Source organism: Polyodon spathula, chromosome 15, assembly GCF_017654505.1.
Source record: "Polyodon spathula isolate WHYD16114869_AA chromosome 15, ASM1765450v1, whole genome shotgun sequence".
Taxonomy (NCBI): domain Eukaryota; kingdom Metazoa; phylum Chordata; class Actinopteri; order Acipenseriformes; family Polyodontidae; genus Polyodon; species Polyodon spathula.
Window position 1 is genome coordinate 25,742,449 of NC_054548.1, and position 72,089 is coordinate 25,814,537.

The window sequence follows — 72,089 nt, forward strand, 5'->3', positions numbered from 1 at the left end:
TGATATTTATCCCCCCATATGGGCTGAAAAGCAATTATACCACTTATCCATATATCATATGTGACTCATTCTACTTACCTTTGATGTCTAAGTTTCCAAAAACTTTGAAACCTTATCTTGCTCCTAAAAAATTACAATTGTGTAAAATAAGTGTTATTCACTACACTACGACTCACAAGAGTAATAGAACAGAGTTTATAATATAGCTCATAAAACAATTTCCAAATTCAAGTATTGGGATCACTGCTAATGCACAACATGGCAATTAAAAAGTCAAACCACACAAGTCACATCTTGTAGAAAATGGCTTTAGAGGAGGCAACTTGTAACTGTAACGGATTACTTAAATGAATGCATAAAGTATACTTCAGTGATACTTATGGCAGAACTAAAACACATATTTCCATAGACGCAAAACAAACAATCTAAAATCAAATCAAAATGTGAACACATCGCTATTATTTCATTCTAGGAATGCTCCACTACCTTTGTTTATTCTGGTTACCACTTTAACATACAACACAGAACACATCGTTTTTTATTTTTGTTTTATTTGTTTCGTCTCAATAGGTTTTACACCATTTGCAGGAACCAAAACAACTGACTATATAAACATAAAATAGCACATACAGTAATATATGCACAAATAAAACATCATTTAAAAATGGTTACATATAAACTAATACATTTAAATGAGGGTTTGACTGCAGTTGCAATGTAGATGGCTCACTGTATTACAGATGGAATTTGTGGCACAGTAATAATTGTAATAAAATACCTGCATTAATGTTACAACCATTCAGTAGGCACAATGCCACACAATCTTTATTGTCAGGCATTTCTCACAAAAAAAATAAAAAAAATTGACCACCTACATAAGAGCAGTCAACCATTTTGGCCTCGCAATGAAAACGTGACAGTATTCGGGAAGAGAAGTACTGTATACTGAAACCTATGAAAGGTAGTTTTAAAGGTAAAGGTAGATGCCCTTTGCATCTAGAGCTTTTCTATATTAATCCATGTGAACAATATATTAAGGTAAGGCAAAGTTTTCTGGTAAACTGGTTCAGCCAAGTTTAGTCTACCCATGCCGTGCTTCTTGCTCTTTATTAATAGAAATGGTCCCACTCAGTGTGATCTGTTGAGATCAAAATTGACGCCTCACAAATCACTAGGTGTGTATGTGCTTATCACACATCAACAGAGCCCCTGTTGTGCCTTAATTCTTTAATAAAACGACAGAACATTGATGTTTTTGTGACTATAACTTACCAAGAATTCAAAAATGTATTTCTATTAAAAAAAACCAAACCAAAAAAAACAACCCAATTGTTATGTGTAAAAGTATTTTGCTGATGCAGAATTCACATTGAAGGATAACAATTGTAGCAGTAAAGTGTAAATATAAAAGAATTAGGCTGTCAACTTTGCCGTACCCTATGATATACATTTAGTTAAAAAGAACAATATTAGTTAAATACTTGTTGGGGGGGGGGGGGGGGGGGGGGGGGGAGTGCAATCCTAACTTCCATGCCAATCACTCTTTCAGTTGTTTTTAGGGTTCTTAGGAGCTCTTTGTTTAAAAGAGCAAGGTCTTCAATTGTAGATTAATAAGGGAAAACCACAGATTTTTTTTTTTTTTTTTTTTTTTTTTTTTTTTAATTAATGCCATAGGTAACCACTTCCACTTTCAAGTTTTGTTACAGGAACCAACTTGCACTGATATCAATAAACTTAAATGCTACTGAAAATATTAAATTGATTGAAGCAAAGTGGGAAATGTTTAAATATTATTTTGCATCTTACCCTCTCTCGTGGTACAGTGTTCTAGAAAAAAAAAATCTCTGCACTTTACAATTACATAATTTACAAAAATACAGAACTTCAGTCATTGCAACTTTTGGTTGCCACAGCAACAACTTAATATTCTTATGAAATACCATCATACTACAATGAAAAGTACGTATGTATTTTTTGGGTAAAATATTACTATACAATAAACATTTGTACATAATACAAACAATTCTAAGCCTTGTTCACACTGTTTCATTGCCCTGCATTGGCGATAAAGGCAGTGACTCATGTGAGAGAACAGGAAGCTAGCCACCAACAGCTGATTCATTCTAGAAACTAGTTCTAGACCATCTCCTTACTAATTGATCTAAGAGATCAGTCCTTCTGTAAAAAAAACCAACAGTAGAACTAAGCTTAGCTTAATAAATTACATTAATTTTAAAATATAATAGGTTACAATATTGTTCTATTACTAATATGTAACAAAAAGATTTAAAATTATGACATAAAATATTCTTTTAATTACTTTCAACATCAAAAATTACATTAAAACTGTAACTCTTGTGAAGAAAAAGCATACAAAATGAAAATTAAAATAATTGTAGAATAGTGCCTTAATCATGCTCAGCTATTGGAATTTTATGGTAGATTGTTTGTGTTAACCAATTCACCATGAAAAATATCATGATTTTGATCTATTTAAAAATTCATATTTTAACAAAAGGCTGCAAGATAATGACTGATCCTTAACTGAAAATAATGTTTTTAAAGTTAGAAATACACTTTTAAAAGGGAAATAATTGAATAGAAATATTATGGTAGTTAGTTATACTATGTGATCAAATGATGACCATTAAATATCACACAAACTAAGTAGTGATTATTACGATAATACTCCTCCTAATTGAAACCTCTTATTTAAATGATGATTTGTTTATAAAGGTTATGACAATGCACCCAAGACACTAAGCTAAGAGACTAATGTGTTTAAAACATTTAAAACATCATTCCTTTCCCTGTTTTTTCACTCGTTTTCAACCATTTCTCTAACGTAAACTACTTTAGTTCCTAAGGTAAAAGGAATTTTGCATTATCAGACATTACTGAACATTCTTGATAAATCTTGTTTTAGATACAATGTGCATTTGTGTTTGTAGAACACATACACTGCTTTCCAAGATCAATATGCAAGCGTATTCCAACAGCTAAAATGGATAACCCATCAGAAGTACAGTGCTTTTTAACTTAACCTGGGAGGATGTTGGATCTTTTAATAAGTCTACATTGCCTTTTTTTTTTTTTTTTAAACTTGTCTCATCTTCTCTAGTTGTTTGTAATGTGAATTTTATTAGGCACTTCTACAATTTATCAAAGAAAATATGATTTCTGAGGAAACAACAGAACAAGAAGATTAAAACCTTGCTCGTCCTACATGAAAGGATCAGCTAATGAACGTTTTTGTATTTTATTGGCATTCTATTATCTGTTATGAATGATACCCCCATTAGCTGGTTTACACCCTAGAATAACCTGTTTGAAAATGACCACACTTTAGACAATGATGAGACTTCTGCTTACGGTCATGTACTTGCCAGTCAATTCTGTCCACTCTTTATGTAGTCTGCCTACATTCAGCTTGTCGTACTGGGTCAGTCTACCAGCTTTTCGAATCCCCTGATACAATTACTGGAGGCAACAACAGAGTCCCTATTACACCAAACTCTCAGTGGAACTACAGCTTCCATAGGACTTTTCCTCTGAGGAACGCCTTCAGATTTGAAAAACTCATATGGGGGGGCAGGTGCAAACCCAGTGCAGGCTGGTGATTGGATTCTCAGTTACATTACGGTTCCTCAAACTGACATATGCAAATGTCTGCATAGCTGTTTTGTCTAGAAGTCACAACCAAGAGGTCTCATTATTGCAGTAACAATAAGTTCATTGCAGCTATGCTGCACACTATATTTAAATAGATTTTTAAACTTTTATACTAGATCAATAAATGGGGGCACTGTTAAGTTAATTTTCCATACCTTATAAAGTGTAAAACCCACCAGAAAAACAGTGCCTTATTGGTTTGACATTCAATTTTAAGTAACCCGCTTGCCTGGTCACTTGCCAAGTGCAATATAGGTGTGTCTACAAAATTAAAAGAAGCGGCTTTATATTAAACTGTACAGTATATGTTTTGATTGAAACAATCAAGCACTCAACATTAAGTACTATATTGAGACAGTGCAAATTAGGTGGTCTCCATCAAGTGTGAACCATTTACACTTTTAAACAAGTATGGAAAGAGATACTGTAATCCACATTACTGTTGAAAACAATCATTAAAATAAAATCTCCACCTTTACCTATATAGTGTTTATGTAAAAGTTTTTTGATTGTGTGTCATTTACATGTCAACATTGTTTTAGCAATACATATACATAATTCAAATATATATTCAACAGCACTCAATGTTATATGTAATTATTTGTCCATAATAAATTTAACTCTTAGCATGCAGGTTGTTGTACTTCTAATGAGGAGGAAATATAGTATTTACAGAAGGGCTGTTTTGGGCTTCTTAGTGCAGCGTCTTGACACTCCATTCCTTTTCTGTGGATTATTTCAGGATGATCTGTTTTAAAAAACAGACAAACATCAGGAAACACATATTGGCCAACATTACAGCCTTGTTAATGAAACTTTATCAATTCATCCTGTAAGCCATCACTTGAAAAATCTAGTTTATTTTCAGTAACTGGCTTCTCTTTCATGTTATGTGGAAACATGAGAAACGATCTGTGGTATAAAATTATCAGTACAGCATTACAATACCTCAGAAAGAAAATGATACAAAGTCAAGACATGTCATTTAAAATGGACACTGATGAAATGCTGCTTTGTCTAATAATTATGTCTATATGGCGTAGAAGTATGATGTGAAAGCAAACTCTGTTATAAACCATTGCAGGGTCTACTTTAAAAATCTGAACAGCAGTGAATATTAATACTGCTATCCTAAATTCATAAGGCTGATCCATCTCAGAATCATTTCCACTGTAGTGTGATTACAACAAGTGATGGTTACAGAAGGGGGGGGGGGGGGGGGGGGGGGGGGGGGGACGACGACAGAAGGATTAATATAATTTAAGGAAGGCAGTACTTAGATCATCTGCTGTTTGGATGATTAAAATAGTTCCTTACAACTGATAAGTCTTTTGGTTATTGTATAAAAAAAACCCCCCAAAAACACACACACACACATAAAGTGAATATTGCATTAAAATTTGAACCATCCCATTTCAATTTTTTGTTTAAGTTATAACAGCTACCAAAAAAGGCAACATAAAGCAAAAACAGGAGGAGCAGCTGTTGTCCAAATTGCCAGGGGAGCCAACATTTAGCAAGGCATTAGGTAAATCTAGCCAGCTTCACAACAGCATACCTTTATTAGGGTCAGAGGACAGTAGTTTGAGCAAAAACAGGGCCTGATTTAGTCATGACAAGTGGGTTTCACTTCCACTCACTCAGGTAATGGGTATGGAATTAGCAGGCATAAATAAAGAGCCAGTTAAGAGGAGAAAAAGAAGTAAGCAGCACATACTAATAAGGCTTGGAATGTGACGTATGTGGTATGCTTAGCCCTGCACTGATGAGTGAAAGACTGTACAGTTGTGTATGCTAATATTTAAACTACACAAAGGCTATACTGGAACTTGATCATTCACTGATGAAAGGAATATGATATGAACTTATGTATACTGGATATATAAGCTCAAGGAAATCATCAGACAGCAATGGGAGAATTACAAACTGGTAAACATTTGCACGGAAAATTAAGTATTGAGAACATTTTAAAGAATACATGGCCAGGCAGTAAGCAATTGCAGTGGTAAGTTATGTTTTCAATTTATAGCCCAATGTATAAATGTCAAGGTTTTAAAATATGATATTCACATTGGATCTCTATCAAGTTGAAAAAGCATAATATTTCGAGGGGCTTCTAGCGGCATATTTGCGTTATATACATAAACCACACAGTAATACACAAGAACCAATACCCTGGAGTAAACACGGCTAAAAGCGTCAGTATAATATTTATGGACAATCCAAGTAAATCTGGTAACTTCTATCTTTCAGAAACCCCAAAACAGACAAATTATTTCTGTTCTGTTACCATTAAAGAAAATCCTTCGCAATCTTCAATCTTGGCTGGAAGTAATCTTAGCTGAAATGGTTAGCAAGTATGTCAAATAACGATCCAAGCAGAAAAATACACCATATGCAGACATAACAGGGCATTAAAAACAGAAGAAATTAAATATTAGGAAAATGTAGATTATATAATGTATACCTTCAATACTGTGTTGTTTGTTTGTTACTTATTTATTTATATGGTGACATAATCATAAGTTTAAACAATGACCCCCCCAAAAAATGGCTTATTCTCAACATGCATTAAATTTTAAATCCTTGATACCACAACCATATCAAATTTGCATATAATTCATTGATGACAGATTCCCCAAAGATATTTTTAGCATGAGGGACACTAGCTTACTCCGCCTACTGAGGCTTTGCTGAAGTTTCTCTATTTAAATAATTTAAAATCAAAATACAATGTTAACCTTTTTAATGTGGTAATGCAAGACCAATTACAATGATCAGATCAGATCGGATGTTGCAACACATGTCTTGAAACAAAAAAATGTCTTGTAACAAATCCAATGCTAATTTATTGTTCCTTTCCTGGTTACTCTCGTGAAAAGGTTATCTTGCCAAAATTGTTAGATAGTGTCACATCTTTTAAGACCAAGCCTTGTTTCTGTGTGTACTTCTTGTACTTAAATACGCATTCCCGATTGTTGCACAGCTGTTTTACAGACAACACCAATAATAAAAAAAAGTAGAAAAACACCAAATTGCAAACATCCAAATATATAAACACAAATAGTCACACTTCTGTAAAATATAGTAATAGATTTTTAAAAAAGTCATATAATCTTATCTTAGTATAAACTTTTAAGGCAATCTTGTTTGGAAGAAATTAGTTGCACAGCTGCATGCTTCCCTAATACGGGGGGGTAATTTAACAGGAAGCTGCTTGTGTTATCTTGAGGATCTCAGGATTCCAGTTTTAGCTCTCTCCTAGAGAAAAATTCTTCCGATTAATAAAGACAAATACTCTCATCACGTAAAAAAGGTTTAATTCTACTGGGCTCCACTGCCAAAGTCTGAACTCACAAGTTACCAGTACTCAAGAATAGTCTGATATTCATTAAAGTGTTCTGGACTGTTGTTGGTTTATGAACTCACAAGTTACAGCTTTGTGAAAAGTGACCATTATTTCTAAATATGCTTTTTCAACTTTTCATTTTCTTTCTTTGTTTCTTCTGTTTTTCCCTTGGTTGAATTCCCAATCTTACAGGGCAAGGTTATATATTGACACCGGGCGGACCTTTTGTATGGAGATGAATATGAATAGTTCACATTAAATGAATAGAACAACATGCAAAATAAACAAGGAAGTAATGCAACACAACACAACTACCTCTTGCAAACGTGAGAGCTCTAAATAAGTGCTTTAGATTGAAAAAAACAAAACACAACTAAGCGACTGAGATGATTTATCTTTTATACGTTGATTTAAAAGTCCAATCCTGAGGTTTTTTTTTTTTTTTTGTTGCCAGTACTTATTTGGAGCTCAGGGATTCATGAAAGAAAGCTTTAAAAGGAGCAAACCTGATTGGCTGGTGCTGTTGCGGCGTAGGGGACACTTGTGGCAGGAGTTGTTGCTGCAGAGACAGTAGCAGGCGTAGCACTGTACATCATGGGTACTTTTCAGGAAGGGAACCATGGAAGCAATGAACAGGTAGGTGTAGCATTATGATAACCATGGCAACAGGGTATGGTGAATATTATACAGCAGCAGGCCATCGTTAGGTTAGACCAGCAGATGGCATGCAATCACAATGCAAAGCAAGGAAGCATGGGAGAAAAATAAAACAGGAAAAAAGCCAATTACAATCACAATTAAGGAAATTTATACAAATAATCGGTGATTCCCAGAGAGACGTGAAGAAAAAAAGTCAAAATAAATCTAATTTGTCCAATGTAGACATTTGTGTTCATGTTTTTGTCTATTGATGTTTAGGTAAAAAAAAAAAAAAAGTCTGTGTATAATTAAAAAAAAATGTGATCTGAATTAAATGTGATTCGTCACAAATCCAAAATCCTCTGGGAAACTGATCAAATTTCCTAGTAACACGGTGCACAACAAAAGGCTAATTATTCAATAGTAAACAATCGATTTTTAAATCTGACTTTTAAGAATAATTTTACAGTATGGTTTTAGCCTGTAGAACAAAAAAAGAAACAAACCACAAAAAAATAATATTAATAAAAAAAAAAAAACAGCAAATGCTACATAATACAAGTGACATAGAGACAGCTTAGAAGATAAACTTGATAACTTTAACATTGGATTTTACTCTTACAGATTGATTAAAATACAATTTGAATATGCAGACGAAATACTTGTCTTTTGTGACGACAACTGTAAGGGTTTTTTTTTCTACATTTCAGCTAGATCAGAAAAAGAAGGGAGGAACCTACCAATGCTGGTAGCAGGAGTCATGCACAACACTGACCCTGTATATCATGCAGTGAAAAGTGGATAGAGGTTAATACGAGGGAAAATGGTTAGCTGTTTATAGCATGCCTTACTTTAATTTAAATTGAGCTTTTGGGGTCATTTATAATCTTCATGTAGACACAATCTTACAATGTAGAATTCAGAATTTCTGTTAATCCAATTGAGCATGGATGGAAACACTTTATACTGGAGTCAAAACATGACAATTTATATCTATAGAATCAGTTTGAAGACTCTGAATGACCAAGAATCAACAAACAGGTATAAAACACAAGATTGTTTTTAATAAATACACCGTGACTACAAATGCCAGACCATGCAATTTTATCACATGCCTGCAGCTGAAGGTGTGTTGAAACATTCAAGTAAAAAATTGTTATAGCATTTAGATAAAAGCATATAACAGTGTTAATAAGTAGAAGGGGGACAGCTGATATATGTATGTTACTGCAAATCTGACTGCACAACAGATAATTGCTTTATTTAACAGGGTCATGCTTTGTGAAAATCATAATGTGTAAAATAAAACAGAGCATGGGCCATAAACGTGTAGCAACCCCATCTATCCAAAAGAAAACCAGTATCTGTATATGCTTTAATACAGGAGAGGACGTAGAGACAGTAACATGCCAGACAATGGTACATTTATGCAATAGGGAACATACTGCACGTGATGAACACTGCATGAAAAGTCAGTGTTCTGATAACACTAATGCAAGAGGGCGTTAGCTAAAGTTTACCAAGTCAAGCCCAGAATTCAGCCTGGTGCTGCTACAACAGTTTTTTTAAATTTTAACACAAAAGCTAATCCTACATACTGACAAAAAAAAAAAAAAAAAAAAAAAAAAGCCTTTACATGAATATTTTAAAATAAAACCTGGTAGTTATTTATGTCAACTGAACTGTCATTTTAAGAACTGTAAGTATCTTGACCATGTAATATAAAAGTTAATATAACATCTTTTTATATCAAACATTTACTTTCTGCACACATCTTGCAGCAGTACAAGTTTCCTCATATCACTAGTAGTACACAACATTTACTGCAAATTTAAATGTGTTAGCATTTCACCACAGTACATTGGGCTACATCAATGAAAAAACATAAACACATTAAATACACACGTCAAAGCTATTGAAATCTAGCAAATCAAGGTGTTCCCTTTTAAGGATTTTCCCATCATCCTTCCTGCTGCATAGAAACCCATGGTTACTTCCATGCGTGGCTGTCAAACCACATGGAATGCAAACAGCCTTCAAACAAGAAGAAACACAGATGAGACCCTTTTTTCTTTGGTATAATGCTTGAAACAGTTTATGCACTGAATTTTACTTATGCTAGAAAAACAAAGTACTCCAGTTCTTAAGTTTATGTGTGTGTGTGTGTGTGTATTTGTATATATATATATATATATATATATATATATATATATATATATATATATATATATATATATATATACAATGTTCAATTTTCTTTTTAAGCATTATGGAACATACCTGAGGGAATGAATGCTGTGGGCTGTTGGAACTGTGCACCGGCTAGAGCCTGTTGGTAGTGCAAAACACTGGGATTAAAGATTGTGCTGGCACCGTTGCTTTTTTCAAGTGCTTGTCTCTTTGGTAGGGGTTGCAGAACACCAGGTGGGAAAGCCTGCGAATTAGGAATGAAGACAACTAGTACAATGAACTCAAACTCATTTTTTAGAACTGGGTGATACATTATGATTTCTGAAAACAAAATTATAAAATGATTACAAATTATACAAAAAATATGTTTGTTTTAAAAATGCACAAAAAAGTAATCTCATGGAAAATCAAAATGTACATTTAAATTAAATATTTAACTAATCACATCCTTAATAGTCTATTCTTTACTCATTATATTATTGTTAAATATAAATTATTCTAACTTGACACAACAAAATAAAATCACAGTGCTGCAGTTTATAATATAATTTATAACTGATGGTAGATGATTCGATACACAGATACTGGATGAGTCTTACTGCTTTTTAAAAAAAACAAATACAATTCTGTGAGTTGCTACAGTACATTTAAAAAGCTACATGCAAAGCAAAAGGTGAAAGGTCAAAGTACCAGATCTACAGTTGCCTCGAGGGGTCGCTTCATTGCTTTGGCAGTCGACTGAGTCTTTAAATAGCAGGCAGCGAGCACATGATGGCAGTGGGCCAATGGGATTCAAGCGTTAACATACAGGTAAACAGCAAGCAGAGGTGCATCATGGGGACAGCATTGCATTGTGGATAGGTGAGAAGGAAAAAAAAACAAAATAATCTGAATGCAGTATACCACATACAAAACAATAGGCATGCACATAAACAAAACAAAAAAAACAGTTTCAAAGAAACATATTGCTAGGTTCTGAATTAGTACGGAAGCAAAAAGCATCTACTGTACCTTTGTTAAGAGCATAAGAGAGAGTAAAATAGAGGTTTGTAATACAAATACTATATATAGGGTTTGCAGATATTAGTTGTGTATGCCTTCATTCTGTATTTTAAAACCAAATATATTCCAAGAGCAAACATGAAATGTATTTTTCATAACCAAAAGATTTGCAGCAACTTTTGTCATATACAGTATGATATATTACTGCAGGGACATGAAGCGCTGCAGTGACTACAACCTCTATAAACTGTTTTTTTTTTTGCTCAATTTCTACCAGATCAACATTCATATACCATGACACTTTACTGCACTGTATACAGACATATGTCCATGTTAAGATAGCAATGGAGAATGCCTTCCTGTATACGACCTAAACATATAAAACTGGTTATATATATATATATATATATATATATATATATATATATATATATATATATATATATATATAATGGTTGCCAACCTACCTATAACATTTTTGATATACGCCCATAAAAATTCCACGAGATACATTTAATTGCTTTTTATTAAAAAGTAAATATATTAGGGGAGTGTTCCAAATTATCGAAGCATGTGACTTTAGGGTAGTCCCACCCAAAAGCTGTCTCCTCTCTTAGGTACACCTCACAAGACATTCAGTAACAGCAGTGAATTGGAGGGGGCCACTCGTATCTATATCCCCCACTGTGTGCTGAAGATGGGAGTTGAAAATTGTATGCACAGCGTTTCATTTGCTTGCATTGGACTGGTTCCAAAATAAGTCGTTTCATGTCAAATCAACCAGTGCTTTATCATCTCAGATTTCAACTATGCACAGTAGGTTTTGATTTAAAACCATGTATAAAATCTAAGCCAGTTTTAGTAGCCTAATGTATAATTTATATGACATTTTTAAATAAAGTTATAATTACTGGTTTTAGTACATTAAGGTTTAAGCCTAACATTGGTTCAGAATTTCAATCAAAACAACTACTGCTTATACAAAGATGACGTGATTATCATTATTCTTAATATACATGTACAGTTTAATATACTTAATGTACAGTTCTAACATGAGAAGTCCTGTGGGAAAATATTTAAACATTGATTGATTTGACTTGGAATTACAGATTGTTGACCAATCCCTTTTAAATAAACCCTAACATATAAAATAATAGGGCCTCATGAGCGGTATTAAAGTTGTCTCCCTCCAAAATCCTCATTTTCAGAACTCCACATAATGCAAAAGACTTCACTTTCATGCAAAACAAAAACAACAAAACATGGAAAACAAAAACAAAACCATATATATATATATATATATATATATATATATATATATATATATATATATAGATAGATAGATAGATAGATAGATGGACGGACGGTCATTTTTGCCATCTGAAGGTTATTTTTATGATTCATATTATATATTACACAAAGGCATACATCAACAACATTGTCTGCTTGAAAATTTGATTATTAAATCATAAAAAAAACTGTATGATATCAGAAATAACACCCCCCACACAAAACACAAAACATGCAATAATCATTTTACTTAGACAAGGGTATAAAGCAATGTATGGAAAATAATAGTGATGGAAAACAATAGTGTCATGAAGCAAAGGCTGCTACTCTATTTATCCACTATTTAAAAGCTACTTCTTTACTGAGTTACAGTTGTATTTCGGTGGGCAACACAAGTTTAAGATAGTGAACTGTAAAATGCCTTTGATAGACTGACCTGTATCTTATTTTTTAATAAAGGAAAAATTAAATCTGACAAATACGACAATAACAGAGACTTGGGACCTTGAGTACATCTTCAATCAATACAAAATAAGGAATATACAGTTCGAGCTCTGCTGAGGACTACCCTGCAGCCACATACTGGATGTTTTTTGTTTGTTCAGGCTACAGAAACCTTTAAGTCAAACTATACTACATTGGCAACACCAATTTCAGAAACAATAAAGTAGAATTGAAATGTTTTTGTGAAAGCAAATCAAATGCACAGTTCTAAGATGATGGACATTATTTACTGTTAAAATGGGGCTGTAAATTTATAAACCCTGCTTGGTGTAAAAAAGAAAAACAAATAGAATACACATGTGCTTAAAGTTTTTAAAAATAATGAGATGAAAATCAGTATTTAATGTGTGTGTTAAATGTGCAATGCTAATGGGCAGCAACCTTTTAAGAATTTAAACAAACTTGGGTATAACATCAAAGCATCTGTTTACAGTGTAAATCCTGCCTTCTAGGCAGTGTACGTTTTAATGTATTTTAAGTGCCTTACTTACTCCATTTAAACTGGACTGCAAGTTGTAGGACACTACTGAATTCAAGGCTTAATATAATTTAGATTTATTTAAAAACATTTGTTTCTTCAACCATAGCTATATTTGCTAGCACTATAAACTCTGGCTCTGTTCTTTTTCAAAACATTACCCTACTTTGTCAGTCACATCATTACCAAATATAGATGTAAGCCAATGCTTCCAAACAAGCTCTGAAAGAGGTGTTCACAGCAAGTAAACTCCAGGATGGCCAGGCTGCTTCCTCTTAAAGGTGTAACAACAAGGCCTTTAAAATCTCTTTTCGTATTACTTCTTATTAAAAGAACAACCTTCTCACAAGTGCATCACTGTTTTATTGCCCCTTATAACAGTTTACCACAGCGTTCCTGCACTGTGTTTTTGCAGTTTTACCCTGCTTCTCCCATGGTTATACTATGCATTTACCATAGTATACCCTGGTTTGCCATGTTTCACTATTCTTGGCAATGCTTAGCTATGCTTTACCATGCTTTATTACAAATTGCCTCATTTTTACTACTGTAAACCTATTATAATAGGACCTCTCACAGACTTGCTTTCCATATTCATTATCTGCATTAAACTTTTGGCAGGATAACACTGGTGTTTTGGCAGGATAAATGAGCTGTCAGCAAAACTAATACTGAGTTCTTAACTGAGTTCTTAACTTAGCTTACACCCGAAACCTTATTAACTGTCCATTATGTAATATATACGGTATATAAATACATAAATGTTATATATATAAAAAAAATCAAGTGGCATACACATTGCAGAAAGCTGTATTCTGACATTATCTTACTGATAGGAGGTAATGTCAGTGTGTTAAAGCAAAACATCCCTATTTTTATGAAAGAGGCATTTCATTGTATCTGTCGTGTCACCAACAGCTGTCTGCAGCACTGTTGCTGTGTCACTAAAATAAAAAGTGTGTAAAAGCCTAAGGGGGCTAGTCATCCTATAACACTCCTTTGGCTTTTATTACACTGTTGTAAATGGTGAAATACCACATCATACCAAGAACCATAAAGTATAAACCTGCTTAACAGACTATACCCTTACCCTATACCCAAAAAAGGAAGATATTTTATGCAATTCTAACATTTTGCGCCTCTCTAAAGCGTTCTATAATTATAACACATTGTAGTCATAAATAAAAAAATGCATGGATCTTACTGTATAGTAAGGTTATATTTGTTCTAACAAAATATATATCATCTCCTGTTGCTAAAATATTGATTTATTGTAGCTTACCATGCATGCTGCCTGTGCTGCCACTGCAGCCTGATTGGCCTGATGCTGTGCAGCTTTAATTTTGGCTTGTAGGTGAGCCGGGGGGTGGAAGTATTTGCACTTCTCTCTCGAACAGCGACTCTTGATGTAATCCATGCAAACTGTTACTGTGTTGTCACTCGTGTCGATCATTGCACTGTCGCTCGGATGAGCAAAGCGGCAGTCAGTCTCTCCTCTTGCACAGTTTCCACGCTGAAACTCCCGACAGACCTGGGGGTAACAAACACACTCTTATCATTAGCTTTTACGCTAACATATTCAACCAGTCAGTAGCTTTTTTTTTTCAATGTACATCTTAATGGTTACTTTTTGTTCAGGAATTTTGTGCCTTTGTATGACCCACTTACGTTTAGTAATATGGCCCCCTGCCTCAACATTAAATTGAGATCTTAAAAAATAGTACTGTTTACACAATCTCTTCTGGTAGAAGATTCTTAATTTATTTTAATGTTATTGATCAGATGTTTGAAATTGTTACCTCCAGTTTATCCGTTCTCAGAAGTTTCTGTGTTGAAGCAGACCCTGGGACTGCAACAGGAGGGCTTCCTGGCATAATGACAGGTGCACTAGGGAGCATTTCTGTGGGCATTAACCCCACGCCTGGTGCTACTTGAGTAAGATATGGAGAAAAACTTATACCAGGATTTGATCCTAAAGTTTGAGTTACAGGAAATGTAGGCTGTGGACATAAAGAAAAATGGAGATTCATTTTAGCTGAAACATTTTAGTTATAAAAACATATCACACTTGTAACATCAGATATTGATTATTAAAACATGTTAAATTTTAAAATACCTAAACAATTTGTCCCTGATATGTAAGCAACAAAAGTGTAAAACCTACCAAAAAATAAGTGTGCTCTCTATATTTGTCATCACCATTGTTTCTGTAACTGAAGCTACATGCATTAATAAACACTGCAGCTGCTAAACGTTTTTGATTTCCTGTTCAAAATCTATTTTTAGATCATTCATTTGTGTTTTTAAATTGCCTGAACAAAGACTTAAATAGAATGATATGATGTAGTGCAGCAGGAGAGGTAACATTCTATTCCTTTTTTTATTGAAAAACTATCCAGCATAGTTCTATATGGTCTAAGCCCCAGCAACATTAGGTGAAACAGAAATGATATCTGCTAATATGTCTGCATTCTGATGCAAGTTTGTCTGGAAATGTAATAGGTTAATAGAAGTTGCACTCTGCATTACCAATGGGAATCCAGATTTCATGAATGCCATAGGGAATTCTGGGCAGTTAAATATGTCTTCAGTCAAGACTAGTATTGTTAATTTATTATAATATTTTCATCCATGCTGCGAAACCACAAAAGACTGAGTATACTGTAAGCAAGGCCAACAGAAAAATAAATTATCCACAGGAGGCTGCTAGTCACACAGTCTTTGTGGTAATATCTTTATGGTCAGATTTGATTTACACAGTCTTGTTTACACTATATGCATTTCTATTTGTTTTGCTAGTGACACTTTGTTCCCTTCACCATATTCAACTTTTAAAAGAGTTAACTAGAAATGGGAGTTTTTTGTGAACAAAACAAAGCATCTGTGATAGCATAATCTAAGGGGTATGTCATACCAGATTAAATGGCTTGTGAACAAAGTAAAATGCAAATGTGAAAACAATGTGGCACTGAAAAGGTTAATGTTCCCTGGACACCACCTGTAACGGGGTTTTTTTGAGAATCACAGAATACCAACTATACATGGACAGAGTTTAAAGCAATGCGGCAGTGTAAGGCTTACTTTTTACTGGACAACACAAGTAATGAAAATTAAGTAAAAATAAAAAAAAAAAATACAGCTGTGTTCCAAACATTGATAGTAATTCAATGTGCTCTGTCTCTATGCAGCTGCACCTTAAAGCATCTTAACCTCAATATGGTAGCCATAGTCATGGTCACCAACACATTAAGCATGTAGGCTTTTGATTACCCTGAAAATATGAAGCCACTGCTTCAAATAGTCTGTGAGATTTAAAAAAAAAAAATAGCCAATACCTCCAGACAATCAGTCTTTATCAATCAAAAAACGATTGCCAATATGGCAACCATATTGAATACAGGTCAAAGTAAAGGGTGGTGTTTACATATTTAATGAGATGTTAGCAGTAGTATGTGTGGTGGCGATGCACACAAGCTTAACTAACTCATACTGTAGTTTACTTACTACTTGCTGCATGGGTGTGCCTGGTATCATGAACTGCATTTGCTGAGCCAACATTGCGGCTGCTGTTTTTTGTTGAATAAGGTTGTTGCGTCCATTTATTTCTAGCTGTGTTTTTAAATGTGCTGGTGGATGAAGATATTTGCAGTTTTCTCTTGTACACCGACCCTGCAAGGACACAAACATAAAACACGTAATTAGATGTGGTTCAAGGCTAGCATGGGACAAAGTAAATTTCTATACCAATGCCTTGCTTTTATAACTTAATTTAAAGTTAAACAATACAGTGTATCAGAAGGCTATAAAAGGTCTAATAGAAATTAGCTGAGGGTCTCTTTCTGCTTCTCAAACACAGAACATATGCAGAAATTGTCCTCAGACGACACAGTTAGAAGCCAGTTTCAGTAAGCTAATAATACAACTGGGATTAGAAGGTTATGAAACTTATATGTACTATGGTCCTGTTTCATACTGCAAAATATATAGCCATTTAATACATTTTGCATGAGTATTTTGTTGCTAAATCTGTCTATTAAATTATTTTCTTTTCTTACCTGTTTGTCAAAATTCTACATATAATGGAAATGCAACCTGATGGCCAGTTACCACTGACAAAAAAGTTAGTCAAGCTAGATTTTCTATTCCAAGAATTTCTCTTCTCAGTTTTAAATTAACAAGGATGCGAGTCACATTGTTCGGTAAAAATAAAAAACAAACAAACAAACAAAAAAAACTGCTTGTGTTTTGCTTTTTGTAAATTAAAATAAAATAAACAATAAAAAACAAACAAAACTAAATGGTCATTGGGATAATGTTACCATCTAAGCAGAGCTAGTCTTTTTACACAATCTGAGACAGTATGCTGTCATAGATTATTCATGCAGAAATGTGGACAGTGCTTGGGGTCAAGACCTGCTGGAAAAAGAGCCCTGAGCCAATTAGTTTCAACCTGGGAGCAGCTGCATGATAATCCAATATAGAATGATACGTCTCTTTCATTAGTGAATTCAGCCGTTCCAACACAGAATACACACACACTTTCAAACTGATGAAAAATAATAGGCTCCTTGATTTTTGTAAATCAGCAAGGACCAATTATCTTCAGACATAACAGCCACCTTTTTCTAGTCGCTACACCGTCTCTGTTTAAAAGGTGTAAATCTGATCCTGAAACAAAGCCTTTAAAAAGAATCCTCCTGCCTCATTAGAACAAAAAAATGATTTTCATTCACTTCTGTTTTCTTTGAAGACCCTTTACCCTGCCATCATACTGAGCAAAATTAGTTTAAAAGTACAGTCCTAATGCCTACTTAAAAACAGGTGAATTTGCTGTGGCAAGATAAATGGGAAAAAATATAATATTTGGTACCAGCTAATGTAAGCAGCCTACCACTGTTGTTGGTATAATCATGTTTAAGAGTTGATTTAATGAGTTTGACCTTTCCTTCACAGGTTTCTAAACAACATACCACATGTCAAACATGGCCACTCAATGGCTGCTCTTACCCACTTTTTAACAGACTACTGTACTTTATTTACTTAAATATTCCTATGAAAGAAACAGCACTGGCTTGAAGGGTTAATAATGTGATGCCCCCCCCCAAAGAAAAAACAAATTACATGGAAAACTGATATAGTTCAGAATGCCTTTAAAGGAAGTAAGCCTACATTATAATGTGTCAAGCACTGTGAAGTTCTGAGCAAACAAATCCATTGTTTAAGACTGTATTACCTGTAATTATACATTGTATAAGCTTCTGCAATCTATCAGTCCTTTTTGGTCACATGCAATTTAGATGGTGATAACTGGGCTATACTACTGTATCATCGCACAATTCTTCTGTTTTGTTTTAAACTTAAAGAAAATAGTGTACAGAAGCAGACCATCATTTATATTATTTTAATATTCTGAAACAGAGTATTGCCAATATTTCGATTTCCACTGCTTACTGTAAATTATTTTATTTACTTTCACAGAGAAAAACACAAGCATTGCCGTTGAGTGTAAAAAACACAGATCTAGACACTCAACCGGCATTAAAGCAGAATTTAAATCAAAATAATAACTCAAAATAATAACTAAAATGCATAGTAATATTCAATTGTGGTAGTAGCTACTTTTTAAAGAATTTATTTCATACACAAGTAAAATCACAGTTTTCAGTATTTCAGATTTCTTTGATGGGTCGGATAGCGAAATATTGAGGGTGCATGACAGTCTACTAGCAGTGTTGTGTTGCAGCAGCTATATTGAATATATTGGGCTTTTTTGCTGGGCAGAAACTATTTGTGTGTGCTTTAACTGGGGAAGAAAGGATGCTTCAAGTCTACATCATGTAACCTCCCTACCCTACCCAAAGCCCACCGTGGAAGAAATTCACCACATTTTAACTGTGATGAGCTCAATATGCTGGTGCTAATCACGAATGATTAGAGAAGAGGTTGAAGAATAAGCTTGATTAGTCCAAACCAAGCTGAGCTTATTAAACTCTGCTTAAATAAAAAAGATAACAGCTTAAAACAACACCAGACTTTAAGGATTAAAATTAAAAAGATGAGTGGCCAAAGAATACTCTTCATCTTACAAAAGTAGGCCACCATGACAAAGCCCTCTACTGATGGTATGTCTTTTTGTTATAATAATATATACACAGTCAATAAATGCATTTTATTGAATTTTTATAAAACAAGTGAGTAAAGTACAACCATATTAGTTAAGATAATCTGCAACACATTTTGACGAGGATCCCAGTTTAAAATGTCAATGTCAGAAAACATGTAAATAAATTATATATATATATATATATATATATATATATATATATATACACACACACACACACACACACACACACACACACACACACACACACACTAAAATGTTGTTTTGACAGTAAGACATTTCTGAAATTAGCAGGTTTCCCATTGTTTCATTGATTGAGTAGAGCACATGAATCTAAACAATGATAGTAATGTGCAGTCTATGACGGTATAGAGAACTGTTGAATTATTTAAGAATGTAGGTTTTCTTGCAGCTGTTGTCAACACAAGCCCTCTATTTAGCCCGGAGCACAACACACTGCACTGTATTTATAGAACTGAAACAGGCATGATGACATTGGTATTTTTGACAGCTAATGAGAATGAATACAAACAGTTATAATGGGGCAGCACAAAAGCTGTTTGTACAAAGTTAATTTTCAAATTCAATGCAACAATGAAGATATACTGAAGAACAATCACTTTCATGTTTAGCCACAGGAATCTGTAAGGGCAGGCTTTTCAGTAATGGCCAATATGCACATATTATTTCTCCTGCAATAGCTGTAAATACACAATTCGAGCTATCAGTATTATGAGGGTATTGCATATCACCAAGATATACATCTACAGTACATATACGAGAAAATGTAAATATGGCATGTATACAGACAGGTTCCCAGATTCACACTCTTCAAAACCTACTGTTTTGAGTGCAAGGTGTGTCAGGCCATTGCAGGGGTTGAATTTCATTTTTGTGTGCTGGGGGGATTTTCCCCCTATGCTGCAGCCAATGGGTGGGGTGGGGAGGGAATTCCAAAATGTTGGGGGGAATGGCAAAAAAAAAGGCACTTTTATATATATTACTGCATCATCATTCACAATGGTGTTGCTTTAAAATAAGCTGCTTTCAGGAGACCTAACAGCTGTTCATCACTGTGAGACTGAGCACTCTCCATTGCTTCTGCCATTGCCTAACGTGAAGTTTTTGCTGCAGCAGAAGAAAAAGGTGCTTTTCTTTTTAACCAGAGCTCCATTTATTTTTTTCTTACACTCAGCCCTATTTCCGCCTGTTTTTCACTGTTTCCATTTACGTATGCTTAACTACTGGACAGTTTGTACTGCATGCATGTAACATACCAAATGAAAGGCCACAAATGTCCTTTCATATTATGTAAATTGAAAAAAACACTGCACCATTGACCCTCAATATGAAATGAACATGGGGTGGGACGGAGCAATAGACTCAAAATGAAAAATAAGCTGTGAACTCTGTCACGATAGGCTTAACTTCAGGCGATCGCAGTTCCAGCTAGAAGTACCGCACACGTCTTTGGAAAGCCCAGAGTCTGTACTTTTAAACAAGCCAGGTAGGTGGCTTTTATGGTGCCTGAGTAGTATGTGTGTAACCTTCGGTGCACTGGCGTCCCAAAATTAATGGGGCTGAGTCTTAAGAGTTAAAGCGAAAGTCACCGCTTGCAAAACAACACCTAGATAAACTTAATATCATATTTTTTTTCTTTTTCAAAACTGTTTACTTAATGCAGTGTACTGAGTTCCTATAATGCTTAAAGATAGCAGCCGAGAATCATGTACGAAAGAATAAAGTCTCGCAGCACTTAAAATATCCAGCACTACTTGTATTTATTTTAACCAGAACTACTCTGAATGCAGCTCATAGTGCTTTCGTCACTGACACCCAATTCCTTAGAGATTGTTGTAGCGTTTAAGACTTTCTAAATTGGGTGGAAAATGCAGTAACTTGGTGTCTTAAAATATCTGTAGGATTTTTCCTGTGCTGAAAGTTGCAGATATGCAGGAGCAACTTGGAAAATGCATGATTCCCATGATCCCATGCTGAAATTCAAGCCCTGCCATTGGGAGCTTGCATGTTTAAAACTGCCAAGTTCTCACTACGGCCATCTTGGCTCGAGGCACATTTGAGAGTACTGAATTGAAATGGCCTTTCCACACAACAGGCTAGGGGGAGAAAATCCCTACTGGTCAGACGTCAAAAAGGGAAAGGCAGAGACCAGTCAAGCTGAACAGTCAATTCCAGGGTTCAGTATTTTGGCAACATCTACTGCTTGGGCTCTCCTTGTGAAGAGATGCGATTGGACAGCCAGTGGCAACAAAAGTTGTCCATTCATCGTTAATTCTCTTGAGTCAGTTCATAGGGAGCAGCACTGAGGTTAATTTCAAACTGAGCATTCATGATTTGACCTTTGAGTGTTGTAACCAAGGTTGATCAAAATTGGTTAAGCATCTCTCTTGATAGATGTAAAAATATAATGTGACAGACAGACTAGGATATCAATCCATAACTTGTGTTTAAGAAATTCTGAACACATTTCATCACAATTATATTAGCGATCACTATATGGTATGTAAACATTTAACTGACACGGGTAAACACAGGTGCTGCCACTACGTTGAGAAATACGGTAATTCAAAATCCTAACCACCAGCTTTGTAATTTTATATATATATATATATATATATATATATATATATATATATATATATATATATATATATATATATATATAATGAACCCTTCTTATAAACAACACCCGTTTTTAACGATCCCATCAGCAAGAACCGTTTTTTCTAACCCTATTAGAACGATCATGTACAGGATCGACCCGGATACAACGATCTCAGTACTGACTGACACCGAACTTTCTCTAGTGTCAAGTGTGCTATTCTCTCAGTGAAAACAAAGGCCATGGTTAACTAATTCTAAGATAATACTAATTCAAGTTATTGTAGTACGAATGCCTGACGAATGCAATCATTGCCTGTCTGTCATCTTCACACAAACTGCAACCAGGCAATGAACATGAGGAGCAATCAACGCTGGACAGCTTTTTCAAGAGAAAGGACATGTAATTACTGTATTCAGCATGTAAGTGTACATTCTTTCCTTTTTCATATCTTTACTGTTTTCTTTTAAACACACCTGCAGCAGGGTGATTGCCCTGCACGACGGTGGCGGTGTAATTTATATGTGGAAACAGGTTTGTTTAGTGTGCTTTTTGGAGTTGTTATGTTTGATCAAATGATTGTTTACAGACTTGCTGCCTGCCTGTCTTCTGTATGTGTCCTCTGTGCGCTACCATCGTTGGTAGCGTCACATGGGCCGTTTGTTTACTATCTGTTTTGTGTTTAGTAAGTCCGGTGTGCCCGTGCCACTGTTTCAATTCCAACTCCCATGTCTCCGACTTGCAAAGCGGTTACCCACATGTGACACAAGTACCTTGTCACAATACTGTTTAAATGTTGATCAATGTGAAGGAATCTTCATAAAAGTACTACATAAGTTCAATTCAAATTTGCCATTTTGTTATTATTCTGAGAGAAAAATGCCAACTCCTATTATAGTGAACACCTTGATATAACAAACATTTCCCCAGGTCATACATAAGAAGACAGATATTTGAACTTGTGTACTGTGCACTGAATTACACCTGTTCCTGCCTGACGGAAAATTGAGAATCAGATATACAGTATGAGTAGGCTTGGATAAAATAAAAAACACCAACAACTGGTGTAAGTTTAAATGCAGTCAGATGAGTCTTCACTTTAGAGACCAGTCTCCTGCCTTTATGGCTGACTTTGTGTAGTGCAGGTTAGTTTGAAATCACATCACTGGTTCTAGGCTACAGAATCCAGAAAAATCTGAACAAAAACATTTCATATGTACAAAAAGTTAAGAAACAAATAATGTGGCAAAACTGTAATATAAAGAAGTTAAAGAACAAACAAGAATCTTGATAATTTTATTCCACAGCTTAAAATGTATTTTATATACATCTTTTTTTAAGTACCACTATAAAACACAATACAAACATAGGCTTGGACTTTTTACCATTGTAACCCTCAGAACCACTGCTGCTGTGAGTGAAGCATCTCTCCTCAAATGTTGCAACATCATGTAACGATTCCCAGAATCCTCCTCGCAGATGCTTCTGTAGAGAGCGTAACCAAGGTGCCAGAGCACTGCCGTGATGTGGGCACAGTATCCCACTGCTTTTCTATGACACACACGTACCACCACCTTCTAACTGGTCCTTCCCAGTGGTGAGGGGGTTGTATTTTATCCACACTGTGTAATATGGTGGAACATTATTTTACACAAATCATAACATGATCACCCTTGCTGATTTTCAAGGAATATCCTCCCCTCTGTGTTGCGCAGTTATAGATTAATTTAAAGTGCAGAGGCAGCTACATAGTACGTTCAAAGTCGATATAGAGGTTGTACTGCAGTATGCTACTGCTTCCTTATTTAGACTGGTGGCTGGCTACTTTATTCATGCAAAACAACAAATCAATAGTATCTTAAATCACACAGCCTTCAAACAATCTACCACTACTATTTTCTATTATCTAGCAATAATGGCTATTACATTTTTTGTGAATCAAAACAGACTATCAAATGTGCAGACTTCTGTTTGAAGCATTTTGATATGTTGATCTGCTAGAAAGGACAGAATGTTAAGTGTTTTATCCCTCCAGGTAGGCTGTTATGAGTTCCTACAATCCTAAAGGAGACACTTTTGTAGGGAAAAAAAAAAAAGTGGGTTATAGTCTACTGACTCGTTTCGGCAATCCACCAGACGGGCAAAGACAAAATAGATGAATCTGCAACGGAAGCAGCATAGAACATCAAAGAGCTGTTTTGCCAATGACTGTTTTGTTTATTGTGTTTACTTATCAGGGACACATACAATTATAACATATGTCACTACATGACACAAGATGCATTGCATTTTCAATTTAGCCAGTAGGTTAATTTCCATTGGCAGTCCCCACGTTGCACATAACACATTTGGTACAAGATATACAACGCTCTGAAATGTTTCAGAACAGATCGTATGTTTATGTTTGTTTATTAGCTTGGTATTTTAGTTTTATTTTAGATTTTGAATATTATATTCACCTTTTTCCTGCTGGACTATCTGATAGCAAAATAAACTAAAAACAAAAGGCTAGCAGCAATGGTTTAATTTTCATCATTACATTAATCATTATTACCCATTTTTAAACTAAGCAACATTATTTCAAAGTAATGTGGCATTAAGTAGGCAGTTGTACTACAAACTACCGTGTGGGATCAAAATAGCACATGGCACCGACAGCTGGTTTCACAAACCCTTAATAACAATAATCTTGGACTTCCTATGACTTTAGGTACAGCAGTTAAAAATTACTGCTAATCACAAGGTGTGTGAAACCAGCAGTGAGGTCGGATTTCTTGCATACTGTAGCTACAATACCTTCTTAGTAATGCCTGTTCCCTGGACACGATACTGTATTTAAAAACATACTGTACTTAGGGAATGAAGTTAACAAAACACAACTGTTAATGGCGATTTACATAAAATAGTGTATCTCAACCTATTGCATGGGGTTAATTGTATTTTATGTTGGATAAAACAAAACAGAAATGTGTTACGTATGTCCTAGCATTGTGTTAAGTTAATGTATAGTCTCTTCTGGGGATGTGGGTTAAAATCTCAGGATTTATTTATTTATTTTTTTCAGAAAAAAATTATAAATTCAACAAGGATGGTTTTCTTTATTTTCTTTAAATAAATGATATATATCTGCAAAAAAACAAGGTTAGAATAAGGTAAATAAGCCATATAAAGATATATAATATAGAACATAATAACAAAAATATGCCAAGATTTAAACAATTGGGACACCCTTTTTTATTTGGTAGTTTCAACGGTCAAATGGCCAAATATATCTTTACACTATATGGCTGATCACTTCATTTCAACTTATCTGTTTTTGTAGAAGAGAGTCAGATATATTATACACTGGAACAAGTTAATCAGTTTATCTTAGATAAGAACCTTATATTATTCCTACAGTTTGCACTCTGTATCAGAAAGCAAATCACCAGAAAATGCAAACCAACTTCAAATCATTCAAAAAAAAAAAAAAAAAAAAAAAAAAAAAGCAGCTAGGTTTTGTTCAGCTGTATAATGCAGCAACAAAGAAAAAGTTCCTGCATCGCATCCAGTAGATTCTTTGTTTAAATGCCACAGCAGCTGGACATTACAGCTCTGACTTTTTCTGTTTAACTGGCGAGTTGAAGTCTTTTGGTACAGTGGTTAAATGCTTGTCAAAATTGTCCAGTTAAGCCAATTATTCGTCGGTTTCAGCTGCAGCTGCCATCGCCCTAGTTCATGCTTTATCTGTTTCTTTCAGTTAGCCACTTTTTTTGCACTGGCATTAAAGCTACAATCAATCATGTCTCTTATTCACATTTGGGCACCCACATTAAACCACATCTTGAACATGACCACCTAAATAACTAAGAAAAAACATCTCACATTGTGACATTTCAGATTTAATTGAACTGAAGCTGTCCTTTTACAATACAATTTAGAAATCTGATGCAGAATTAAAAAGTGTGCGTCAGGCAGGGCAGCAGAAGCAGACGAAGACCTTGTGCTGCATTGACAACTGTTTCCCAGCTAGCAATAGGTGGAACTGCATGGTCCTGGCAAGGACAGAAAACACAGATTGACCATTTAGTTTCACTTGATACAAATTACATATTTTTCTTTCCAGTACCTCTGTAACATGGTTATCCTTAAATTCGATCAGCTGCATTGAAATAAGAAATCAATAAGGTTTGAAGGTGTTAGCTGGACAGCTTATTTCCTCTGTGATTATTTAGTATTAAATAATGTATACAGTACATAGATTTAAAAAAAAAACATCATACTTCCTATTCAATTGAGGAGCTATTGTCCAATATCTTGGAAGTATATTTTGAAAGAAATACAAAATAAAAACACACACACACCAAGTATACGTCTGATTAGTGATAAGAAGAAATATTAATCTACCAACAATTTTTTTACTCTATTTTTTGACAAAGCCTGACCTTCAGTGACATTTCCGGTTGTTCAGCTGATGTCATTTTTGGCCTTTTGAGTTCAGTTACAAAGAGAAACCATTTATCTTGAAAGATGGAGACTGTTGATGATTTTATCTATTCTTTCAAGTTTAAAGAAGTGCTGGATTAAAGCAAATGAGTAATAGGTGAAGTAGGATGACTCATGAATGTACTTTTGAGTTTCAAGGTAACTCAGCTATGTCAAGTCAAAATAATGTCAAACTAATAGTGCATTAAGACATTTAAAAAATATTGTGTTCATAAATGCACTACAGCATTTTGATTTTCAGTCTGCACTGAGGGCTGAGAATAAATAGTTTTCATGACAGAGTATGGGCTCAGGAAGCAACAAAGAGGAGAGTTTTCTTCATTTCTCTGCTGCAGAAACACACTGAAACTCCACCTTGAGAAAAGCAACCTCTGCAGAATTGGCTCTGTGTTCTCATTCTGCGCCCTCCTGGTCTCTCTGCGCCTACAACAGTGTATGAGGAGCCAATTAGTTTCACCACCTGTCATGGCAGTTTAGTGATGTGGGCATCTGTTCAGTGGGATCTTGGCCAAGATCACTGGAACCTATTTCACTTATATCCCCCAAACTACATTACAGAAATACCTTTTGATATCTCCAACCTAGACATGTATTTATCACAATGAAAAGGAAACCATATGCTGTTACAAAAAGACCTACTCCACTAAAATCATGTCATTTTCTTTAAAGAGAATTAACTTTGTTTTTGTTGTTAAATGTTTATAATTTAAAAATAGCAATCTATGACTATTTAAATGTAATGGGGGGAAAAATATCACAATATCACTTAGACAGGTTGCATAAATCCACTACAGTATCAAGTTACACAGTACAAGATAGTAAATCGACAATAAAAATGGTAGTTTTGATAAATAATTTTCATGTGCCAATATCAGCAAGCCATTGTACTAACAGCAGTTTGAACTATGGAAGTTTACAATTAGCCTACTTATTACACATATTCAAATGCTACTCATGATTAACATTTTTGCTTTGTTTGCACTTTCTGCAATGCTCCCCTATATTTATATTGGGGAAAAAAAACAAAACTTCCCACTGCTCAGAACCAGGTAATATCAGTACTATACACACAAGCAGTGCATGGCACAGTACATTCACATTTTATTTACAAATTCCTTTGCATTGTCAGTATTACAGTACGGTGGCGGTGAACATATCACTGCGTTTAACTGGATGTGGAGAGACGACATTTTATGTATTACTGCATCTTGGATTTAAAGGTTAATAACTAATTAGAAAAAACATCCGATTTCAAAGCCCTACTAACAACCCCCTCTGCTCCTAAACACTTTCTTTATGCTGCCCCAGCTGGTGTTTCTTACTTGTGGTGCAGGCCTTGATTTTGTTAGCTGAAGCAGACTGAATAAAAAGCTTGCACTGTCCTGTATTCCACCTCTCACATGACTCCTCTTTGTCACTGATTTAGTTTAAAACATTTCTGTAATTGGGAGGCAGGAATAAAGTAGAAAAAAACCCCTGTACAGTGGGAATTTTAAAACATGCACAATTTATGTAAAGAAGGGAAATTATAAAAAGGCACAGTACATTACAGTTGTAATGTTATAATTTTGGCTTTAATTCAGCTTTTTATTGTGCTTTGCGTGCATTTTAATTTTGGAAATATACCAAATTTGTGAACATTTTTATATTTACACCTTTTACTGTTATTTACTTTCATTTTGATATAATAACCTGTTTAATAAATAGCTGACAGCTCCACTGAAGTATATTAAAATAATTACATAAAAAAATATATCTATATAATGCCACAGTAAGTAACATCTTGCATCCCGTTACCTTACCCCCCTTTTTTGTTTCACCTTGCAACAGTTAGTAACCCTATTTATTTAATTGGGCATGCAGCATTTTGATACAATAGTGATGCATATGGTTTAGAGAAACTTGACCTGGAGTGGTTGGCACTGGATTGGACAATTAATCTATAAAGCACAATTACTAAACATATGGTCTTCAGGTGAATAAGACCACATACATTATTGTTAAAAGGTAGTGAGGTCACATTATTCAGATTGTTTGTAAGCACACATGGCCAATTCTTTCTTGTTCTTACAACTTGATAGCTGGATTTTAAGTACATACGTGTATTTCAGAAAGGATTATCATTCAAATTGCTTTGTTGACATTTCTCTTAATATTTGACAGTGTTTTAAGGCAATCATTCGAGTTATCATTTTCTAAAATCAGCCTTTACCTGGCTTTGAAATGTTGTTGTCCCACCTACTCTACATTCATATAGACAGAAAGTAGGTGGGACTGGCAGAGTTGAAAGGTCACACTGTCACATGCTCTGAATTGAATGAGGAAGGCAGTTCTATCCTGGCATTTCAGATTCTCTAGACCAGCTCAATGAGTTCAAAGCCAGATAATGGCTGATTTATAGAAAAATGCCAACAACTCCATATTGGAGCAACATAACCGATTAAACTGTCAAATATTAAGACAAAGCAATTAAAAAGACATGTGAATCTCTTTAGTGTACACTTACTGTACATACCTTTAATAAAAGTATATTTACTCAAAGACTTACCCAGCTTTGAAAGGGTAAATGAAAACCCACTGCTGCAGAGTTACCGTGGAAACCCTACCTTCGGCAACACATACAGCCCAGATGCAGACTTGTATCCAGTTGCACAGGATGATGTACCTTCCTACTTTAAGCCAGAGTGACCAACAGATGGAAGCCTGCTGCATTTTTGTAAAGAGTGCAAGCAAATTCCCCTGCAAGAACCCAATACTCAGAACACTATACAAAGAACCCAATACAGAGGTCAACACACTGATGCAAAACTCTTTTGTAAGTCACGCGAATTGATTTTGGTCAGTCAGCAGCAAAACACCAGGAAAAAGCTAGAACAAATTTCACCCATATCATTTCTGTTTCAGTCACAAGAGCACAGCTGTGGGTCATCATTACTTCTGTATAGACTGAAACAGCAAAATCATGTGGCTGAAATCAGAGCTCGGAAGCAGAAGAGGCTGTAAAGCCCATTTGGGTCATTTCCTTGTTAGAACAACTTTAACTTCAGGGCAGAAATAAGTTTGGTTTGTGTGTATTGCTAGTAGGGGTGATGGGGAAAATGTCATTTGTTTTAGATGTTCCTTTGAGAAATTCCATATTGCATTCACTGCAGCCTAATCCAATGCCTAATTTTAGCTGTAGAAGATATGCTGCCCTAATGAAAAGCAATGGTTTATGGAAGCTGGCCACATAGACTAGCCGTCCTTCAATACTGAGCAGCTGTAGTGGTACGACCCGTATCTTCTTACTAAATAAGAGAACATTTTCAAGGCATGAAAACAGCAACCTTGTTTGAACATGGCAGGGACAGTTCTGCTTCAGTACTCCTTTTAGGGACCAGCAACATCATTTCAGTCATGTCAAGAAACTAAAACCATCAAAAGACTCCTTGTAAACCAGTGCATCTAAGAGAACAACTACAAATCTACTAGTTGAAAAAGTATTATAAATACTTTTACCCCAGTAGCATATACAGTATTAATAATCAGAAGAGGAGGGCATTATGATACATTGCAGTCAATGGGAAAGTCCCCTTAAGGCATCAAATAAAGAACTACTGCATGGATTGAATTTACACATAAACCAACTGAGTATTTTAAAACATACTTTCCATTACTAAAATACTCTCACATGCTTTTTGTTTATTGAACTTTTAAAACCGCCATCTAAACAAAAAGCTGAACAGATTACTCAGAATATTGGTGTCTTGTGATTTTTGGAGCCGTTGCCCAGGAGTAAACAAACACGGTAGAAAGAAAAAACAAACAAAACAAAACACAACAGTCTGCAGTCTGCAGTAGAGGAAGCTCAACATAAATTTGTAATAATGTGCTTCACACTACCGCAGAAAGGGAATCTGAAGGGTTGTCATCGCCACCGAGGTACATGTTACAAGTTTAGTTTTTTGATCTTGTGCTTCTATCCCCATAAAAACAGAATCAGAGTATTTCACTCTAAAATGTCCTCTTACGTGGACGCATATTTTATTTTATCCTTAGGGTTTTGGAGGTTAAAAAAACAAATATATTTCATAATATAAACCTCAGGACCTTCGTACAACCTTGAGCCAAATCCAGGTTCATTGCTGGGTGATAAAATACTTGCATTTACTTAGTGAAGTGCAGTAGCATTGTGTTTGGGGAACTTATATAGTAGAAATCTAATCTAAACCACAAGGTAGTTAGCTATCCAAAGGCATGAATTCTGTCTTTTCACAATGTGCTTACAAGCTTCACTTTTGAAAAATTACTAAAAAAAAAATTAAGTTGAAACTAAGCAAGAATCAAAAGCCTAGAATGTTAGGTAGTGCCCTAAATGAACATATAACACCTGGACATTAAAAATGTTCTTGTTGGAAAACATGGATTGATAATTGATTAGCAGTTTGCTACGCATGTGGACTGGCAGAGCTATACTGGTGTTCTTTTCTAAAAAGAGACTAATAATGCAGATAGCAGACTGTTTGGTTCAAACTGCATGTACTGCTAACAACTGATAGAGACCTTGTGTCCTCAAGCTTCTTGCCCAGCACTGACTGCAAGCTAACAAGATAACAATGCTGTGGACCAGAAGGGGCCAGGCTCTAAGGCTTTTGGAATGCAAAGCATAAAGGGGCTAAAAGGCTCCCAGGGACTGGCGTTGGACCCAAAGGTTCTCAGGGAGAATAAGAGATAACGCCACTGGACTCAAAGGGTCTCAAGCAAAACTGAGAGAGATGAACAAGGAAGATGACAAAAACTAGATGTATGGACATTTTGGGGTACCTCCAGGCGTCTGAAGAATGCCCTGAGTTCAGAGGTCGTCACACTAGACTACACACACAGACACTAACACACAATAAATTAAATATATGGTAACAGAATAATGTGTTGGTTAAGTGTCAGAGAAAGAAGAGGTGGACCATCTATACAGAAGGGTATTTAATGTCATGCAAACATTGTAAGGACGAGTATTCTGTTTGTCCTGTACCTGGGACCAGACTCCCTGCATATTTCAATAAACCTAACAACTGATTGAAGAAAAGGACTCTGTGCATTTTCTTGAATCTACTTACTCACCATCCTTTTAAGTTACATCAGTTCTTGAACAAGGTCCTAGTTAATTCATTTAATCCTGTTTGCTCTTACTTGCACAGCCATAGCCTAGGGTTCCTGGCAACCCACCCACCTCAGACCAACAAGCTTCTTCATGGAATGCTTATCTCAAAGGAGGTCATGGTTCCAAGGCGATCTCACATATCACTTTTGCTCTTTAACTTGAGGCTACTACACTGCATAGCCCTGTGGGCCTTTTGTCTGATGTGTAAGTGCAACTGTGTTGTTTTTTTCATGTAGACATCGAGAAGCCAATAAAGGGGATTTCTACGTTTTTTTTATTTTTTATGCTATATTTGTTTACAAATTCCAAGAGCAGATTCAGAAAGTTGTATTGCACATATTGTGACTGTACTGTATACTGCACCACTTTGGCAATACTCGTAATGTGCTGTATCTTCATATTGCTTTTGCAAATTTGCCCCCCATACTACTACATTACGACAGCAAAGACTGCCTTTTCATATCTATAGGGAGAAAGTACTTGGGTGTTGAAGCAAAGTGGCTGAATGAATATCATGTAAAAACAGATGGTGCTATTGAACAGAGGGGCCAGCGAAAGTTCAAACTGAAGCTTAGTACAGTACATAAAGCTGGACAATGTCAATGAGCAGGTCTCCTAACCCAACATATAAATATGTTTATAGGGTGCTGTACCTGATCCTACCAGGTTATCTGTAACTGTGACAGGGTCCAGCCTGTCTGTGTGTTTTTGGTGTTATTTATAGTGGATGTGAGTGAGTCTGCAGGGTGGATCTGTGAGTAAATGAGTGTGTGAGGAATGCGTGGAATGTGCCTGGTGTTAACTAATCAATTAGTCCAAACACCTGTATAAAAGGAGAGTGGTTGGGAGATTGGTTGGTGAGTGTTTTGTTTCACTTTGGCTACCCTGCAACCGTAACCCATAGAAGTATTGGCAAAAAAAAAAAACTAAAGGAATATTTTTGCCAACATGTATTCCCTGTTAACGTTCTTAGTTATACTCTCAACAATTATTTTTACATAGCAAACAATGATAAGGATAACGAATGCTGAAATTGTGGTTGGAGAGTAAAAAGTCACAACATGGGGAGCAGAACTTGATTTGCTGTTACCATAATGAAGCCTAGATACAACAGTCCTTATTAAGAGTCCTGCAGCTGGTGTAAAATATCCCCAAAAACCCAGTGTATATTGAACAGACAACCACAGAGAAACTAAGCTCAGTATGCCATTCTTCTTAACTAGAGGTCAGGAAAATGAACAAGCCCCACATTTACAAATTGGGTTTCAAAGGGTCATTTCGCTGGCACTCTGGCTTTTCAGCAAATCTAGCAGTGGTTTCATCCATTTGTGCTTATAACCCCTTTTCTTCACTTTGCAAGTGACGAGCCAAAGCCAATACTGCCAGTTTCAGAAGTGTCAGTATCAGAGAAGGCTCTTTACGAAAAAGCAAAAGGGCAATAAGAAAACAGGCCATTCAGTGAAAGGCACCATGGCATCACCACATGACCCTGGTATTTGTACATCCTCCAGCCAGATAACGTCTCCCCCACTATCACTTGTCAAAAGCAAAGACACATGTTTTCTCTCTCTCTCTCTCTCTCGCTCTCTCTCTGTCTCTCTCTCTCTGATGCAGTCATAACAAGGCTGTCTAATCTGATCACAGCCATCAAGGTCACAGGACAGTTGTAATGATGGCCACAGATATTATCCATAGTCTTTTGCTAAGCAGTTTAGCTTTAGCTCACTGATACAGGCCAGCTTCTAGTCACATTTGTCATCATATGAACATACTGTAAAATAACTAGATGTCAAGACTGGTCAGAAGCACATTGCTATTGGAATAGTTGTTAATCTGTAAACACAGATGCAATCCGCAATAAACTACTGTCGACAAAAGCCAAATCTAAAGAAGAAAAAAACACCTTATCAACCCACACAAGAAAAAAAAAAAAACGAAGCCTCATGTGATCACTGGATCCAAAGCTGCATGTATCTTCGTCCATCACAACAGAACTGCAAGATGGAAACCTCTTTGTAGAGAACAACATTTCAAAGAGAAAAAGTCAACAACCCAAAAGTTACATCATTCACATAGTGGACACCTCCAAATGAGTGCTCTTTGAACAGTAAAAAATGCACAGTGGATTACACCTCAGACTTTTGCACATAGAGCCCATAGTCCATATGGAGTCTGTCACATATGAATATGTAAACTGTAAGTGTGACATCTTTTTGGCTCATAGTCCATGGCTCAACAGTAAAGCGCTAGAATAATCCTGTTAACCAGGCAAACTAACAGATCATAAATAATCATTTGTTTTTAACAAAGATCCAAACTGTTAAAAGTCAATGTTTAACTATCAAAAGAAGCTTTGACACAATAGGTACTAATTGAGCCTTTCCTCCTAAATCGGTAGACAATTAGTATAATTTTGAATGGTTCACACATACCCATATTTAATAGGACGCTTTGTAAAAAAAGCTAATTGTAACATCCATTTGCAATAATAGTTAATGCAGACCCAACTGAATTGGAAGATAATGTATTTAATTAACAATCCAGAGTAAGCTCAGCATAAATGCAGCAGTAATGGTAATACGACGTCCCAGATGACTATGGTTTGAATGCGGATTCCCCCACACAGTACCACAATCACAGCTCCTGCTTACTGGTGGTGCTACTTGGATTGGATTTCTTTTTTTTGTTGTTGTTATGTACAAGATTTCTGAACTTTTTTTTATTTTAATGATCAAAAGACTGAAGTGGCTTTTGTATGAGCCATATGACTTTATATTGAAGCAATGGTATTTGTTTACAAGTTTGTTGTCTATTTAGTTTTTTTACTTGATTTTTTAAATGTGGAGTTTACAAATTCAATTTTACACGCACGCAAGCACGCACGCACGCAAAAGTATTCAGACCCCTGACCAATTCTCTCATATTACTGAATTACAAATGGTATACTGAAATTTCATTCTGTTCGATATTTTACTTTAAAACACTTAAACTCAGAATCAATTATTGTAAGGTGACATTGGTTTTATGTTGGGAAATATTTTTAAGAAAAATAAAAAACTGAAAAATCTTGCTTGCATAAGTATTCAACCCCCACACATTAATATTTGGTAGCGCCACCTTTTGCTGCAATAACAGCTTTGTCTTTTGGGGTAAGTATGTACCAGCTTTGCACACCGTGTCGGTGTGATTTTAGCCCATTGTTCTTGGCAGATTTGCTCTAGGTTGTTCAGGTTGGTTGGACGACGCTTGTGGACCGCAATCTTCAAATAGTGCCACAGATTCTCAACGGGATTGAGATCAGGACTTTGACTGGGCCACTGTAGGACATTCACCTTTTTGTTCTTGAGCCACTCTAATGTTGCTTTGGCCTTGTGCTTAGGATCACTGTCCTGCTGAAAGGTGAATTTCCTCCCAAGCTTCAGTTTTTAGCGGAAGCAGAGTCTCTTGCAGTATTTTCCTGTATTTTGCTCCATCCATTCTTCCTTCAAGTGTAACAAGATGCCCAGTCCCTGCTGATGAGAAGCATCCCCACAGCATGATGCTGCCACCACCATACTGCACTGTAGCGATGGTGTGTCTTGAGGCATGGGCAGTGTTAGGTTTGCGCCACAGGTTTGAGTTTTGGCCAAAAAGCTCTATCTTGGTCTCATCTGACCACAAAACCTTTTCCCACAATGCAGCTGGGTCACTCTCATGCTTTCTGGCAATCTCCAGACGTGCTTTCAGATGGTACTTTTTAAGTAAAGGCTTCTTTCTTGCCACCCTCCCATACAGGCCAGTGTTATGCAGAGCTCTTGATATGATTGACTGGTGCAACATTACTCCACTCCCAGCCACTGAACTCTGTAGCTCCTTCAAAGTCATTGTTGGCCTCTCTGTAGCTTCTCTCACAAGTCTCCTTCTTGTTTGAGCGCTAAGATTTGAGGGACAGCCTTTTTGTGTGGTGTGATGCAGATTCCACTTCCTGATTATTGATCCAACTGTGCTCACTGGGATATCCAAACACTTGGATATTATTTTATACCCTTTCCCTAATCTATGCATTTGTATTACTTTATCTCTAGCTTCTGTAGAATGCTCTTTGGTCTTCATTTTCCTTCAGATTCACAGCCTTACCAATGATCCTTCAACAGTGGGGTTTTTATCCAGAAAATGTGACAGCAACTTTAACGGTTCACAGGTGGAGGCCAATGGTAAGGTAACTGTGTCCTAGTTTGGGCAATTTCTTTCATTGGTGCAAACTGGGAGCTTCCACAGCACAGGGGTTGAATACTTATGCAAGCAAGATATTTCAGTTTTTTATTTTTCTTAAAAATATTTCCCAACATAAAACCAATGTCACCTTACAATAATTGATTCTGAGTTTCAGTGTTTAAAAATAAAATATCAAACAGAACGAAATTTCAGTGTACCATTTGTAATTCAGTAATATGACAGAATTGGTACTTTTGCAAGCCACTGTGTGTGTGTGTGTGTGTGTGTGTGTGTGTGTGTGTGTGTGTGTGTGTGTGTGTGTATATATATATATATATATATATATATATATATATATATATATATATATATATATATATATATTAGTATATGTGTGTTTTTGGGATCTTAAAAAGGCATTTACTGTTGACAGCATTTTCATTAAATAAAATATTTAAAAAATTGCACTTTAAAGCAACATTTATTGAAAAAATGAATTGCTTAAACTATAATATAACCTAGTTTTGTTTTTAGTTTTTTTTTTTGCTTTAAATTCTAAGTATGTAGGGTGCATTAGCATCCTTTTCAGCCTTCCATGCAAACTCAGTATTGCTACCGGTGAAGGGTTAAATCTGCCTCAGTTCAGATCATTAAAATAGACCTTGTGTTTACCATAATCAAGCAACTGCTGCCAGTACATTACTTGTGAGTAAAAAAGCTGCAGTCGTTGCAGTTAATGTAGCAGTGGATTTTTTTTTTCTCCACCAGACTCTTCCCCCCTCCCTAGTATTCCTTTACAAGCCAGAAGAGCATTATAAAATGCAATATACTGAACATAGGATTTCCAATTAAAAATGATAAGCTCATGCCACAGCAAAAAAGCTCAGTCGTGTTCTATTACTTAACACATATAAAACGCTTCTTTTTACAAACTGTAATTGTTAGTGGAATGAAAACCAAGAAGTGTTAAATATAAATAAAAATATGCCTTTTGACTTTATTATATAAACGTGTTGATTTTAGGGTTGTTTCTGTAATTCTTTGTGATGCACTACATGTTGTTTGAGAAAGCTTGAGTGTGTTGGTATGGACAGGAAAAGACAACATTTTGGTAGTCTACTGATGAAGCATGAGATCTTACAACTGTGCATTTGAGATTCAGTTCATAAAACTCTGAAAATACACAATATAAACGGTAGCCTTTTTTTTTTTTTTTAAACAAATGTGTGTGGCTTTCACACATTTATCAGTGCTGTTCAGTCTCTATGCAAAACATTCCTAAGGCTAAGCTTTAAATAAAATGAATGGCATATTGTATTGCAAGTGCTGGTTAAAAAAAAAAAAAAAAAGAAAGAAAGCAAGCAAGCAAGAAATAAAAAAAATGACATCATGATAAAGCCACATGTCTGCAGAAGAAAGTATTTCAATATGAAATTAAATACCTTGAAGTCTTAAAACAATATATTTAAAAAAATCACCATTACAAACAGGTAAACTTGCTGTGTTGATAGAATAAACAAATGGTACTGGGAAATGTAGCACTGCACAGTATACTGTAAATATGAACTAGTCTCAAGACAAGAAAGTCACTCACTACACATTTCTAAAGAAATACTGTATAGGACAAACAACTGTGTATACTGTAGTATACACAAGCCAGTATTTTAATTTCTTTCTTTTTTTCTGCTTTCAGATTCCAGAACACAAATCACAATGCACAACAATCTTAGCAAGGCCAATCTCCATCTTTGTTTTTTTTTTTTCAAAAGGAGAAACATATATTTCAGTTACAGTTCTACTGGAAGAGGTTAACATAAAACATATGTCTGACATTCCTTACCTTAAGTGAGTCAAAGCAGGCAATAACTCTTCCATTTTCAACCTGACAGCTTTTCGGTGGGTGTGCAAATTTGCATTCCTCGTCGGTACGTGAACAAGTTCCTCTCTGAAACTGCCGGCACACTTCCAGCGTCAGCCATTTCGTATCTCGCATCGAAGTCATGTTTAAAGCCATGTCAAACTTTTAAAGTGAACCAGAAGATTTACAGAAGAAACCAAATTTGTTTAAAAATAAATAACATACATTAAAACTTCACTAAAATCACAACATCAAAAACAACAGTTGTGATCATAAAAACTTTTGGCTCTGGAATTTCATAAGATCTCAAAATGAAGACAGAGCTACGAACACTGCAGCAGCATTGGGAACAGACGATTTATCAGGACAGCAGACTCATCAATCAGTTTTTCCCACTTGTTAAGCTTTTGGCTGCAGAAAGGTACATGCTCAGTGGCACTCTGGATTGACAGAACGTTTGAGTTTCTTGAATGTTTTGCTGACACAGTGTCTAAATAAAGTTATTTCAATGGCACTCCTTGATAGAATATGAATTGTGTGCTGAATGCTTGCTGGTATTGATTCAATTCTGAACCCACATCAGCTTTTTGTGCTTTAGCAACGCTCCTCTCACAGTAAATCTTTCCACTTCGTTTTGTTTAAGCGCTGGAGTCAGACTGAAATGAAGTAGAGGGCAAGTTGTCACAGTTGAGGTATCTTCTGGCACAGCTCAGACGAGGGCACTGTCGAATAAGGAAAATGAAGCTTTAAAGAGACACAGACTGAAGAAGCAGCTTTAAGTAGGAACGGCATTTGAAAAGGCACTTTGTTTTGTCATTGATCTGTTTGAGGAAAAAGAAAAAAGAGCAATGTATCAATAACTATACCATGAGCTTGTTTATACTGTCAAAATATTTAGCACCCACTATATAGTAAAGCATTTGGTATTAAACAACCAATGAAAAGGATTAACCTACATAACGGAAACAAATTAATAGGCACTCAAAATTACCTGTAACCTTCAACATAGTGTTCTGAGAAAAGGATATGACTTTTACAATTATATCGCAAAACTGTGTTGTATCATAAAAAGATGGCGCAAAACTCCCAAATTCATTTCAGTATCTTTTTCCATACACTCCCTGTGCAAAAAAAACCCAAACATTATTATTATTATTATTACTATTATTATTATTATTATTATTATTATTATTATTAACTTTTCTCCCAGTTTGGAATGCCCAATTATTATTATTTTTCTTCTTCACCGCAGTGATTCACCACACTGCTCAGGGACCCAAGACTCTGTGGGCGTCCTCCGATCCCACGAGCCAAATCAGCATCTTTTTACACCCAGGAACTTGAGAGCGGATGTCCGCAGGCTACCGGCCTCTGGAGGACAAAGACCAGCCCCTCAAATCTCTGCCCCCAAGCTCACTCGGCACTTGGCCTGTAGGGGTGGCTGCAGAGCGGGGAGGAGAAACAGTCTAAGCCGGATCCCACCTCCCCAACCTCAGGAGCGCCAAAGCCAATGCAGGGCCTCCTTGGAGATCCCAGCTAAGACCGGCTGCCTCACACAACCAGGATTCGAACTTCAAATCTGTGATCTGTTTGTATGACTCACCTTGCATTTTACCAGATGAGCCATCTGGGGACCCTCAAACACTAATTCTGTCATTCTAGTACTAGTGATTTATTATTTTTATTTTTTATTTTCTTACAATATCCTGACTGTTCCCAAAGGAATGCCTGACATAAATTTTAAAATGTACTGCAGTTACACACAGACTAACGGTATTGCAAATCCCATCTGAATTACAGTTACCACATAAGCCAAATAATGAAAATACATTTACTGTATGCTACTGTAAAAAGACCATACCGACACCATTTTAACCTTCCTTCTTGGTTAATTGTGCGGTCTACCTCAGTTCAGTTGTTTATTCCCAGCATTAAATCCTAGTGCCTCTCATTTGCATGTCAGCAGGTTGAGAGGTGATGTTCGCGGTTTGCATTTTTTTGTATATGCGCAGCCAGGGGTTAAAAACGACACTTCACTGCTGTTGATCATTACTTTGTTACATTGTACACAAGAGTGCAGTCTAGAAAATAGAAAGCATAGTATGGTACTTGCCCTGTACAATGAGACAGCATAATGCAGTAAGCCTCACTAGTGAAGTTATGCATGACGGGAGGAATATCCAATTGAAACACTTATTGCAGCAGTTTTCTGGGCAGCCATCCAAGTATCGGCCAACGACTCAAACAGCTGCATGTGCCAGACAAGATTATTATGCTTGCCGGTCCCAAAATGCCTAAACCCGACATGACCAGTGCAAATGAAATACACAATTATAGAATAGTTCAAATTTTGAAATAATTGGGGAATTATCCTTGCTTCTCCATTTTATTTATTCAGAACATATAAATTTCAATTCAGCTAGCTTAAAGTGACACACTAACAACTACTCTTTTTAATGTTAGCAGGTACCAAAAGAATGACCTTTGGCTTGCCTTTGCAAAAACTCAGTAATTAAGGAACTGTTCCTGGAACATCTGTGGAGTATTGTGAGCTGAGAGAAGTAAAAAGTCTGATGGAGGTGGGAATACATGTTAGACCAACAAGTTATGCTGTTAAACATTTCCTTCATGGTTTGACCCTCATACTTTTAAACAGAACAGTTAGGTAAGAATAATGCTAACATTGATAGTTGTGCAATATATACATTTTACTTTAAATAATACAAACTTAAAAAACACTTACATTTTTCCTTCTGTTGCTATAAAACTTGTGCTGTTATACTTTGACAGAAGTTTGGAATTTTAAACAAGTTTATAAGAGTTGTATTAATTAAAAGATACATATATATAAAAAAAAAAAAAAAAAAAAACTATTTTGGCACCATTTCAAGCCATAATATTCATGTAACCGTGTTGCAAACGTACTGTATTCATATTAATCTCATGGCTTTTCAAGATTACTTTCTGTACCAAATCTGCATACTAATTTGGTGAATTCGCATAACATTTCTGCAATGTATGCACTGTTCAAACATCAACAGCATGCATATTGTCTGTCCTGGAACTTGACTTGCATAAGAGTGCAAATACTCTCTCTATAATAGCTTGTCTATGCTTCTCCATGCGTGGAAATGATTTCTTCAGTTCTAAAGACTAACGGAAAGGGCTTGAAATATACTTTGAAAACACGCACTGTTCCAAAGAACTGAAACCTGTTTAAAAACAAACTGCAAAGACACAAGTAAGAGCTATGAAAAGCCATACTTGCACTGTTGGAATATTAGTTTTATTGTGTTAAAATAGAATAAATTGAAACATAATAAATAAATAACTGCTGCAGAACAATCCATTTTTTTCTTTCTTTTTTTATTTACTATGCATTACTATATTATTGAGGGATGTGCTAAAAGTGTATTGGGTATCAAGGCATTTCAATACTAGGAGGGCACAGTAGTTTATAATCATTGGTTTATGGATAAGGCTCGAGTCTGTGTATGTAATTCCCTCCTCCACCAATTAATTGTACAGCTGCTTCCATCACACTGTTGTGCTTCCTGACTCCCAATTTCTGATCTAGATGTTCCCAGACATCCTACCAGATTTAATGCAGGACTCTGAACAGTTCATACAATGCAATCATTGCAATATAAAGAAAGAAACTTGTTAAAAAATGGAAGGACTATATTTTTGCTGACTTGTCAATTTGGCTTGCAGATTCTTGTCCTGTCAAAGATATTCTCTGGTTATTTTTTTCTTTTTTTTTTTTCTTTTAAAATCACTCAAACCCAACCGCATTATAAAAAAAGGACTAATATTTGTCTATAGTAAAACAATATTCCACCCAGATTAAAATATCATCATTAAGTGCAGTTACAGTAAAACCACTGCTACACACTTCAATGGGAGAGCTTAACTTCGACACACGATACAAGCATTCCATCTCAGACACCAAGGTGTGGCTTTGTTTTAGAGTAAACTCTCTTGTTAGACTGAGAAATTTGAGAATGACATCATTTCAAAATCTGCACAAACCTAACCATAACCAGGGGTCTCAAAACCACCTCCCTGATAGTCTCCCAAACCAGACCCACCAAATCCACCTCGGCTTACAACAGAACATATTAACACTAGGAATACTGTGTGCACCACACCCACACTTCATAAGCAGACTACATATTGTGAAATGTCTACAAATCAGGATGCAGAACCACCTTCTTAGCTCTCAGAATTTTACTAATATTTTCAGTTTTCCCAGTGGTAAGTTTACTATCAAACAGATAGCTCTGAATCATGTTAAATGGCTTTTTGCAATTAAACTCAATACCGTACTTAGTCAAATTTAAGTCGCAATTCTTTGGTCGAAATGTAAATTCAAATTTGGGTGGAGAGACTTGGATTTGAGGACGACTTGGATTCTGGGTTTTTCAGTTAGGGGGATCAGCTCACATTTGCGCATATCAATTATTCTGGCACGTTCGAATGAGCTACTGTACAGGGATGCCCACTACAGCACTCACTCTTCTTACAGCACCGCTATATTAACATGGCTGTACGGCAAAGTTCACGCACATTTAATGATGCAGCTTTTAAAAGAAAAGTAATCTTGCTTGCTGAAGAAAAAGGAAACCGTGCAGCAGAACATGAATTTGGGGCATGTGAGATGTGCGTCAGAAGATGGAGACGCAATCAAAAGGCTATTTTGGCTTGTGAATGTGTCAAAAAGTCACGTCGGCTAAATGAAAAAAGGAGGACAATAAAACTGACAAAGTTAAATGGTAATTTACCCTTTTCCTGCAACTGTAAATTGCAAGGACTGCCGTTCAATACTGTAAGAATAATATAAAAAGATGAAATGGGGTGGGTGTGCGGTGGGCAAACAGTGCTATATATTCCCCACTAAGGTGTCAGTTTTAGTTCATCCCTGCCTACTGTATCTTCACAGTACGCAAAATAACCAGTAAAAAGACTAAAAAGACAGTAGCCTTGATGAGTTAACAATTGAAAGGCCACAACTCCTGCACATATGTCACCATGATACTCAAATGTCCCAAATAAATGTTACTAAGGAATGCCCATACTAAAGTAGACAGCTACATAAAGTGTAACATATTGCTTAAAAGCATACAGTATGTGTGTGCCTTTATATCTTAGTCACAGGAATATGCATGCCATGTGGAGAATACCAATATACAGCATGTGAGCCAAGAGAGAGATTTATTGCACTTCTGTTAACTGACTACTTCAGATAATTTTCCTTGCCTTTTGATTTTATTCCAACATATACGAATAGCCATTTATCAAGACAAGCCTTTCACATTATGGAAAGCTGTATACAAATGGACCCGATACAGTACTGGACATTGAAACGACACAGTCACTATGATCATAAAGGTGGCAGCAAATTAAACATTATTTTTCAGAAGTGGTTTACTAAACACATTTAGTTACCAACAGATGAGCTTCTGTACCATCGTTTGGAATTATCTGCCGAATTTAAGCACTTCTGTTGACAATTTCTTACTTCAACTAGAAGATAAAAAATAAAAAAAAGACAGGGTGCATATGAATTACTTCTTCAAAGATGTTAATGCAGGTTTTAAACATCAAATACTCAAAGCCTATCATTATGGAAGACAGACAGCTTATTTTCATTTAAACTAAAACAGCCCTGAATGTGGGCTAAAAAACGACAAAAAGGTACCTGCTATATATACTGTAATATACATTGCAATACCGTAAGTTGTTTTAAGCAGTCAAAAATACTATACAGAACTAAAAGCCTATATGAACATATTAAAAAATATATATACTGCCATAATTGGTTAGATGAATGGAAGTACAAAGCTATGGTCTTTATTATGGCGCTACGGTGATTAGTGCACGTCTAGAGAAAGATGGGATTGTATTCACTAAAGAGTCAAACACTTTGTTTAAAAGCAAACTGAGGGTTTAGCACCTTCACCGAGAATGTCAAGGACACACATCTACAGTAGCGCCTGACATTCACACTGCACTCGAGTACTGTAGGTAAGGCATATCATGGTTGAAAACAAAGAATTTTCCTTTTGAAGGGACCGAGATTATCTGAACTGACAGTAAGGCTTTAGGAATTGAGGTGGGAGGGAAACTCAAGTCCATGTACAGCAGACCCCTTTCTACATTCAGAATGGTGCTCTGATAGACCAGGCTTAGGAGCTGAATGATATACAATACTGTAGTAATTACTGTATCTTATGTGGACAGATGACTAATTTAACAAACACACGAATCTGAATGCATGGTAAGGCTAGCCTGCCCACTTTTAAACAATAGCCTTGACCTAATAAGGACAAAGTATCTGACAGCTTAATGCTGCTTACCTTGAATCTGCTTGAGCCTCTAGTTTTTTCTCATGCGATGGACAGTTCAGTTCATAACATTTTAGTTCATTATAAAATAGTTATTAGCAGGTTAATATTTTCTTCTTTTTAAACAGCTGTTCAGTTATCTAATTTTTAACTACGCTACTTCAGCTTTCAAAAACTCATATGTTCTATACCCATTACTGTACTTTGCTGTCCAAATGTCTGTTCAGCTTTCTGGCTTGGGTATCATTCAGAGACATTCCTCTTCATAGAGATAGAAACTATGGTATACTCCCTCACTCTCTGACATAAACAACACAGGGAACAACAAAGAAAACAAAAGATACAGTAAATAACTTTCCTTTGACTCTTTAGGATCACTGTCACTATGAAGCTTTTTGTTTCTATCCTGATTCTCTTACCCCACTATTTATAAGAACACAAAGGGGCCACTGGTTCAGAAACGCTATTAAGTGTGACCCACAAATATCAAGCTTATTAAATGAGCATCGAGGCACTTTCCTTCCAAGCTAATCTGATATACTGTATGTCACCAGCCTATTAACAGTAGGTCAGTGATCTTATTATAGAACTCTTCTGGGTTTGTGCTAAAGCTGCCTTATATTGCAATACTTTCATAAAAACCACACTCCAGCGGAACAAACATTGTTTAAACCAAGGAACTTTTCATAGCTCATGTAAAAGTGCTAAACACACACATGGTGAATGAATCAGCGGGCCTGGGTACTAGTTTAGTTTTTTACTGACATAAATCTAGGTGAAGTTATTATTTGTTTCCTTCTACCCCTCTTTTCATCAAAAACTATTTTGAAATGCTGTCAAAGCTGATCTTAAATGCTCTAAAGCAGACATGTTGATTTAAATGTATATTCTACATTAGTATGAGTGATACAATAACACTGTAATCAGCAGATTTGTCATTATATATAAACATGAAGTTTTATTATGCTTAAACATGTATTTCAGAATTAATGAACAGAAAGTGAAACTATTGTTTTACAAAATGTATATATACTATAATGTGTTCCTAACTGATTCCACATTGTAATGTTGAAAAAATTCTACAAAAAAAAATGAATACATTTTATTTCAATCAATTTGGAATTTAAAAAGTTATTTATCTAATCAGAGTACCACAATATATAAAATATTAACAAAATATTACTATATCTACTTAGTACTGCTTCTGTCAAATATATTGCCACAAAACAACTTTACAAAACCTGGGTTTGTTAAACAGGTTAATGACAGGATGCAATGCAACCTGCTTTTTACTGAGTCAGCAGAATCCTGCAGTTTATTTTCTAACAGTCTTAATTACTGTATCTGTTTTGTATGATCTAGGTCTGCACCTTTTAATAAAAATGTGTGAACAGACTTCAGCTATAGATATGCTGTATATCGGTCTGTTTTTTCCACCCAAAAATACTATTAAAGAATAAGATAGATTTTTGCACATCATACAATTTGTGGTAAACATTTATTTTGTAGATTTTTCTTCGTTTTCTTCTTCAGACATTTAATAACTTTTCCAAGTACTAGATTTTCTTGACCAAGCTTCCTTATGGACTCAATTAAATCCACATGTAAAACCAATCGCATCCATTTTGAAGTTAAAAGAGATTTAAAATTGGACTTCATCAAATGCTCAGTTCTGACAGAATTAAGTCAACTCAATTGCTCAAAAATGTACAATAACATAATCGTTATTTAAATGTATACAGATTCCTTTCTTTGTAGAAAATTTTGCACAGTCACGCAAACCTTTGAAAGTATTGGCCAGTGATTCAGCTGTTTTTTGACCCGTCAAGTCTCTAACACAAAAATCCCTCGCCAATCACTTTAAACAGAAACAATTAGAATAGGCTGGTTACTTAAATATGCTGTATGGTACTAAAACAACAGGGCTAATTGTCTTTGCATGCTTCTGTCAAAGTGCTCTCAAAACAATTTAGGGTGGGAACAGCAGCTCACAAGGCCTTACTTAGGCATTTGTTTTGGCTTCCCTCCACATTTTTGAAACAGGAAGGGCAGAGACAGTGTTCCATATCAAATACACCCTTTTCCCTTCTGTGTGTTTGCTAACTGACATAAATCAAGGCCTTTTCCTGCCATTGCGTTCCCAGCAACAAAGTCCACAATGTCCTGTCTTTATCAGGCCGTTACTGTACAGTCAATAAAAGGACTGTTCTAAAAATCCAATTTCGTCCTGTGTCATGATTTATGAAGCAAAGTGGACACCTTATTAAAAATGCAAAGCCATCCTATTAGCAGAACGCATGATACCCTAAATATAGCAAATTCATGACCACCACCAAAACCTATCCCCAACCCCGACCACATAAACATGTTAAACTGTATCTCTTACAGTAGTTTAAGAATCCTGTACCTCTAAAGCAAAAAACGAAAAAGTACATCAAGCCCAATATCAAATAAGTCAGCACTTTCCTTGTGTGAGAAAATCAATGTCTGTTTACCAGCATACAGTACACTAATTTCACACAGTACAGTATAGTATAGTGGGTAAGAATAACTAGAGCAAATGGATGCAGAGCATTAGCTAGAGTACAGCAGCTGCATGGTGAGGGAACCCCGTTTCCAGGTTTCCACCACCAGAAGCATTTTTAATGTGGCAGGCAGCACACTGCAGCAAACAATTTTAAACAAGTCATAAAAAAGACAGACAGTTCTCCCACCTCATTCGGGTAAGTCCACAAGCTCCTTTCAGCCTCTGTCTTCCCTCGACTGCAGAAAGGTCTGGTATAATGATCAAACCCCTCCCAATAGCATCAGTGCTATGTAAAGATAATTACCATGTGAATTGTTGTCATTCCTTGCTCCGTGCGGTGTGCTAAAGGCCCGTGCGTAGACAAGGATTTTCTTTCAACAACAGTGCAGGAAAAGAGGAGCGAGTGTCTGCTGAACTCTGGCTGAGATTTCCAGCCCTCCCCCCCAGCAAGGCCCTCCCAGAGTTATCTGCCCAATGGTTGCTCAGATCTACAGCTCTTAAAGTGGCTGTAATATAATGACTGACAAGCTGACTCTAGTGCTTCTAATGACAGCCCTGTGAATACTAATCTTTAAGGTATTTCCCTGTCTTTCATGCATGAAGCAACTTTGTAACAAAGTACTTTTCTATTGCTGCCGTACAAAAGGGCATGGCAAGCTTTGTAGCTGGCAACTAAGAAGAAACACAATATACCTTCCACAAACGATCAACAAGATACAATATTGCTGAGTCTGTACTGGGCTTTAATGTTGAATTCTACTTTAAACACATTTTAACTTGAACTATTTACTATAGCTTCTACATTATTTGCGCCTTAACAGGATTAAAAACACTGAGGTGAAAATAACAGTTTATTAGAAACCAAAATTGTTTTTGTGACTATAAAGCAGTACAATTTGCTTTTTCATTAATGTTAATCGGAACAAAACATTTTTTAAAACCGGAAACCTTATTCAGAGTACACTTACATGGATAACAAAATAAACCATGATGCATTAGCGCCAGGGTTTCAATATAACACATTTAGTAGCACGTTATCGACACAGAAAACAGGACAGCATAATTTGAGTTGTAATGAATGCAGAATGGGGCCCCTTTTGCAGTCATTCTGTGTTTACCTTTTCTCATAAGAATCACTCCACTGTCTTAACTATGAACAGCCTGCTTTTCCCCCTTTGACACAAGCCTACACATACCCTATTTACAAAACTAACACAACCCTATCAGATTATACAAACTACCAGTTCACCTGTCAGTACAGATGTTGGGAGGTCAGCTAAACACCCCAAAAAACGTCAATAAACAATAACTGATTCTTGAATTCTGTTACTAAATGACACACTTTTTTCCCCTCTCATGGCCCTAGGGCTTCCGTAAAAAAATTAACTAGAAATGCCATCTTTAAAACTCGAAATTTCAACATTTAAAGTCAAAATTCCTAGTTTTAAAAGACTTATTTTTTTCTTATTTTTATTTTTCCCCATGGCCCTCGGGCTCTTCCATAGTTTTTATATTAATTTTCACTTGAAAGTTGTTTTTTTGTTGCATCTCTGTGTCCAGATAAATTGCAAAAACATATCTCATTACCTAAATATGCATCTCAGTTTGTCATGCTGAAAACAAAAACTGGAATGAAATAACCAAACTCTAGCCTATTTACTGTTTGCAGTGCTAGATTTTAAGGATTTTTTTCCTGATTGTCCCATGGACAAGTGCAAGGCAGATCACTGGCTGTCTGTAAACAAACAAACAAAAAACTAATAAGAAGAAAAAAAATGTAAAAATAAATAAATAAATAAATGATGTTATATATACACACACACACACACACACACACTACAGATAGAAAAAAGAATTAAATAGAATTAATATGCAAAAGTACAGTTGTATACTACAGTATATGTAGCTATTAAAATTTGTTTCCAATGAACAGCACAACAAATTACATTGCTTGCACAGAGCAAATTGACAGGCACATTTAATTAAGTATGCACTGATCGGGCAGGCACTGATTTCCGATACAGACCTTCTTAATTCATAATACAATTGTAAACCATCACTTGAAATTGCAATTTGACACTTAAATTATTTAAACTGAACACATCACAGATTTTACTTATTGTATGTATTTGGTAAATTATACATTCTGCCAAAAGTGAATTTACAGTAGCAAAACACTAGTAAATCAATAGCATGTGACATGTTTACTGTACTTAAAAATGCATGATATACATTCACTCATGGGTGGAACTGCTAAATAGTGGTTCTGTATCAGAGGTCACGCCACACTAAAACCTGCATTTTATAAATATGTTTTAATTCATTACTCAGATTTAGATCCCCGTGTTTTCCGCAAATAGCACGAAATAAAACTAAATGCAACATATAAAATGAAATAAAACAAAAACTAATTATAAAAGCAACATAAAATAGCATTTTATACAAAACATACTTTAAATAAATACCTGAAAACGTAGTTGTCAAGGCTCAGCCGTTACCATAGACACGGTCTGAAGGGAAACGGAAGCTCTGACTAGTACTTGCAGTGATGTAGAATTTAGAGCGAGTCGTTTGGGAATTCAAATGTTTCCAAAATGCCTAAACCGTGAATAACAATTAAACAATGCTGCAGAGAATTTGAGCATAAGGGGATGTATGCAGCTGACGGTGACAAAATAATGATGTGCAGATTTTGCAACTGTCGGCTGAAATGGGAATTGAAAGATACCATCGTTAAGCATTAGCTGTTCATTCCTTTTATAGAAAATATGGCTTGTTTGCTCATACAGATGAACTGCTTTATATCATGATTGTCATGCAGGCATCCTGTTATATAAAGCGGGTCATGATATAAACCGGTTTCACGTTAGCTTTTGAAAGCACATTAACAGTGCGAGAAAAACAAGAAAATTAACGGTGAATTAAATAGCAGTTTTTAATACTGTACATTTAGTCGTTCTTTACATTTAAACAAATGCATATAGCTTGCTACAGGACAAATATATTTTTTATTATTAACTGGAACAAAACAGTTCGGTCTTATCTAAAAAAAAGGCATGAATTGTCAACTGATGAGAGCTCTCAATTAGGCGTTGTTTTTTTTTTTTTTTTGTCTGCATTTGACTATGTTAAATAAATATTTGGTGACGTCGATGTTCTGTAACTGAATTCTATCCCCGTAAAGACCGCCCACGCAGCATTTGAAAGGCTGTAGAAAACGTGACAATAAGCGGGTTTGTGAGATGACATTAAGATAGGTCACTTTTCAAAGAATCTACGGTGCATGCCGAGTGGTTTTTGAAAAATCATGACAATAAACAGGGGTCAAGTTCATCTGTATTTTGGATTAGTATGTTAATTCTTTCTTTTATTTCAGGTGGTACAAACTGCACAGGAGTAAATGCTGTTTTAGTTTTGAATGGATTTGAATCTACTTTAATTAGTGTTTAAATACTGAGAAACTAGTAATGACTATTAGGTTATTCAATTATCGATTTGATATTTGAAAATAATCCTGATGACGATTACGGTTATTGATTATTCTAATAACATCATTCTTAGGGGAAAAAAGTCACATTAAATATTTTCTTTTACTTCTAGTTAAACTACAATAAAACTTAATAACTTTTGTCAAGAGCAATTTCAAACCTACAATATTAAATTGAAGAAAATAATAATAATAATACATGGCAGTTTACTAACTCATTAAATATAATACAAGAAAGAATGGCAACCTGAAATAAAAGATTATAAAAAAATATTTTTATAATTTTAGTTACAGGTTGCCACTCTCTTTTATATTACCTTTCATTTAACAATGACTAATTATTCAATGAAATGCAACCCAAGAAATAATAATCTGAAACATTTGTGTACTATTAAAAACAAACGAAAATTTCTTAACCTGCCTCGCTGACCAAACTAAAATGAGAAACCAAGTCAACAATAACAGGTACATACAAGTGAAAGTCCCAGTAAAACAATACAATAACTTTGGGTAGCCCACTTATAAATACATATTTATACCAAAATCCATGAACCTTTGGTTTCGTGGGTAATTGATCGGACAAGGACTAACACAATATTTATATCATTTAATATCCACCGCTTTTCCCTTGAGGAACAAAACATCATTACTAAGGTGATTGATAGACGTGTAAATAAAATAGTAATTTGTATTTATGAACTTAAAGTATTTAAACACCCGCTCACCTTCTTTCTCTGACAAGTGTTTACTGTATAATGAAGAGTTCTGATACTGCGCTACACTACCTGTATGTTTTTGTTCATGACGCTGTTTTGTATGTATTACGGGCGCTTTAACAAGAGGGCGGGTCTCGAGGCTCTCTTTGACTACAGGTCCCAGAGCGAGAGCAACTTTAGTGGTTGCCTTGAAGTCTCTAATGGGTAGATTGCTATATGTGCAATTATGACAGCTACACAACAATAGGGCAGTGCAAAAAAAATAAAATTATATATATATACATATATATATATATACACACACACACACACACACACACACACACACACACACACACACACACTGAGTGTACAAAACATTAGGAACATCTGCTCTTTCCATGAAATAAACTGACGAGGCGAATCCAGGTGAAAGCTATCATCCCTTATTGATGTAACCTGATAAATCCACTTCAATCAAGGTTGTCCTGGAAGAAAACTTGCTTCCTTCTGCTCTGACAATGTTCCCCAACTCTGGGGATTGTTTTTTCCAACAGGACAATGCTGTCATGGCCAGCCCAATCTCCAGACCTGAACCCCATTGAAAACCTCTGGAATGTGATCAAGAGGAAGATGGATGGTCATAAGCCATCAAACAAAGCCAAGCTGCTTGAATTTTTGCGCCAGGAGTGGCATAAAGTCACCCAACATCAATGTGAAAGACTGGTGGAGAGCATGCCAAGACGCATGAAAGCTGTGCTTGAAAATCAGGGTTATTCCACCAAATATTGATTTCTGAACTCTTCCTAAGTTAAAACATTAGTATTGTGTTGTTTAAAAATGAATATGAACTTATTTTCTTTGCATTATTTGAGGTCTGACAACACTGCATCTTTTTTGTTATTTTGACCAGTTGTCATTTTCTGCAAATAAATGCTCTAAATGACAATATTTTTATTTGGAATTTGGGAGAAATGTTGTCAGTAGTTTACAGAATAAAACAAAAATGTTCATTTTATCCAAACACATACCTATAAATAGTAAAACCAGAGAAACTGAATTTTGCAGTGGTCTCTTAATTTTTTCCAGAGCTGTATATATATGTGTATATATCTGTATTTTATAGAGGGAATGGGTAGTATTTATTGTAAACAGGCAGTTAGCTGTATATATCTGTATTTTATAGAGGGAATGGGTAGTATTTATTGTAAACAGGCAGTTAGCTGTATATATCTGTATTTTATAGAGGGAATGGGTAGTATTTATTGTAAACAGGCAGTTAATTAAAAAGAGTATGTGACGGTACTAGTGCTAATGACAAATTATGGTAACTAAATTATTTTTCTGTGCAAGGTCTGTTTGTGAAAATGTAAAAAAAAAAACAACAACGTTAAATAAAAAATATGTATGCTGTTAAAACCTGATGTATACTATACTATAACTGATATCTATTTGAGTTGTTTTATTAATGTGTATCTGTAATAAAACTATTTTTGAAAAATAAAATGTAAACTAGTGTACTACTATATTACTGTATAACAAATTGCTGCATGAGATGGCAATTTATACAACATGGATTGGAGAGTAAAACTCCCATTAAGACTCCCATGTTGAACTGAAGTAGAACATCACAGATTTGAGCCGGAGCTTTCAAGCATTAATAATAATAATAATAATAATAATAATAATAATAATAATAATAATAATAATAATAATAATAACAACAATAACAGACAGTGAAATGCCAATTACGGGTATTTTATTATCAGACTCTGATTTCAATTCCTATCCAATGATCATCCCTAGTTTCAACGACTTGAAATTTCTGCAAAGCCAAATAAATGTAAAACATTCTGAACTATTACAATTCATTCCACAGCAATGAAATAAAACTCCCGCTTAGATGTACAGTCGCCTGTGGAACGTGCACCTACATTCCATAATAGTACTGAGCTCAGCTGACAAACTGCAATTTGATTGGTAAAACACAAGCGGTATGTTGCTATAATATGTACATTGCAGAAGTAGCGTTCGCTGGTTCCCAGAATCTTCATGATCTTTACCTACTACCACTGCATAGATGCTGGCACACACCAATACAGGAAGCGTCAGCTTTCAATATACACAATGGTGTTAAAATATATTTATGAAGCACTACTGTATTGGTGTGTGCCAGCACATAGTTGGAAGCACTTAAAATCGAGCTTTGATTAGAATCATACTGAAGAAATGTAAAAATCCCTTCTTAGTCAAATCTGTTACTTTAACCAAATGTTGACACTACACTCTGACAACTGAGTCAATATTCCTTTCTGCTGTGCTATAAATTGCATGTTTTCAATCAAATGGATGACTAAAAAGTGCTATTTTTCAATTTAGTGCAATCAATGACAATTTTGCTACAGTTGTGTGCATGTGGTTATCATCAGTAACCCAATTAACCTTTTAAGAACAAACTATAAATAGACATAACTAGAGGATCAATAAATCCATACATATCTGTCAAACATCTGGTGTGTAGCACATGCATTAAAAAACTGTTAACCCTTTATCATACATAATAACGTAGTTTGCAATTAAACAAGTGCAACACAGGACACTAAATGGATTTGTTTAACAGCTGTTATTGACATGGCTACAGCACCACATGCTCAATGGTATGAGTAAGTGTGCAAAAAATGCCTAAAGGAGATACAGCAGTAAATGAAAAACCTCCTTAACGATGAAAAATAGAAGACATGCATGGAAACACAAATGCTCCTGGTGTTCCCGATATTCTGTGTCTCATATAGAAAGGAAAAGTGTGTATTTGAAATGGAACACTCCCTGCCCAATGCAACTAATACACTTGGCCTAAATGTACCCATCACTTCAGCAGTTACTGGTCACAGAGAAAGAGAGTCAAAGCGTGAGCCTTCAAAGTCTTTGTTAAAATACGGATTTCTCAGTTTAGAAGATGATTAGAATAGAATCTTATGATCTTTAGTACAGTGAACCAAATCATCCATGCATTTCATGTTAAAAGTACACATTTTCCAATTTCCTATGCAAACCTAGTTTAACTAACAAATGTAATCTGTTTGAAAATATTATTGTGCTAGGTCAACTGACAACTCACTGTTAAGGGGTACAACTTAGGGTTCGAAATATTTATTTGGGCCCCCAAAATTGCACTACTAGTAGCCTGGTTAGACACCATAAATTTTGCCAGTTAAAGAAATTTAAAAATTGCACTGATTGCAATCTCTGTTAGTTGAATTACTACCAAGGCAGTATCTGACTTCAATTACCGAGCCCTCATTAGCGGTTTCAAAATCTACTCAAATTGAGGAGCAAATAATAATAGGGAATGGGCCCGATCTTCAAAAGGGTTGTTTGCACACTGCGTGGAAGGGTATGCCTGTCGCAAATGGCCGTTTTGCCGAAATTCTTCCAATTTGTCATAATTGTAACGTCCTTTTGCACGTTACAATCCATTCTGCGCTGTGCAGAAATAAAATGTATACATAGCGTAATATGGGGGAGTGGCCGACAATATGCGTGATGCTGGTATATTCGAAGGTATGTGCCAAGCACAAAACCAGTTTAGTGAGGCACAAAATAATGCTTTTAAAAAGCAAGCCTTAACTCCATGCACATCCCTCCAGCACTCACACAAGCACTGAACTGCAGGAGCTTTCCAAGGTACCACTATGGAAAACAACCAGCGGTGACACAAAACTCTATCCACATCTACACCAGGCCTATTATATAATGATTATAGGACAGGAATTCAAAACAACGATTGTGATAGCTGCTTCACTGTTTTAAAATACATATTTAAAAAATAAAAGCTGCAGGAAGCTGCTATCTTGACCATTCTTTCAGACCAAAACATAGTATATCCGTTCTAAACAGAAATACGTAGTTCAGTCCTGATCAAAAAAGTAGTATCTGCCTTTAATGCATTGCTATTTGCATTACAACAGCCTGCCAGTAGCAGGGTACTCACGCATCCAGAAACACCTAAAACAGCTGGCTTTGGTAGGTATTCCTGTCCTCCGATCCGCCAGGCAACTCCACAAGCTGGATTTCGATGGCACATCGATCAATCTACAGTTTGCATTGCCTTACCTTGATATTTACATTGATTTTAATATCAGGCATACAGCAGGCTATATTGGTTACTGATTGGGGATTTGTCTGCGTTTTGAATGCAAATTTATTATTCGAGAAGGGCTACATTCATTCCACTGCTCGTTCAACCCGTTTTATTTGATTCAAATGAATTGAGTTAATAATAATAATAATAATAATAATAATAATAATAATAATAATAATAATAATAATAATAATAATTTTTATATATATAAAAAACACAGGCGAGTCCAGGATTACCATTATTGTTGTTAGGTATGTGTTGTTTTGTTTTTTTTAGCTGACACTCTTATGGGCGATTTACAGTTAAAACACATACACTCACACACACACATCATAAAAATTAATTAACAGCAATTTCAGTTAGGTTATAATATTAATCCTAACACTAAAAATCCAAGCTATCAGCTTGGAGGCAGAATTGAGATAAAAATTGGACTAATAACGAGTGCAAAATGGAATGCGAGGAAGTAATAACTGCAGTAGAGTATTAATTATGGATTGTCAAAACATGCAGGTGGCCACTGGTACATTTTACAGGAGAAAAAAAAACAGATCATAACAGAAAACTGAAAAGTAAAAAACACTGCACTGATTAACTGAATAGGTGAAATGTGGCCTACTCATATTTGTGAGACACTTGTCAAAATTAAGACGACAAAATCAGAGGCATCGTTAATTCACCTCTCTTAGGAAACAGCCTCAGGTAAATCTGTAAAAATCTGTGATGGCCCTTTAAACATTTGGCTCATTCACAATGCTAATGCCTATGATAATGATAAACATTAGATACAAATGTATGCATGTGGACAAATGTCATATGCATTTGCGCTAAATTATTTGAATTGCGCTAAAGGCTAAATTTGAAAGAATATGGCAAAGTTTGCGAGGATTGTTAAGGTTTTGCAGTGCACAGAATGATTCCATAAAATGCGCATATTGCTAAATGCCTATCCTCAGCAACATTAGTTTTGTTAAAGAGCTGTGTGGGGCTAGTTTACATCGCAGTGCTCACGGGGCTCAACCAAAGGCTCCCTTCACTTTTCAAGCCCCTCATCCAGAAATTCTACGAGATAAAAGGACACAGCTGACTGTTGACTTTATTTTTTAACAGTGATATTTATTTCTCATTAATATCAAAAGTACACCTACTGGTATACATGCTTGATCTGCATTCCATGCCATTGCCTGTACTATGTCATGACATGGGCAGGGGGCATGGTGAGGCAGGGCAGTTGGAAGGGGTGGGGACATTCAACAGCAGAATGATTATGGGATACAGGTGCAGATCAGGGCTTCCAAATGGATGAGTGTTTTCGGCATTGTGGATTTGTTTTACAGGCTATACTTCTATAAATATGTGTACTGTATAGTGTTGATGGCCACAACAACAGGTTGGTGAAAAGAGACGTGGTGTGTTTGTATGCAGCGTAATTCTGAACAACTAAAAAAATCAGATATATCAGACATATGTCCTTGTTGACATATTTTATTATCAAGTTGCTACAATATATTTAAGTTATATTTTGAATAAATACTGTATTCTAATGCTGCAGTTTGGGGGTGCCAATGCTTCCGATATGTGTTGAGGTTTGATTCTGCATTCCGTGTGCAGGTTACAGTTGTGTGGAAAATAGGGGGATATTACATACTGTACACTATGATAGCAGCTTGTCTGGGTCATGGTAACGGTCCATCGGTCCATCGGTCTGCATTCTCGCTTGACTGTTGTGTACAGTTGCTATATTGGTAGTGAATGCACAGACGGTTTTGTGAGGAACAAACAGATTTGCGAATTGCACAAAAAACTGCTATATTCCAATGTGGTGCAACTGCTTTCAAAAGTTGTGCAATTTTTGCCAAGAGAAAAGCCACATTTAAAAAAGTTTTTCTGTAATTTCATACAAGCATTAAGACCCAGTATTCCTGTTGATGCAGTTTGCACTATAATGGCACTACTGTCATACTCCAAAACTCTACACTGTTGGATATGAAAAGCTAGTAGACTTTTACTAGCTAGTCTAGAGTAGGCTTAGCCTGATTTAGATATGGAAAAGATTTAGAAATACAATACATAAGCTGTTTCAGTTTTGCTTAATGATCATTGAACCTGAACTACAGTAGAAAGCAGAACAATGTTATAACCTGCAAATAAACCCCTGTACCTACTATAACCTTGAGTATTTTTGTACAGGTGCAGGGGGCTTTGGCAGAATAATCCAGTCAGCAGACAAAACCCACTTAAGCACTAGATACTGTGTTTGCATATTTGAATTAACATTTGTTCCCACACCAGCAATGGGAATATGTTCTTTGGAAAAGGGTCTACTGGCAAACAGGAACAAGCACTGTTCACCAGGAAGCATGCCACTGAACCTGACTTTTGCCCACACCGTCATAAATTATGAAACTGTATGTGGGTTTTCAAACACAAATACCCCTGTCTCTGAATTAACTCTAGCAGTGCTAAGCACGTCATACCTCAATTAAAGATGTCCAATGTTGCCTGAGAGAAGAGCACACATGTTGTGACATCCCTGTTGCTTTTTAGTTTGAATTTTAGCAAGCCAAGACAAAAACCTGTCTGACTGGGAATTAGAGTAGACGTGGGACGAACAATCCAGAACAAAGAACTTCAAGGGCAAATAATTTGCAAGAGCTAAATCTGCAAACAACATCACCAAATCTAGAATAAAATCTAGATCCTCCCTAGTCTACTGGAGCCACACAGCCTAGCGAAGTTCATACTGTAGCTACCTTTTAACCTTTAAAAACAAATCACCTGAAAGTCAGATAATGAAATTAGAATTGTATTTAGGTCAGCCATGCATTTAACATCTCCTTTATTAGTCACGTTTGTATTCACTGTGTGGTAATTCAGTATACAATATAACCATTCACCATGTCACTCAATCAGCACTTCAGTAGTGCAAACCTTAATCAAAGACACATTCAGAAAAAAAAAAAAAAAAAACATTTTCAATTTTACATTTTTAGTCCAGATAATCAAAGCCCTTGCAAGATTGTTATTATGCTAAACCAGTTAAACATCTTTAGGAATTATTTTATGAAATTATTGTTAGATATTATTTGGCTGAACAACCAGGTGCGATCGTTTTTAACACAATGAGTCTCCAATGTATACAGTACAAAGTCAGACAACCAAGACACAAATTGCTGGTCTTCCCTGCCCATCAGTCTAATCAGAGGTTAAAAAACATACACTACTACACTGACATGAGGTAACAGCTTGACAATTTCCCTAGGGTGCAATTCCACAGGTAATTCAAGGTCAACGTTATCTGTTGTTGCTCTTCCAAACAACATTGCAATTAAATATATATTTGCAGCTGGAGACTTGCTTAGTTCAAAACAGTTATTTAGAATTCTGCTCCTTGTGCTCCGACTGAATTGACTTTCAAGTAAGAAACGACCTGTGTTTTTTAAAAAAAACAAAACAAAACAAAAAAAAACATTTTTAATACATTAAAATATTCATTAAATAGAATTCTGCCTCTAGACATTTATATTCAGTCACATGTTTCAAATACATTGACCTGGCTAAGTTTGTTTATGATGAAAAGTAAACTACAACCAAACAGTCAATCTTCACATATTACAACCAAACAAACAAGAGTGTTGTTGCCAAAAGGCTTAATAATCTTTTTTTTTTTTTTTTTTTTTTTTTTAAACTCATCTTAAAAACAAAAATAAAAAAATCAGTTCTCAGAATTACACACGTCACGTGATCCCAACTCAAGGAAACAGAGTTGGGCATATTTGGGCAGAATAAACTATTCCGTGTACATACAAAACTGACATGCCTTTTTCAGTCTGTTGTATTTTTAAGCTGCCCCCTGACTAGTATTTAAAAAGACTGGATTGTCCACATTTAAAAAGTACTCAACTCTGTATTAGGGAAAATGATAAAAATCAACTTTGGCAGTGAAGATATTTTTGGTTTATTTATTAAGAAGGGAGAAAAACACACAACCGAGAAAAATTTAATGTATTTCACATTTTAAAATATCAATATGAAGTTAGTTTAAGACTACTAACTAGCATAACTTTTTTGCCTAGCTAGACAGCTACCACCGGTACATTAGACACCAGGCTGTACACGACGAAACACATTATCTTGATAAGCCGATTGATTTACTGTACTTCTCAGACACCGTGTACACGAATGTAGCTGCAAGTCATATCTGAAATCACTGTAATATGTGTATGTTAACAAAACTAAACATGGGTGCTTTTTTCTTGTTGTTTTGTCATTGCACGTATAAAAACCAGCTGCATAGACTTACCTTATTCACCTGTTTCAGTTAACTCACTACCGCTACCGTGTACAGCAAATTGAAAATCAGTGACACGATTTTTTTTTAAAGTACGTGTTATTTTAAGGCTGTCTTCTGTTTAAAATTTATATTCTCGTCGAATTTTTTTTTTTCTGAAGAAAACAAAACAAAAAAATCCGTTTTATTTTCCCTGCTGTGTTACTTTGCGCTAAAGCTGTAAGTGCAACAAGCCTTTCTGACAGCTCACAGAACAAGAAAGACAGACTCGCGTATGGGGGTGTTCAACGGAGTAAAATATATTATTGGATGTTGGACAATGGCTCATATTAAAGTAAAAAATAAAACGCTTTGTTTTATACATTTTATAAATAAATCTGTACATACAATTGCTTCAATCAGTCTACGAAATTAAAGATTTTAAAACAATTCCCCGTCACCCCTGTTTGATTAGGGGAGTGGTACATTCCTAAAGAATGTCAGGAGCCCCGGGAAGGGCAAGGGTCTGCCTGTTACCTTGGAAACAGCAGTGAGACTCCAGGGAATTTGTACGTAAACTGCTTTTTAGATCAACAGGCGGTTCCGTTTAATATGTTGCAGAATTGTAATTTAGCCTTTAGTATGTATATTGAACCTTTTTTTTTTAAATTTTATATAAATATAATATATATATATTTATATATATATATATATATATATATATATATATATATATATATATATATACCCTTTACTGCTGTACAGACGCATGTCTGACGTTACTCGAATACCTCATACATGAGTATGTACATACGGATTATGATTACATGTATGCCTAAAATCTGATTTCTATATCTAGAATTTATATCCCATTCATACAAATTACAACTTTTTATTTATTTATTTAATTTTTTTTCATATTTCAACTGTCTTGCCAACGTGGACTTCCACCAACTTCCTTTTCCCTTGTAATTTGGCCCCACCCCAGGAATCTTTTAGTTCCTGGATTTGCTTATGAGGGGTATGAAATCTGGGGACACTGAAATGCATGAGTCCATGATCTATTTCTGCAGCCTGACCAAACCCATCAATTATTTTTAAAACAAACAAACAAACAAAAAAAAAAAAAAAAAAAAACAAGAAAAAAAACAAAAACAAAAAAAAAAAAAAAAAAAAACAATGTAGAATCCATGGAATATCCTGTCTCTTACGGAGGTATGACGAGTAACTGTTTAATCCACCGTTAAAATATAGTAACAGACCAAAGCTGCGTACAAAACTTAATTATAGGTCTTCATTCCTGAGGATTCCTCAAAATTACCATACATACCATTTGTAGTTATACATTTAAATACATTTACCATGATTATTTGATTAAAGTCGCTCGCCTGTGTTTTGATGTGTTTTTGTACTATATTTTACTACCCTAGTTACGATTTTCCTATGGCAATAAGGAGGCCATTATAAGATTACCCAGCTGTCACATTCATTTATAACCAAATCTTCTAGATTCAATCATTCTAAACATACTTGTCAAAAGGCATCTATCTGTCTGGGAAGGTTGAGAATTGTGAATGTGGAACTGAATCTGTTTATCTATTTGGGTGACCGCGTTCACGAAGATCATTCTGCGCAGAGTCTATGCAGAATCTGACCAATTTAGCCAATGTTCTTCTAAGAATAATCTTCGTGAACGCACCCATTTGCTAAATTGGTCAGATTCTGCATAGAATCTGCGCAGAATGATCTCCGTAAACGCATTCAGTATCTCAGTTGTTGTGCCCGATTATGAGAAGGATAACAAGTTTTGATTTCTTCTGTTAAATTCACGCAGACGCCACACCCCTGCGTGACCACGCTCTCCACGAGCTCTGAGTCTGCTGCTGAGGTGTGGATTGTGGGTGCAGAATCTCGAGTCCGTTGAACCCTGCAGTGCTGATGCCCCCCCCGGGTTAATTTGTAACCCTGCATGACCCAATCAGCGACTGCCGGAGTCTGCTTCTCATTAGCAACCAGATGTGCTGTTGACAGAACAGCATTTCTGATAATGGCGTTTCTCTAGGCTGTGAAAGATTATCCATGAGAACTTTTTCAGCAGCAATAGGTGATGCATTATGTGTCGTCTTTAAAAACAATCCCATTCTATCTGTATTCATTATGAGTAGGTGCTTTACCATTTGTAAACTTGTTTTGAAATCTATAATAAGGATAATTCAGAACACATGTTCTTAGAGTTTTGAAGACTGTTCACCTTTGGCTGCTAAGCTGTTATCTATGTGGTGGAAGAACCGTGTTCCTTTTGCAGTGTGTATGCAGACAGAGTCCCCACCTTTCCCCTTACTAACAGTGCAGCTGGCATGTGCAGTGTTTATTTGTTTGTGACACTCAGCTGAGATAATCTGGCATATCTACAAACGGTCATCCCTTCCACAGACCCATTCTCTAAAATGAAGAACCATGCACAAACTGTGGGGCTTTAGTTTCCAGATATAATTTGCTTTGTACAGCAAGAGAAGATAATTACATTAATTGCTTTCATCAAATGTTTAGGATAAAGAAACAACTACCTGAACTGGCATTCTGTCAGCTCTACCTAAAGTTACAGCTTTGCAAATGTAAGAAATTGTATATTTACTGAAATAAAACATAGACAATGTCCATTATGTGTATTTATGTTTTATTTCACGCCGATGTTATTTGTACATTGTGTATTTTTTATAACTACAACAGTAAAAACAACACAGAGCGTACACTATTCTGAAGTTTATGCAAAGGCATCATTATAGAGGAAACCATTTTAAAAATAGAAACGTTCCTGCAAATAAGTTGTTTCTTGCTAGTTTTATAATCCCACAGTTGATAAAACTTCATAAACCTTACTATATAATACCTCTAAATAAATATACATGTTTTAGATGGGAGGGAGAACTACACCCTGGCTTGAAACTCTACCATTTAAGCCAATACCGCACCATATTCTGTACAGATTGATGACATCATGTTGTGCTATTCCTGTCAGCCAGGTTGAGCATATTGGTATGATTGATCTGTGCCACTTTAAAGGCATTTAAAAAGGTCCGGTAATGTGTACCCTGATGCACACCACTGATGCCGTAGTGCATGGAGGGATGCACAGAAAACACAAATGTAAAAAAAAAAGACTGCTTGCTTAATAGTGTTTTAGATGCCATGTGCTTAACTCTATAATATAATATACCAGACTATTTGAATAACCACTCCTCAGTTGTTTGTTTTTTTTAGAATATATTTATGTACTTTACAACCAATGCTGTTCACTAAACTTGACTGTTTAAAGAACAGCTTGGGCTCAAGTCATGGCAAAATCATTCATAATTCAGTATTTTTTATACATCTTTTTACAGCATTGAGATGTTAAGGGGCAGCAATTCTGCATTACATAAAATGCATATTGAGGGTCATTCTTCTTCATCCATTCAGTAATACTAAGCAGAAACATAGCGAAACCAAATAGACAAACAGTGGGACAGATCTGTGTATTCTTTCACAAACAGAGGCTAGTTTATAAGTACTGGGTTTCTTTCTGTTGACCTGAGGAGAGGACTAAACAGGTATAATTCTGAAAAAAAGCTCACCTTAAAACAAAAAAATAACTTAGATAAAAGTGCAATTCCTCCACCGCAGAATGTTTGGTAATAATATTTGTTTTTCACATACTGTAATTATCACCCTTGGATGTTTTAAACCTCAGACTCAGAGCCATTACAGAAAACAATGGCTATTGTTTCAAAACATGGCATTAAAACTATTTACTTTGCCTTGACTAACTGTTGACTAATTCTCTCGAGAAGTATGCCTCATTAACTAAACACTGTCTTGCCCAGTGGTCAGCAAAGAGGATTGGGGACTTCCCTCTCTAGAGCCCCCCCCCCCACAACCTCCCACATGACACAAACCTTCTCTCCTGAGGGTGGAGGGTCATGTGAGTAGTCCAGACTCAATGAGAAACTACCATCCTCTATGGTTGCTAAGGAATAATAATTAAAAAGAAACATTAAACATGTCTACTGGAGCCAGAATTGAATATTGCTGCCCTATATGAGGTAGCGCCCCCTCCTGCCCCACCCCTGTATGTGCATGTGGAAGGGCTTCACGGTGAGTTGCTTGGCTGTGGCACACATACACTGTACTCTGACCTTCAGTAACACTGAGTGTCACAGCTGCCCTTATTCTACTCTGCATACTACAGCTGAGGTTGTTCATTTATTATTATGAGAAACTGCAGTCCATAGAAGTACCTTAAGAGTTCACACTATATATTTACCAAGGCCTGGACAGTGACTCAATGTTGACAGATGGATGCTCCACTTCTCACAGTGAGGCTGGCAAGAGAAAGGTTGTTACATGACATGCAATTAACTATTATGAAAGATTTTGTTTTACCTACTTTAAATTAGATCATATAATGTGCAAATGCAAATTAATGTTCAATGACAAATAGAAAAATATTTAATGAAATGTTAGACATGCAGATAATACAATCAATGTTGAAAACTCACTTCATATTGTGAAGAATAGAAGGTTTGTGTTGTAAATCATTTTTACCATTTAGTACTGTTGGAAGCCCGTATGACAGTAAGCAGTCTCATAAAGCCCTCTAGTGGACAAATATAAGTAATACATGCTGTAGTAGAACTGTATTTTTTATCTACTAAATCAATACTGTAGTAACTCTCCTTTCTTTAATACCTTTGGATCAACATGCAAAAATAGAAGAGTGATGCAACAGCATGAATGTGAATGATTGCAAACATGGGTGATATATTGGGTAGAGGGATTACACCAAATATTGCACAAAAGCCACCATTATGAAACAGTATAGCAACTGTAGCTGCCTAACCTGCTTGCATCATTTATCTTACTCATACCTCAGTTCAAGGAGAAAGCATGCTCCCTTGGTGGCTGCCTTGATTCTAGTCTTGAAAATATTGATTTTGTATATAAATTAGCTGTGCATAATCAATGAAAAACATAAAACATTTTAGTACAGTAGATCCTGTATCAGCATTGGTGATCACAAATTACCTAAAAACTAAAAACTTGTAAACCTGCATTAAAATGGAACTCTTTCAACTGTATTTTAAAATGGTGTTTAATTAGGAGATCAATAAATGATCCCAGTGGGAAACACAATCAGAAAACATGGGTGATGGTGAAAATACACTTGACTAACTCCTGTCACCCAAGAGATATAATACCAACAACTGTCATAAAAATCAAAGACATATCAAAGCCAGCAATACAGGGTAAAACCCACTTTTCATGTGTGTTTGAAGTTAGTGATATAAACGAATAGGTTTGCTTGAATCTCTGGTTTAACGCCGATCATTAAAGACACTTAAAGACAAGGTCACTTAAAGGTAAATAGTATTTGGTCCCATCTAATATTTATGGAGTGAGAAGCCAATGTGACCACAGGTTCCATGTGGAAATACCAGAGCTCAAAAGCAATGCACAAAGCTTACTAATGCACAACAAGTTAAAAATATGTTAAGACATCAATAGGTTAAAATAGGTTACAGTGAGATCCCAATTGAGCAGGTACAGTATTAGATTCCTGCAGGACATATTATGGTGTATGCTTTTAGTAGGACTCCAGTAAATACAATGGTAACTGTTCCAGTTTTGTTCCTCTACCATTATAACTCTGTATTCAAACTCCCACATCAAATCAATCAGGCGTTATAAACCTCACAAAATTTCACAGAAACTAACATCCAGACAAGAAAACATATAAAAACAGTATGTGTGGTAACAGCAATTTTAAACAATCTCCCTCAGAAGGGTATTTCAGTAACAGAGGGCCTTATGTATTTATCCATTACCAATCAGTTTTAAAACACAGCCTTGAGGAACTCATAATAATCCACCCCCCTTCTTCACCCGCCCATCCTTCCTACCAAGGGCACAAGGTATACTGAATCTGATATCAACACATTTCTCAGTCCTGTTTGGTTCAGCAGCGGCACATACAGTAAATAACCCTGAGTCGCTTCAGTGTTATGTATTTCAAGCAGTCACATGTTACAGTGCTGTTTGAACCCAGTATCCCCTGTGGCCCATGCCATTTGCTCTAATCAATAGTATAAAAAGCCTTCTACATGAATCTTTACATCTCCTTTATAAACCCCCTGAGACGCAACAAGGCTTTGGATTCCATGATACTGCCTAGCAGCACAGGAAATGACAGATAGACATCACTGCCACGTTAGCACATCATTCAGAAGAACATAATTGCTGCTTTGCTTTATTGAAGAGGCATCACATGTTCTTAACATACCCATCTCATACATACTCCATAACTTTCACCTGAAGCAGGAGGACTGCTCTGCGTTTGTAGTAAGCGCTAGGAGAAAGCACTGTTTGGATGTACAGTTGGTGGCAAAGTTCAGTTCCAGTGATAATGCAACCTATATTTAACATAACAGGTCTGCTGCTCTCAGAATGTTGATGTAGAACTGATATCCAAGCCACTATCAGGACTGTCCCCAACGATGACACCTATTGACCAGACTGCAGAGAAACAAGAGACAGAGGCACTTACATGAGTCACAGCGCTATTTCTACTATAACACTGTCAATAGGGTGGGGGCCACCATGAGCAGCCAGGACAGCACAGTCTTGACATGACAAGTGCACAAAGTGTTTGCATTATTACAGAGGGCTATTTAACCATTCCTCAGTGATTACTGTCTCTATTCCTAGCAGGACATTTGGGTGGAGAAAGTACGCTCTCGCTAGAATGGCTAAGAAGATGTTCATTTTTTGTCTTGCAGATGTAATCTCACAGCATGATGTGTTGTGCCGAGAGTGTCTGAAAATGACGGGGAGATGCTTACACAATACAGATGTTTTTATTTTTTTTGCGACTGTACATTACAGTCCTTTTAGGATGTTTATTAACACAAAATGTTGCACGCGCCCCCCCCCTTTAAGTTTATTGAGTCCTCGACAAGAGATCTGCCTAGATTAATAGGGCATTATTTTGTTGGTAGAACAAAACTGATATCACTTTATAAGGGAGACCCTGCCTGCCCAGGAGCCCACCCACGTAATACTATTGCAATCTGGATCCCAGACATTCATGGTTTCATTAACAGATTCATTTTCATCTCCCTTAGCTGGAGAAACAAACAACAACAACCATGCAGCTTCTTGGTGTTTATTGCATACAATACAAACACAGAGACTAATTACACTGTGCAGCAGGCCACAAGTGCATCCTGACATCATTAAAATTCACCTATAGATTCCTGATTTCAATACACCTTATTTGCTTTGTTATCAACATCGCTATACCTCTTCATCATTTGCAGTTCATATGAAAAAAAACATCTGATTAGATAGCAAGTTGCAGACACTTCTGTCCCGCATAGGGATAGACGTCATCATCTAAGGCTGTATCAGGGGAGTGTTGCTATGGCTGCTACAGTAAACACATGTATTGCTAAAGACAGGTTGTTTTTTTCACCAATGGGCTAAAACCGGTGAGGCGGAAGCACGCTTATTGATTCCTTGTTAAAATAACGGTTAGGTGGTTGAGGTGTTGCCATGGCTACCCTGTTGGACCAGAGCAGCATTGTGTATCGATTAGCATTAGCAGTTAAATTATTAAACTACTTAAGAGGCACTTGTCTTAAATGCATTTTCAAAACATCTAAAATATCACAAAAAGGGTAATTTAATGGAATGAGTAACCAGATAATGTCTGACTATTTAGTGAGCCTTTTCTATTTACCTGAACGCTATTAGTACTTCGACAGCTTTCGTGCTGTAATCTCCTTGTACCTTCTGCATACGCAGTTATATTACCATTGGTAAAAATAACCATTTCTTCTCCCAGGTGCTTCTGATGACAATGTGTTGAGTGCCACCTGTTGAGTCTATTTACATATTGCTATAGTAAATGTACACAAGATTGAGTATTGATGCCTACTGATTGACATTCCCTGTGAAATTTGCCTAAAACAAGATGTTCTCGATGTTTGAGTTTACTTTTGTCAGTCTGTCCAGATTGTTTACACAAGGTCATAACACATTCTGATAATGGTTTAGTTAGAGTACATTAGTTTACTTTATCATGACTAAAACAACATTTGCTAATTGAGTGTATCATTATTTAAGCTTCATTGACAAATCATGGTCAAATCACAAAAAATGGACCACTAATACTGTTTCTTAAAAAAGAAAAAAAAAAAAAAAAATCTAATTATTTAATATTACACCCACAATACATGAAACAACACTGCCTGAAAGCTTTGTTTAAAAGGAGTTCAGTCTTATTATTCTCAGTCAACCTTTTATTGAGTTGAACAGTTTACAGTACATGAGGTACAGTGGACGTTTTGCGCCCCCTTGTGGCTTGCACTATGCTGGTACTTGATTTCTTCAGGGTTTTCTCACACTATGGGTACTTGCCTAAACAAATCATAACGAAGCTAAATCTGTGACCTGAGTCTCACAGCTGTCAGTGCAGCTTATTGAATGCATAAAAATACAAAGTTTATTCAATCTATTATAATATATATCTGTCTCTATATATATACAGTACCAGTCAAAAGTTTGAGTACACCCGCTTGAAACCAGGTTTTTTATGAGTATCTATGCTTTTAACTGTATAAACTTGTCTATAAACACTTAATATTTCATTATATGATACATGTACTTATATAAGCTGATAATCATAAGTGAATTGCATTCAAAAATTTAATTTTTAAATGAAAATGTAAATCTTGTCAATTTCAATGAAATGGTCACCCAAAGCAAAGGGATTTCAGTCTGAAACCCAAGTCAGTTAAAAGTCTGAAATGTGTTTAACACGGTGTTAGAACACTGGCCTAAGTATAAAAGTGTCTTTGTTAGATGTTCTCTGAGTTAACCAGAATGTTACCTAATTAACCTTTTGTCACCAGTTATTGTTAACAGGTAAGGGTCCATGATTACTATAAATATAGGTAGCATAGGCACAAGTTTGTCATTCCTGAATGTAAAGAAGCAGAAAATGGCAAAATACGCTCAGTTAAGCAAAGAAAAAAGACAGTCTGTAATTACTTTAAGAAATGAAAGTCAATCTTTAAGACAAATCACAAGAACTTTGCAAGTGTCTGTAACTGCTGTGGCTAAGACCATCAAACGATTTGAAGAAACTGGTTCTCATAAGGACTGAACAAGGTCAGGCAGGCCAAGGGTGACCTCAGAATCAGAGAACAAGTTCATTCTAGTCACAAGGCTGCGAAACCAGAGATTAACTGCCCCTGAAATACAAGCTCAGCTAAATGCTACTAGAAGTACAGATGTTTCAACATTACCTGTTCAGAGGAGATTGCATGAAGCTGGCCTAACTGGAAGAATTGCAGCAAAGAAACCATTGTTAAGAGTGCATAATAAGAGGACGAGACTTGCCTGGGCCAAAAAACACAGAAACTGGACATTTGAGGAGTGAAAGTTGGTCTTATGGACCGATGAGTTAATATTTGGGTCCAACTGCCGAGTATTTGTAAGACGCAGAGAGGGTGAGCGTATGAGTTCTGCATGTGTGGTTCCCACTGTTAAGCATGGAGGAGGCAGTCATTGCTGGTGACAGAGTCGGTGATCTTTACCAAGTCCACGGCAAGCTCAACCAGCATGGCTATCATAGCATACTTCAGAGGCATGCCATTCCATCAGGATTATGGCTAGTTGGGCAGTCCTTCATTCTTCTGCAAGATAATGACCCGAAACACACCTCAAAGTTGTGCAAGGACTATCTGGCAACGAAGGAAAGTGAAGGACAACTCAATCTAATGACCTGGACTGCCCAGTCTCCAGACCTCAATCCCATAGAACTTGTATGGGACGAACTGGCAGAAGAGTCAAAGCAAAGCTACCCACAAGTGCTCTACATCTCTGGGAATTGCTTCAGAAGAGCTGGGAAGACATGTCGGGTGATTTCCTGCTGAAACTTGTTAACCGAATGCCTAACCGGTGGCTATTTTGAGGAATCTAAGATTTAGAGACAATTTTCAATTTTCTTGAGCATTGCTTTGATACTCCTTATGTTTTGTATATTGTAACATGTGTTTTCATTTTCAAGTATTTACAGAAATGTATACGACGTAAAACATTGTCAATTATGAAAAAAACCTAGTTTCCAGCAAGTGTACTCAAACTTATGACTGGTACTCTATATATATATATATATATATATATATATATATATATATATATATATATATATCAAATCAATATTTGGTGTGACCACCCTTTGCCTTCGAAACAGCATCAATTCTTCCAGGTACACTTGCACACAGTTTGGCAGGTAGGTTGGCCCAAACATCTTGGAGAACTAACCAGAGTTCTTCTGTGGATTTAGGCAGCCTCAGTTGCTTCTCTCTCTTCATGTAATCCCAGACAGACTTGATGATGTTGAGGTCAGGGCTCTGTGGGGGCCATACCATCACTTCCAGGACTCCTTCTTCTTCTTTATGCTGAAGATAGTTCTTAATGACTTTCACTGTATGTTTGGGGTCGTTGTCATGCTGCAGAATAAATTTGGGGCCAATCAGATGCCTCCCTGATGGTATTGCATGATGGATAAGTATCTGCCTGTACTTCTCAGCATTGAGGAGACCATTAATTCCGACCAGAACCCCAATTCCATTTGCAGAAATGCAGCCCCAAACTTGCAAGGAACCTCCACCATGCTTCACTGTTGCCTGCAGACACTCATTCGTATACTGCTCTCCAGCCCTTCGGCGAACAAACTGCCTTCTGCTACAGCCAAATATTTCACATTTTGACTCCTCAGTCCAGAGCACCTGCTGCCATTTTTCTGCACCCCAGTTCCTGTGTTTTCGTGTATAGTTGAGTCTCTTGGCCTTGTTTCCACGTCGGAGGTATGGCTTTTTGGCCGCAAGTCTTCCATGAAGGCCACTTCTGACCAGATTTCTCCGGACAGTAGATGGGTGTAACAGTGTCCCACTGTTTTCTGCCAATTCTGAGCTGATGGCATTGGTGGACAACTTCCGATTGCGAAGGGAAGTAAGCATGATGTGTCTTTCATCTGCTGCAGTAAGTTTCCTTGGCTGACCACTGCGTCTACGGTCCTCAACGTTGCCCGTTTCTTTGTGCTTCTTCAAAAGAGCTTGGACAGCACATCTGGAAACCCCTGTCTGCCTTGAAATTTCTGCCTGGGAGAGACCTTGCTGATGCAGTATAACTACCTTGTGTCTTGTTGCTGTGCTCAGTCTTGCCATGGTGTATGACTTTTGACAGTAAACTGTCTTCAGCAACCTCACCTTGTTAGCTGAGTTTGGCTGTTCCTCACCCAGTTTTATTCCTCCTACACAGCTGTTTCTGTTTCAGTTAATGATTGTGTTTCAACCTACATATTGAATTGATGATCATTAGCACCTGTTTGGTATAATTGTTTAATCATACACCTGACTATATGCCTACAAAATCCCTGACTTTGTGCAAGTGTACCTAGAAGAATTGATACTGTTTTGAAGGCAAAGGGTGGTCACACCAAATATGGATTTGATTTAGATTTTTCTTCTGTTCACTCACTTTGCATTTAGTTAATTGATAAATATAATCTATTAACATGTCTATTTTTGAAAGCATTCTTACTTTACAGCATTTTTTCACACCTGCCTAAAACCTTTGCACAGTACTGTGTGTGTGTGTGTGTGTGTGTGTGTGTATGATATATAATATATAATATATATATATATATTATATATATATATATAAAAAATTTAGTTTCATCTTTAAATCACATTTGGCAAGGAATTTAACGCCGCTCAGGTGCACTGATTTATTTCAGCCCGCAGAGGGCGCGATTGTCTGTGGCTTGCGTACCGGCAACGGTAAACAAGTTATAGCAGTCCAGGTACACAGTCCACTGCAGGTACTGCAGGTACACTCGCAGGTGCTCTGTAAATAATAAATCATAAAGGACAAAAGGCGAAAGAAAAAGGGAAAATAAAACACTGTAATAAAACTACAAAAGTGCCGCACTCTGCAGCGTTCACCTCGACTTCCGCTACTCGTACGTCCATCCTACGCTCAGGCGTTACCTCTCAAGCCTAAACAATGATCGGGGTCTGCCCAAGTTTTTCCCCGTTGCAAAAATATTATCTTCTTTCTTTAATCAATTACGTTTTTATCTCTCTCATTCTTCTCCGGCCGTGCTCGGTCCGGCAACAAACCTTCCGCCAGCTAGCTGGCTCGTTTCGTCTCCGAGGGGGCAGACCCGAGGCAGCCCCAGAGTGTCATTTTATTATTGCAGCAACCGCCAAAAGCCCGCCCCTCAGCCACTCAGAGAGGGGGAAAACCCACACGCCCTCTTTCCCACCTCTCCGTGTCAATGCCGTGACTGACAGGCTGGTATTGTAGGGCTGCCGCCCTCTTCCCGCAGCACTATGAATGCGCCCAGAAAGTCAGCGCATGTCTACAGTAATAACAGTTACTCAATTCTGCCACACAATCTGCTCAATACACACTTGGCTGTCGGACATAATGTTGAACTGTGTGTGTGTGTGTGTGTGTGTCTCTCTCTCTCTCTCTCTCTCTCTCTCTCTCTCTCTCTCTATATATATATATATACACACATGTATATCTATATATATACATTGCCTTGCAAAAGTATTCAGACCCTCACAGTTTTCACATTTTGTGGCTTTAAAGCTTACAGTGATGACACTTTGAAGTAGGAATTAATATGTGTGATATACACAACCTACTCCACACATACAAAGCAAAAACTAAAAGAAAGAAGTAAATAGATAATTAGTATGAAATAAAAATGGAAAAGTCATGATTGCATAAGTATTCAAATCCTTTGCTGTGGCAAATCTAAATTAATTCAGGTGCACAAAATGACCTTAACGAGCCACATAATTAGTTGAATGGCCTCTGTCTGTGTGCAGTATTAGTGGTTCTCATGATTTCAGAATAAAAACACCTGTCTCTCTCTGTGAGGTTCCTTGGTCAGGTAGTGAATTTCAAGCAAAGACTCAACCACGTAGACCAAGGAGCTTTCAAAGCAAATCTGGG

General features: G+C 36.1%; 1 protein-coding gene across 7 annotated transcripts; it reads right to left on the reverse strand.

Moving 5' to 3' along the window:
• Nucleotides 1–1,494: 1,494 nt before the first annotated feature.
• LOC121328024 (muscleblind-like protein 2) lies at nucleotides 1,495–46,822 on the reverse strand. 7 transcript variants are annotated; one of them, XM_041272470.1, is made up of 10 exons: nucleotides 46,724–46,822; nucleotides 37,528–38,366; nucleotides 16,629–16,793; nucleotides 14,924–15,124; nucleotides 14,407–14,655; nucleotides 10,541–10,594; nucleotides 9,941–10,094; nucleotides 8,401–8,436; nucleotides 7,528–7,622; nucleotides 4,317–4,420 (listed from the first exon to the last, which is right to left on the reverse strand). In XM_041272470.1, exons 2-10 carry the CDS (start codon nucleotides 37,699–37,701, stop codon nucleotides 4,406–4,408), a joined length of 1,143 nt encoding a protein of 380 aa, XP_041128404.1. In that variant the 5' UTR covers nucleotides 37,702–38,366; nucleotides 46,724–46,822; the 3' UTR covers nucleotides 4,317–4,405. The 7 variants fall into 7 exon arrangements, 6 of the variants coding, with proteins under 6 accessions (XP_041128405.1, XP_041128408.1, XP_041128404.1 ...); XM_041272473.1 differs by lacking the exon at nucleotides 10,541–10,594 and having other exon boundaries at nucleotides 46,724–46,821; XM_041272472.1 differs by lacking the exon at nucleotides 8,401–8,436 and having other exon boundaries at nucleotides 46,724–46,821.
• Between the last annotated feature and the right edge of the window lie 25,267 nt (nucleotides 46,823–72,089).

Bases quoted from the DNA above. Each gene is read 5' to 3' on its own strand.
- LOC121328024 (XM_041272470.1), bottom strand. From the start codon at position 37,701: ATGGCTTTAAACATGACTTCGATGCGAGATACGAAATGGCTGACGCTG. The intron at 15,125-16,628 runs GTAAGTAAACTA...TTATGTCCACAG, and splicing joins GCACACCCATGCAGCAAGTA to CCTACATTTCCTGTAACTCA. The intron at 8,437-9,940 runs GTATGTTCCATA...CATGATATACAG, and splicing joins CACAGCATTCATTCCCTCAG to GGTCAGTGTTGTGCATGACT.